This window comes from Glycine max, chromosome 19 (assembly GCF_000004515.6).
Source record: "Glycine max cultivar Williams 82 chromosome 19, Glycine_max_v4.0, whole genome shotgun sequence".
Lineage (NCBI taxonomy): Eukaryota > Viridiplantae > Streptophyta > Magnoliopsida > Fabales > Fabaceae > Glycine > Glycine max.
Genome location: NC_038255.2, coordinates 9,538,304 through 9,610,392, shown reverse-complemented (window position 1 = coordinate 9,610,392; position 72,089 = coordinate 9,538,304). Strand labels below are relative to the sequence as shown.

Below are 72,089 nucleotides of genomic sequence, written 5' to 3'. Positions count from 1 at the left end.
CAAAGATCTCAGGCGGTTAAACCTTTGATACTTAGTGAATGGGGATACAAAAGAATTATCAGGCGGTTAGTCCCTTGAACACTTTTGTATTAGGGAAAGGGAAGAATCAAAAGAATTCTCAGACTGTGTCGTTTTGAATTCTTTGACAAGGGAGAAGGGAGAAACAAAAGAATTCAGGCGGTTAGTCCTTTGTTCTTTTGGAAAAGGGAGAAGAGAGACACAAAAAGAATTCAGGCAGTTAGTCCTTGGTGAATTCTTTTTGGCAAAGGGAGAAGGGAATGGAAAGATGAACAACACAATTTTTCAAGGTTTTGAAAACCAGAAAACTTCAGAAAGCTTTTGGTACAACAAAGAAGAAGAAGTTCAAAGAGATTCAAGGCTTGTAAAGGATTGATTGAATAAGTGTAAAAAGTGTATTGAAAAGCAAATCAAAGCCTTGCTTTTATAGACTCTTCATGTCAGGCCAAGAGGACCATTTAGAAGAGTTATAACTTTTTAGAAAAACTTAAAACCAATTTGAAAAAGTCAAAAACCATTTGAAGAATTACATCTTTTGATTTATTCAGAAACAAACACTGGTAATCGATTACCAAATCAGTGTAATCGATTACACAAAACTTTTATGTGAAAGGATGTGACTCTTCACATTTGAATTTGAATTTCAACGTTCAAAGGCACTGATAATCGATTACCAAAACATTGTAATCGATTACAGCTTTTTGAAAATAATTGGAACGTTGTAAATTCAATTTGAAAACTTTTTCAAATCCATTTTGCTACTGGTAATCGATTACAACAATCTGGTAATCGATTACCAGAGAGTAAAAACTCTTTGGTAAACATGTTTTGAGAAAAACCATGTGCTATTCAATTTTTGAGAAAACCTTTTCATACTTATCTTGATTAAGCCTTCTCTTGATTCTTGAATCTTGAGCCTTGAATCTTGATCTTGATTCTTGAGATCTTGAATCTTGAATCTTGATTCTTGACTCTAAACTTTCTTCTTGAGTCTTGAATTCTTCTTGATTCTTATCTTGAACTCTTGAATTGTTCTTGAATCACTTGAGTTGTTCTTTGATTGATCTTTGATTCACTTGAGTTGTTCTTTGATTGATCTTTGAGCTTTTTGTCATCACCTTTGTCATCATCTTTTGTTATCATCATTGATATCATCCAAACACCTTTGAATCACCTTTGATTTACCATGAAGCTTTGCTTCTACAGAAGCTCTTGACTGAAAATATCCTCCTTCATGCACACACATAAACATATCAAGAGAGGAGGGAAATTAATCTTTTTCCCTCTCTAGAGTCATTAATTAACATGGTGATGTAGCTCCATGTGGAGCTTGTAGGCCTTGGATCTTCTTCATCAATGGATTCCTTTGCTTCTTGAAGATCATGGCAGCGGAATGGAGAAGGAAGAAAGACGATTGGAGATGCCACTTCAAGGAGAAGATAAGTCAAGAGAAGCTTACCACCATAGGAAGCCACAGATAAGAGCTTGAAGGTAGGAGAAGATAAGTGGAGGGAGAAGGAGAGAAGGAGCACGGAATTTTGTGCCTCAAAAGAGGTTTGAACTTTGAAGTGTAATTCTCAAATGATCAAAGTTAAAAAATGCACACACATGGCCTCTATTTATAGCCTAAGTGTCACACAAAATTGGAGGGAAATTTGAATTTCTATTCAAATTTCACTTGAATTTGAAATTCAATTTGTGGAGCCAAAATTTCACCAATTATGATTTGTGAATTTTAGCTATGGTTCAACCCACTAATCCAAGATCAAGTCCAAGATTCTCCACTAAGTGTGCTTAGGTGTCATGAGGCATGTAAAGCATGAAGGACATGCACAAAGTGTGACTATATGATGTGTCAATGAGGTGTAGCAAGCAAATGTTCACCTCCCCCTCTAAAATTTAATTGGATTGGGCTTCTCCCAATTTAATTAAATTTATTATGGAGCCCTAAATACAAGGCCCAAAAATAATGAAACCTTAATCTAATATGTACAAAGATAAGCGGGCTCATACTTAGCCCGTGGGCCTGAAATCTACCCTAAAGCTCATGAAAACCCTAGGGTCTTCTCTTGCATCTATGGCCCAATCTTTTTGGAGTCTTCTATCCAATGTCCTTGCGGGGTAGGATTGCATCACATGGCCCTTCAAGTGGAAAATACCACTTTACCAAATCACTCATCATTGCATATCCAATCACTAAATCACTGCAAGACATTCAAAATAAACTTTGCCGAAGGTGGAACACCCCCAGCCCCAATCCCAAAGTGCGATAGTTCATAATCAACATCCTTAATAACTTATTTCATAACATGCAACATGTCTTGCCAAGTGGTCACACTCACTTAGTCTTACAATAATTAACATAACAATTTTCATAATTCAAACATAATAAAGTCTCAATTAAAGCAAACAATTCAATCCATAGTTCACATAATTCATTCCATGCATTTATACCCATTTATGACATGTTCTCATTTGGAATTCCACTTCTCAAGGTTTCCAAATGCAAGGAACTCAGTTTTGGACTCAATTTCCTAAATCCACTCCCATTTGGCCCTAACACAAAACTGCCCTGCACTTGAATCACAAAGTTCACAAAACTTGTTTTCAAATTTCCAAGAGTTGTAAAAATCCATTTCATGAAAATTTTATATCAAACCCTATGTTTTCACATATTTGGAACTTATTTCCATGGTCAAAATCCACATAAACCAATCCATATGTGCAGTTATTTCAAAGCAGGGCAAAATTTACCGAAAAATAACAAAACTTGAAATTGTGATTCCAAGAGCTATACTAAATCAAATGGGGTGTATTTTATGTATAACCCTAGGTTTTTGGACCTAGTGAGTTCAATTTTGAGGTCCATAATCATAGATTCCAATCCCAATTTAAATAATTTATAGAACAGAGCATTATACACATATAACTTGCCCTAACTTAAAAATTTAATTCTAAAGACTATACAACTCTAAATGAGACACATCATGTATGATTTCCTTGGTTTTTGAGGTCAAGGAACTCATTTTTGGACCCAGAATTTACAAAGTCAACAGGAAACATTCATAGCATCTCAGTCACAGATTACGAGTTTCACACAAAAACATACAAACTCAAAACATACATGAGGTTTAACCTCTTAGCATAAAAGTATGGGTACTAAGAGATCATGTACTCCTCCCTTACCTCTTAGTGGACACAAAAAAGCAAAGAGATGAGTGCGGGTTGAGTTGTAATCTTGAGCTTCTCCTAGAACATGGACATGAAGATGAAGCAAAAGAGGGGTATGAGATTCTTAGTGAGTTGAAGATGGAAGAATGATGAGCATGGAAAAGGCTAGCAAACTCACCTAGACCTCTTCAAAAGCCTTCAAGCACCTCAATAATGGAGGAGAAGAGAAAAAAAAAGAAAGGGAACTCCCCTCTCTCTCACTCTAGTCGATGGTACCACTCTACGGGGAGGGGTGAGCTCCTCTCTTTTATATAGAAAGCCCTAGGTCATGAGGGGGTCCCACAGGTGGGTCCCCTAGATCTTTTCCCTCTTTTTTTAAAACTAACTATTCTTAATTAGTCCTTAATTAATTTACACTTCTAATTTGATTCTAGAGTAATAGATTCATTTATTAATCTCTTTTATTTTTAGACTTAACTAAAAATAATTAAAGTGAGTGAGAAATTAATTCTCCTCTTCCTTAATTATTTAAACTAATGGTTTATCTCATCTAGGCATATTAATATTCTAAACTTACATTAATGAGTCTAAATCTCTCATTTTAGTTTGAAAGTTTTTAATTACTAAACTACCATTAATGAGAGGTTTCCTTACTTTGACTTTTTAAATTGTAGTTGACTATTGTTCACTAATGATTTGACCAAAGGTTTTCTACATCTAAACCACTTATTCCTAAACTCAGCACTTAAATCTAGGTCACTTGACTATCTAATGATGATTCTATCTCTTATATGAATGATTTCACTAAGGATAATACTACTACACTGTATATTAAACAAACACAAGATATTTCTATACAGAACATCCTAACCTAAGAAAATTGGGATGTGACAACTACTGGCTGAAATATCTCCTTGGGAGAGACACCAAAATTCAAATTTTACAACTACTTCTTCATTAAGTTTCTACCTATTTTGCTATTTCCTAAATTTCCATCACTCATGCCTTTAAATCTAAGTGTATTTTACCTATTTTCATTTCATTTTCAAGCTCAAGTGTAGAGAGAAGAAGAGAAGGAAGAAGGGTAAGTTGAAAACCCTAGATTAGCACCACACACTCTTTCCTTTTCATTTTAACACCTCAAGAGACTCTTTATTTTCTTATCTAAACTTCCATATTTCCATTCTCTCATGGTTATTTGAGGTTAAGTGAAGGAGAAACCAAAAGAAAGTCATTTCCACCATTTGTTTGTTGCTAGTTTGAGTTGGCTAAGGAGAAACCCATAAGGAAAGCTACCTTGTGTGTGCTATGCATGCTTTGTAGTGTTGTTTCGTTATTGTGTTTGCTGTATATTTCATGATATATGGTTTGTTTGAAGTTTATTTGATGAAAGCATGAGATATAGCATGACGTGCTTAAAGATGGCATGAATTTGTTGGTGTTTTGTTTGTATATTGTGGCTTGTTCTTGTTATAAATTTAGTTGTGGTTATTTTTTTGAGTTGATTCCACTTTTAAAACTGTAACTATCCATGAACCTTATGATCTTTGAGTTTAAACCATATATATATATATATATATATATATATATATATATATATATATATATATATATATATATACTTCTCAAGCTTTAAAAGTAACTATTAGATGTTAAATTCCAGTGAGGACTTTACTTTCTATGATATTTTAGATTTGAAACTTATGTACTGGATTTTGACATAAAAGTGCTTTTGAACTTGTTTAATACTAGAACCATAATAAAGGATCTACACAATGAATTTTTGAAAGGTTGGAATTTTTAGAAACAAGAAATAATGCTCTAAAATGTGGTAAAATATTTTCTCAAGAATAAGTATTTTTGTAGGCTAAAATAGAGCGATGAGTGGACGATTCCTCATACAGGGACATTCTAATCTTTTGGTATTCTTTATTTTATTTAAATTTTTGTAGATTTTTAATAGAGAAATCAGTTATTGTTTTGAAAACCAGACACAATAAACTTTAAAATGATATATGGCATGTATGAAACTAAAATGTTTTGGTCACTAAAATGATTATCTCTTTTGACCTTGAAAACAAAACAACAAACCCCTAAGTTTTCAAGCTAACTTAAGAAATTAACTGAAAGATTTCTATAACCTTTGGAAATAGACTTTGGTGATTTGCTAAATAAAATAAGAGAGTTTAAATCTAATCTTTAAAGATTAATATGTAATATTTTATGTTTTTATAATTAATAAGATATTTTATCTATGAAGATAAGTGAAATCTTTTCCTACTTAAGTAGTAGTTGACATTCTTTGAATTTTTTGTAATTTCCTTGATTTCAAACTATATTTCAATCATTTTGGAAATATTAACTAAGGTGGTGTAATTAAGGGGAATTATTTATTAATTAAGTGGTGGCTCAATTTGTTGTTGGCAAAGTTGCTCGATGAGAACTTTGTGTTAAGGGATTACTCTAGGAGAACCTCTACTTATCCTTAATTTGGGATCGCTCTAGATAGGATCCAGTTGTACTTGTTGATGGAACGAGGATAAGTGTTGTATATTTTTGACTTAATAAAAGTTACATGTATTTTGGTTCTTGACATTGTGATGGTGATGTGTTGATGCATATATGTATGAGTCAGCAGCTTTGGTCGTGTTGTTGTAGTATGAGCTATACTCTAACAATTTTAGTTGTGTTGGCGAGTACACACATAAGTTTGGGGTTGCTTAGTGGGACCCCAAATCTAGTATAGGAGAGGTTGACGGAGGATGGACTTCCTTGGGGATGGATGGATGGGCGACTCCGCATCTTAGGCCAAGATTGTTGCAGATCTTGTGTTGTGGTAAGCCATTACCCACGTACTTCTATCCTAACAGGTGATGTAGCTCCATGTGGAGCTTTTAGGCCTTGGATTTTCTTCATCAACAGATTACTTTGCTTCTTGAGGTTTGATTGCAGCGGAATGGAGAAGGAGAAAGACGAATGGAGACACCACTTCAATTAGAAGATGAGTCTAGAAGAAGATCACCACCATGGGAAGCCATGGATAAGAGCTTGAAGGTAGAAGAAGATGAATGAAGGGAGAGAAAGAGAAGAGCACGAAATTTAGTGCCTCTAAAGAAGTGTGAACTTTGAAGTTTAATTCTCAAATGATCAAAGTTGAAAAAATGCACACACATGACCTCTATTTATAGCCTAAGTGTCACACAAAATTGGAGGGAAATTTAAATTTCGATTCAAATTTTACTTGAATTTGTGGAGCCAAATTTTGGAGCCAAAACTTTACTAATTATGATTAGTGAATTTTAGCTATGGTTCAGCCTACTAATCCAAGATCAAGTCCAAGATTCTCCACTAAGTGTGCTTAGGTGTCATGAGGCATGTAAAGCATGAAGGACATGCACAAAGTGTGACTATATGATGTGACAATAGGGTGTAGCAAGCAAATGCTCACCTCCCCCTCTAAAATTTAATTGGATTGTGCTTCTCCCAATTCAATTAAATTTATTTACCAACACACACATCAAATATTCACTCAATGCATGTGAAATTACAAAACTACCCCTAATACAAAAACTAGTCTAGGTGCCCTAAAATACAAGGGCTGAAAAATCCTACATTTCAAGGGTACCCTACCTACATTATGGAGCCCTAAATACAAGGCCCAAAAATAATGAAACCTTAATCTAATATGTACAAAGATAAGTGGGCTCATACTTAGCCCATGGGCCTGAAATCTACCCTAAGGCTCATGAGAACCCTAGGGCCTTCTCTTGCATCTCTGACCCAATCTACTTGGAATCTTCTATCCAATGCCCTTGTGGGGTAGGATTGCATCATTCCCTCCCCCTTGAAAAGAATTTGACCTCAAATCTTGAGGTTCTTGAAACTTTGGGCTTTTTTCCTCAACAAGTGTAAAAAAAAAAACTAAAACATATATATTAGTGGTGTTTGGGAAGTTGAAGTAAGGTAAGGTCTGAAAACCCATTTCTTGGGCATCTTCCCATGAAGGAACATGGTTCCTCACCAACTCAATGAGTGGTGCTACAAGTATAGAAAAATATGGGACAAACCTTTTGTAAAAGTTTGTTAAGTCATGGATGCCCCAAATTTTCCTTATACTTGGTGGAGTGGGCCACTCAGGAATGACCTTTATTCTCTTAGGATTCATGGGAATCCCTTGATCACTATTTAAAAAATTAACAAAAGTAATACAATAAAACATACCTTTTTTTGTATTTTCATTTTGATTATTCCTACCAAAAAGTATGGCAAACCTAAGGTGTCCCATATGAGTACTAAGTTTGTATTGAAACTAAAAATAAGAACAAACCTACCTAATGAGTCCCTTTGTACACAAATCATAAAGATGTTGGGTGCAAGAGTGATTTTACAAAAGAGGGTTGCACCACCCAAAACATTCATCATACTACCTATTTTAGGGATTTGGTGCCTAATAATACCTATTTTGGGCACCAACAAAGCACAAGGATTTAAGCTCTAGCGAACCAAACCCTCATCCAACAACTCCTTTACTTGAGGAATAAACTCAAGCCCAAGAGGTGAGGCAATGCTAATAAGTGTCTTTTTACAAAGGAGAAAATGTGGAGGTTGTCTAAGAGGGGAAATTTCTTTAATATTTGTTTTTATTTCAAAATGTCTTTCATTCTTAGCTAACCTCTTGGAGGAGACACTTACCTCCTTACACTCCTCCTTAACCATTAAAGGTTGTCCTTTTTCTTGGGGGTAGATTTCTGTTGGACCTTGTGGCCTCAATAATCTTAAGAGGGATAGGCTTAGAATGCAGAAGAAGCAACAACAATCAATTTAACAATGTTCTTTAAACATGCAAGACACAATTGATTGCACCAAAATAAATAAGATAAGGGAAGAGAGAATGCAAACACAATTTTATACTGGTTTGGCCACTTCCCGTGCCTACGTCCAGTACTCAAGCAACCCACTTAAGATTTCCACTATCTTTGTAAATTCCTTTTACAAAGTTTGAACCACACAGGGACAACCCATCCCTTGTGTTCAGATGCTTTACAACAAGAGACTCACAGTCTCTTAACCAATCTCATTGAATAAGAAGAATGGAAGAAGAATTCTCTCTTCAAGAGAAAAATATTACAATGAAGATCCATGGATGAACTCTTAATGGATTTGCAAGTGTTTGCCCAAGAGTTCTTGAGAGAGCATTTGACAATGAATTTCTCTTGGAATCTCTCTCATTTTCTTTTGAGAGGATAAGACATTTTGGACCAGCAAAACTCTCTCTATAATTCGTGCCCAAGTCACCTATTTATAGGCCTTTGATGGCCATTCACAAATCTAATGAAAAGATGTGACTGTTGGCAGATTTTCAGAAAACTTTCCACTGGTAATCGATTACAATGTTTGTGTAATCGATTACACAGTTATAATTTGAAGGGTTATGACTTTTGAATTTGAATTTCCAAAGTTCCATTGCTGGTAATCGATTACAAACATATGGTAATTGATTACATGTTCAAAATTCAAATTCAAAACACTTTTCAACAGTTATTTCTCAACCCTGTCTTTTGGTAATCGATTACACTTCCTGATAATCGATTACCAGAGCCTTGCATGTCTTGAAAGCACTTTGTTTTAATGCAAGGCTTGGTCTTTAGTGAATCTTGAAACAAGGCTTTGTTTTTTGAAGCAATCTTGAATTATTCTTGAAGCAAATGATTATCATTTGAAGCAGCCTTGTTAGATTCTTCTTTGACATCATCAAAATCATGTATACATACATTCACATTCTCCCCCTTTTTGATGATGACAAACATGTGATTTCTTCTCGACACCATCAAAGCTTGCATGATTTACATCTCCCCCTTTCTCAAGCAAATTCTTCTTGATATCATCAAAATCTTCATGATTTACATTCTCCCCCTTTTTGATGATGACAACCACCTGTAGGTTAGGAGCAACAACAAAGAAAATATCTATTTGCATATAGTTTACTCCCCCTTGGTTTTACAATGATTTCTTATATGAGACAATTGAAGATTTCATATTTTTCATATATAAAAAGTTGTCTCATAAAAAATAGATAATTTTTTCTTATTATTTTATCTTTTATCTTTCTCTCCCCCTTTGTCAACATCAAAAACAAATCATGAATAGAGAGGAGAAAAATGTTACCACTTGTTGTAATGTATGAGAATCAAGTGATACCAAAAGGCATTAAACCAATCATTCAATATTGATCAAGCAAAAACAAGTATAGTATCACATCAATCAAAAACACAATCAATCAAATATACAATCAAAAGCAATCAACAAAACACAATAAAAAACAATTATCAAAGACAATCAAAACTCAATCAAAAACAATCAACAACCACAATTAATCAATTATAAAATATAATCAATCAATCAAACTAACAAACATTGAATATCAAACAAGCAAAAACAAACACATTAATCAAAAAACACAATCAATCAATCATCAAACACAACCAATCAAATTCAATCACAATCATCAAGGACAATCTAAACTCAAGTAGCAAACAAGCATAAAAAGTAATTAATCAAAGACAAGTGACCTGTTGGTATCATTTGATATCACTTGTTGGGCTTGTTGATCAAGTGGCCTTTGTTCGTTGTCTCCATAGATCACATATTTACTTTTCTTGAGATTCACTTTTTCTTAGGGAGAAATATGGCCTTTGTTTGTTGTCTTCATAAATCACATATCCACTTTATTTTGGGGAGAAATATGAATAAACTTTGATGCATGCCATGTGTTTGGAGAAATTGCTATCAATGTATCAACTTTGCTCTTCTCCATTTTCATAGTCTTTCATCATGATACCCAGACTTATGATTTTCTACTCTGAATCACTTGAATAATTTATGACATTATCTTCCCAAGTGATGCATCCTTTCTTTTCTTTCTTCCCTTTGAAATTCATCTTGTCGGATTTTTCCATTCTTCTTTTAAACACAGGACAATTGGATCTCATGTGCCCAATTTGATCGCACTTAGCATTTTGGGGCTAAAGAGGAATCTTCTTCTTTCTTCTTTCATCATCATCTTCTTTCTTCTCTAGTTTTTTTTTTATATAGTTGCATTTCTCTCTACCATTGTAGGAATAAAGGAATCAAATTCAATGGCTTCCCATATCTTTAGATCTATGGCTTCTATAAAGATCTGTATTCGGGTTTTCCAATAATGATAACCCTCACCATTGAACATAAGAGCCTATTGATAGAATTTCCCTCAGAAAATGGAAATTTGGATGAGACCATATCTATTCTTGAAGTTTTTAAACTTTATACAAGAATCCCACTCTGATACCACTTGTTGGACCTTGTGGCCTCAATAATCTTAAGAGGGATAGGCTTAGAATGCAGAAGAAGCAACAACAATCAATTTAACAATGTTCTTTAAACATGCAAGACATAATTGATTGCACCAAAATAAATAAGATAAGGGAAGAGAGAATGCAAACACAATTTTATACTGGTTCGACCACTTCCCGTGCCTACGTCCAGTACTCAAGCAACCCACTTGAGATTTCCACTATCTTTGTAAATTCCTTTTACAAAGTCTGAACCACACAGGGACAACCCATCCCTTGTGTTCAGATGCTTTACAACAAGAGACTCACAGTCTCTTAACCAATCTCATTGAATAAGAAGAATGGAAGAAGAATTCTCTTTTCAAGAGAAGAATATTACAATGAAGATCCATGGATGAACTCTTAATGGATTTGCAAGTGTTTGCCCAAGAGTTCTTGAGAGAGCATTTGACAATGAAGTTCTCTTGGAATCTCTCTCATTTTCTTTTGAGAGGATAAGACATTTTGGACCAACAAAACTCTCTCTATAATTCGTGCCCAAGTCACCTATTTATAGGCCTTTGATGGCCATTCACAAATCTAATGAAAAGATGTGACTGTTGGCAGATTTTCAAAAAACTTTCCACTGGTAATCGATTACAATGTTTGTGTAATCGATTACACAGTTATAATTTGAAGGGTTATGACTTTTGAATTTGAATTTCCAAAGTTTCGTTGCTGGTAATCGATTACAAACATATGGTAATCGATTACATGTTCAAAATTCAAATTCAAAACACTTTTCAACAGTTATTTCTCAACCCTGTCTTTTGGTAATCGATTACACTTCCTGGTAATCGATTACCAGAGCCTTGCATGTCTTGAAAGCACTTTGTTTTAAGGCAAGGCTTGGTCTTTAGTGAATCTTGAAACAAGGCTTTGTTTGTTGAAGCAATCTTGAATTATTCTTGAAGCAAATGCTTATCATTTAAAGCAGCCTTGTTAGATTCTTCTTTGACATCATCAAAACCATGTATACATACATTCACAATTTCTTCACTAGATTCTTCCCCTTTTGCTTCTTCACTTTCAGTAGAGGAAGGTGAAGTAGTAGCCTCATCTTGGCTACTATAAATGTCTTGACCCTCATAATCATGGTTTTCTTAGTGGGGCATTGAGAAGTAATGTGTCCTCTTCCAAGACATTTAAAGCACTTCATGGAGCTAGTCTTCTCTTGCATACTAGCCTTAAGGGGTTGCTTTTCTATTGTCATCCCCTTATATTACCTTGTTCATGCCATTTTTTTTATTGAGGTTGAACCATTGCAAAAATTAGGCCTTTAATTTCTTGTTAAAAACAAGGCAGAAACTTATTTTAAAAAAAAATATTTGGGCTGAATGGTTCATGCTATAATAGCTTTGAAAAATTCTTGAAGGTAATATAATTGTTTGTTAGAAGTTTTGAATTACCAAATTCTGAAGTTTAATTCCTTCAAAAGAATCACGTTGTGTAGTTTTTGGAATTTTTGTCCTTGTTTTAAGCCTTTGTTAGCCTAACCCTAAGCCTTTTCCTTGTCACAAATTGGTGGTTGAACTTTGTGTAAACTTTCTCTTAAATTGCTTTAGAACTCAAGGAGAATTCTAGAGTGGAAAAAGGCAAGAGTGCACAAAATTGAAAAAAAAAAGTCATATTTGAGAGATACACTTGAGTGTGGTGAGGTTCTATTTTCTTTATAACTATTATTATTTTTATTTTGAATATGTCAGGTGGTGGTGAACATCAATTGGATGGGGCACAAAGATTATTGTTGGATACTCTCAATGCTCAAATGCAAAGACTATTGAGAAAGAACAACAAGGAGTTGTATGAAAGAATTGAGCGATTAGAAAATCGTGAACGTCATGAGGAAGAAAGGAGAGGAGGAAGTGGTGGTGGTCCAAGGCCAAACTGAATTGAAGGAGTCAAGCTCAACATTCCTGCCTTTAAAGGCAAAAGTGATCCGGAGGCATATTTGGAGTGGGAGCTCAAGATAGAGTGTATCTTCTCATGTAACACCTATGAGGAGGCCCAAAAAGTGAAGCTAGCAGCCGCGGAATTCTTGGATTATGCTCTTGTGTGGTGGAACAAATTGCAAAGGGAGAGAGCTAGAAATGAGAAGCCTTTGGTGGAAACTTGGGTTGAGATGAAAAGGATCATGAGGAAGCAGTATGTTCCGGCAAGCTATACTAGGGACTTAAAATTCAAACTTCAAAAGTTGTCCCAAGGTAGCAAAGGCGTTGAGGAATACTATAAAGAAATGGAGGTGCTCATGATTCAAGCCAAGATAGAAGAAGATGAAGAGGCAACAATGGCTTGATTTCTTAGTGGTTTAAATAATGATATCCGTGATGTTGTTAAGCTACATGAATTTGTTGAAATGGAGGATTTGCTTCACAAAACAATCCAAGTAGAGCAACAATTGAAGAGGAAAGGTGTGGCCAAAAGGAGTTCCACTAATTATGGTTCTTCTAGTTGGAAGGACAAGAGTAAAGGGGCTGCCACCTCTAATGTAGCACCTATACCATTAAAAACTCCTCCAAAATTCCAAGAACAATCCTAAAAAAAGAGCCGGGATGTGAAGTTTTTTTGGTGGCAAGGCTTGGGACATTATGCATATAAGTGCCCTAACAAGAAAGCCCTGATTCTTAGAGATGGAGAGTACATTAGTGAGTCCAAAGTTGAAAAGGGAGAAGAGAGTAAGTATGATGAGGAGGAAGTGGAGAAATCACCGGAGGGAGAATTGTTAATGATTAGGCGGTTACTTGGCCATCAATTGAAGTCTATGGAGGAAAATGAAAGAGAAAACATTTTCCACACTAGATGTTTGATCAATGGCTAAGTTTGCATGGTGATCATTGATGGTGGAGGGAGTTGTACCAATGTGGCAAGTGCAAGACTTGTGTCTAAATTGAATTTAGTCACAAAACCACATCTTAGGACGTATAAGCTTTAATGGCTTAGTGAGGATGGAGAGGTGCAAGTAAGGAAGCAAGTAGAGTTGGATATTTCCATTGGAAAGTACAATGATAAGGTGCTTTGTGATGTTGTTCCTATGGAGGCCAGCCACTTACTCTTGGGGAGACCATGGCAATTTGATAAGAGGGCTAATCATGATGGTTTCACCAACAAGATCTCTTTCACGCATCAAGGCAAAAAGATAGTGCTCAAACCGTTGAGTCCACAAGAAGTGTGTGAAGATCAAAGAAAAATGAGAGAGAAAATTCTTCAAGAAAAGAGAGAAAAAGAAAAAGAGAGCCAAACACTTGAGAGTTCAAAAAGTGAGGACAAAAAGAGGGAAACACAAGAGAGGAAAAAGATGAGTGAAACATTTGAAGTGAGGGAGAATTTTCTAGCTACAAAAGGAGAGATCAAAGGATTGTTTCATTCAAAACAACCCCTATACTTGTTGATTTGCAAAAATTATGTTTTGACCACTAACACTTTTGACAACTTTGAATTGTCTTCTAGTGTGAAAACTCTTTTGCAGGAATTTGAGGATGTGTTTCCATCAAATGTTCCAAGTAGGTTGTCACCATTGAGGGGAATTGAGCATCAAATTGATCTCATGCCGGGAGCTTCTTTGCCTAATAGGCCAACTTATAGGAGCAACCCTCAAGAGACCAAGGATATCCAAAGACAAGTGGAAGAACTCATTGGTAAGGGATGGGTAAGAGATAGCATGAGTCCATGTGCTGTCCTGGTAATTTTGGTTCCAAAAAAAGATGGTTCTTGGAGGATGTTCTCCGATTGTAGAGCTTTAAACAATATTACCATTAAATATAGGTATCCAATACCTAGACTTAATGATTTGCTTGATGAATTGCATGGTGCTTGTTTCTTTTCCAAAATTGATTTGAAAAGTGGTTACAATCAAATAAGGATTAAAGAAGGAGATGAATGGAAAACCGCTTTCAAAACTAAATATGGATTATATGAATGGTTAGTTATGCCTTTCGGTTTGACTAATGCACCAAGCACTTTTATGAGATTAATGAACCATGTTTTGAGAGAATTCATTGGTAAATTTGTGGTGGTGTACTTTGATGATATCCTTGTTTATAGCACAACCCTTGATTTGCATGTTGCACACTTAAAATCGGCGTTGTGTGTGCTTAGGAAGGAACAATTATACGCTAACCTTGAAAAATGCATTTTTTTGCAAAGACCATGTTGTGTTTCTTGGTTTTGTAGTGAGTTCCAAAGGGGTTCAAGTTGATGAAGAAAAGGTCAAGGCTATCCAAGAGTGGCCTACATCTAAAAATGTGACCGAGGTGAGAAGTTTTCATGGCCTAGCAAGTTTTTATAGGCGAATTGTGAAGGATTTTAGTACCTTGGCAGCACCTTTGAATGAGGTAATTAAAAAAAATGTTATTCTCAAATGGGGGGAGAAACAAGAAGAAGCTTTCAATGCTCTTAAGCAAAAGTTAACCAATGCCCCCATACATGCTTTGCCAAATTTTTCAAAATCTTTTGAAATTGAATGTGATGCTTCAAATATTGGGATTGGGGCTGTATTGTTACAAGAAGGTCATCCAATTGCTTATTTTAGTGAAAAATTAAGTGGTCCTACCCTTAACTATTCTACTTATGATAAGGAGTTGTATGCCTTAGTGAGAGCGTTGAAAACATGGCAACACTATCTTTATCCCAAGGAGTTTGTGATCCATAGTGACCATGAGTCCCTAAAATACTTAAAGGGACAAGGCAAGCTAAACAAAAGGCATGCCAAATGGATAGAATTTCTTGAGCAATTCCCTTATGTTATTAAACATAAAAAGGGAAAAAAGGAAATATTGTTGCGGATGCCTTGTCAAGGAGGCACTTTTTGCTTTCTATGCTTGAAACAAAAATGATTGGATTTGATTGCTTGAAAGAAATGTATGAAGGAGATGACACCTTTGGTGAAATCTTCAAAAATTGTGAAAAGTTTTCTAAAGATGGTTTTTATAGATATGAGGGCTACCTTTTCTAAGAAAATAAATTATGTGTGCCCAAGTGTTTCTACTAGAAACTTGATTGTGTGTGAAGCCCGTGAAGGTGGGTTGATGGGGCATTTTGGGGTCCAAAAGACTTTAGATACATTGAAAGAGCATTTTTATTGGCCTAACATGAAGAAAGATGTGTAGAAATTTTGTGAGTGCTGTATTGTTTGCAAAAAGGCCAAGTCAAAGGTAATGCCTCATGGTTTGTATACCCCTTTACCAATTCCGGATTCTCCATGGATTGATTTATCAATGAACTTTGTTTTAGGGCTGCCTAGAACAAGTAATGGTAAGGATTCCATATTTGTTGTTGTTGATAGGTTTTCTAAAATGGCTCATTTTATTCCTTGTAGGAAATTTGATGATGCTAATCATGTGGTGGATTTGTTCTTCAAAGAAGTGGTGAAACTCCATGGATTACCAAGAAGCTTTGTTAGTGATAGGGACTCTAAGTTCCTAAACCATTTTTGGAGGACCTTATGGGGAAAGTTGGGTACTAAGTTACTATTTTCTACTGCTTGTCACCCTCAAATGGATGGACAAACAGAGGTTGTGAATAGGACTTTGGGTACCTTGCTAAGGACCATTTAAAAAAAATCTTAAAAATTGGGAAGTTTGCTTACCTCATATTGAATTTTCTTATAATAGGGTTGTGCATGACACCGCTAGTTGTTCTCCTTTTGAGGTTGTTTATGGTTTCAATCCACTAACTCTTCTTGATTTGTTGCCAATGCCTAATATTTCAGTTTTTAAGCATAAGGAAGGACAAGCCAAAGTGGACTATGGGAAAAAGCTCCATGAAAGAGTCAAGGCCCAAATTGAAAAGAGAAATGAGAGCTATGCTAGACAAGCAAACAAGGGGCGCAAAAAGGTTGTTTTCCAACCCGGAGATTGGGTTTGGGTTCAAATGAGAAAGGAGAGGTTTCCGGAGCAAAGGAAATCCAAGCTTCAACCAAGAGGGGATGGTCCATTTCAAGTACTTGAAAGGATAAATGACAATGCATACAAGATTGAATTGCCCGGTGAGTATAATGTGAGTACTACATTTAATGTGTCTGACTTAACTCTCTTTGATGTAGATGGAGAAGCCAATTTGAGGACAAATCCTTTTGAAGAGGGAGAGAGTGATGAGGACATGGCAAGGATTAAGGGCAAGGAACCTTTAGAAGGACTTGGATGACCTATGACAAGGGGTAGAACAAAGAAGGCCAAGGAAGCTCTTCAACAAGTGTTAACCATGCTATTTGAATTTAGGCCCAAGTTCAAGTGGAGAAGCTTCGGATTGTCAATTGCACCATGTTCCAAGAAGAGTAGAGGGCGCCACCTATGTTGAGTGGTTTTATTAGCATTTTGTTAGTTGAAATAAAAGCCCAAACTTATGTTAAAGTGGCTGTCAATTCTCTTTGGATTTGCACCATCTATGGGATTGTTTTAATTTGAAGAAATTAAGGTTTAATAAGGTGGAAATTATAGGCTTGTGGCTGTCTCTTGGCTGACCAAGAGTTGTGCATTTTTCCACATGTTTTTGTGTCTTAATTCTAGTTTTAATTAGGTATAATGACACCATCAATTGTTGTTATTGGTGATCATTGCACTTTTGTAACCGACTTGATCCATTCTTATTTATGGGCTGCGCATTTTCTAATAAAAACAGACCTTGAATTGAGTTTTAATCATCTTCTAAAGTGTGAGAGTGAATCTCCTTAGTTACTTGAGTGATTCAAGAAATTGGTTTATCAAGGAGCACCATCTTGTGTGAGACACCAACTTCGGAGGAGTGATTCTTCCAACCACCTTCTTCATTCTCCTTCTTCATCATTCTAAACCTTCATTCAACCTAAAAAAAACCCAGAAATTGTTTTTTCCCCAACCAACCACCATTATTTTACCTTAAACTCAAATTTATGATTTTTTTTTTGTTTCCTAAAAATTTCCAAACTTAAACCCGCCTTTGGTCCCACTTGAACACCATCATTATCTTCATCATTCTCCATCCAAACACATTCAGACTTTGAATCAAATCCCTTGCATTCAGCCCTCCATAAACTCCCCACTTTCTCTCTCCTTATCTATTCCATTTTCTGAATTTCAAACAAGTAAAAAAAAACCTTTGAAGATCCATCCTCAACCCTTGTGCAAATGGGTTTACATCACTTGGGATGGTGAATTTCATGCCAAAACTCTATCTCACTAAAGCAAAGCATCCCAAGTATACCATTTCATGCTAGAACTTTACCTCACTAAAATGGTATACTTGGGATGGAGTCTCGTCTAGTGGAGCATCTTCCCAAGCACTACCCCTATGTTTTAACTTTGAATGACGTGTCAAAGTGGTGGAAACTACTTCTCAAAAAGTTAGTTAACTCTTTTGATGTATAGGAAATGGGTGGTTGTTATTGTTGTCACTAGTACACGGTGTGTGCACAACAATGTATTATTGTTGTCGTTGGTACATGGTGGGTGCACAAAGATGTACTGTTGTTGCCTCTAATACATGGTGTGTGCATAAAAATGTATTGTTGCCATTGGTATACGGTAGGTGCACAGTTAGTACATGGGCATATGAGTAGGCGCATAAGTTGAGGGTGCTAGGTGGACTCTCAACCTAGTGTTGGAGGTTTTCATGGTGGCTAACGAGAATGGACCTATAGAATAGACAAGTAGATGAGTCCCTATAGATGTATGCTTTTGCAAACTACGGAGGTAAGTCAATACCCACACTTGTCTATATTTGATAAAATCACACTTTTTTCGTAGAGTTAGACTAAGAGACTCCTTGAATGGTTAGATCATAGAGTGTGACTATGTTACGGGATGAGACTCATGCGAGACCACTCATATTGTGTTAAAACTCCATGGAGTAGAGTCAATGTTGATGTTTGAGTTGAGGTGGCCTAGTTGGTTGTTAGTGTATGTTAGTTGTGGCCTAGTTAGTTGTTGACTATGATGAGAATTTGTGACATTTGATTGTTAGATGTGGTTGGATGCTATGACTCATGTTGACTAGTAATGGTTAAATATGTTGTTGATATACTTGAGAAGTTATCTTATGATTGGGTTGAGGGATATATATGATGATGATGATATGTGTGTGTGTATGAATATATTTGATTATGTTGATGGAGGTATATATCATATTGGTGATGTGCATGAGGATATGTTATTATTATGTTGTATATGTATGTTTTGTTTTGGTGGGCTTACTCTTGCATGTTGCATGTGTGGTTCGTGCTTGTGATGATCTTGTACTTTACGTACGCGAGGAGTAGATGACTTTTAGGGTAAATCTTCCTCTTGGAGGTTTGATAGATGAAGCAAGCACGAGTCTTAGAGCTGTGTTCTTCTCTTTATTTTCTTGGGTTTAGTGTCATGTATAGAGATGATCAACTTAGGTTTGTACTTGGTATATTTGAAAAAGAGTTTTATGAAGAATCAAAGTCTTATCTCTATTAAAAGGTTAGAGTTTTTTTATGTAATATGTTTGGTTTAGTCTCATTTTCATAAGTGAATGATTTATATATAGAGATGCTTAAACTTTAAATGTGGGTTTTAAAAGAGAAAAAAAAATCACACAATATTTATATAAAATAAATTGTAGAAAGAGTGTCTTAATTTAATTAAAATAAAAAACATTATCTTTGTTAATTATGTAACGAAAGCAGGTCATTACATTGTTGATGAGCCAATAGGTGGCAGCACAAACAAACAAGTGGCTGATCGTGAGGATGCATGTTTAGATGACTATATTAGAGATGATGTTCTAAATGAAATAGATAGGATAGAAAAAAGACATTGTTGATCAATGTAAAATTTCTAAAGGTGGTGTGAGATAATGTTCTAAATGTAGACCATTTTGTTATTAAGCTATATTTGTTAGGGACTATTTTGTCATTGCAGAAGAAAACATTACCACAAAATTAGGAAGAAGAACCTTTTTCTCAAAATAGTTGCTGCCTTTGCAAATTTTAAAATAATAAAAAAATCATAGATATTTTAGTCAAAAACATTGTTGGATGACATGGAATGTCTTCTTCTGCATATGTAAATTTGCCATAAGGACGTGCCACCTAGGCACTCAACAATTAATGAAAATGAAGGAGACTTGATGATAAAACTAAATTATTGGTACATTTATACAATTGTAGCTAAATTGATCATTTTCATAATATAGAGATGAAATTTATCATTTACCTATTTAAAAAACCTCTTATCTTTTTGTTTTCATTGTTTGAAAAACTCCTCTTATCTAATTTATCATTTTTACATATAATTTCAAATGTATATGATTAATTTTAAATAGAAGATCTAATTTATATTATATTTCATAATTAATTATACAAGTGAGAGAGGTATATATCTAAATTATTCTTGTATAAATAGGAAAATAAATGTTTAAAATGATTATAAAGAAAAAACATTTTTTAATTTTTGTTTTAAAATAATATTATTAATAAAGCATTTAAATGTCAACTTTTTTAAAACAATATAATTATAATAAAATTTATTTCATTTAATTTACTTTAAAAAAATAAAAAATTTGAATTTAAACAATATTAGTAAAATCATCGATCTTTGTCATTTTCTTATAATACACAATTTAAAAATTATCTTACTTTTAAGAATATAAATTATTAGAAATAGATTTAAATATAAAAATATTAAATATGTAATTTTATTTTATTTAACATTTATTATTTAATCTTATCAAATATTTTCAATTAAGTAACTTATAAACTTTTACTTCGCCTTTAACTTTTTAGTTCCTGGTTATAGTTTATAAGTTTTATCTAAATTTTAATTTTAATTTCAAATTAAAAAATAAAAAGCGGAGGATAAACTAAATATCCCACCTTGTAAAATTTGACACGAAAAAAATAAAATAAAAATTGGAAATTCCAATTCCGCTCTCGCTTTTCGATTTCGGATTTTGATAGCAACGTTGGAAGGAAAGGTGAGAGCAGAATCGTTGGAAGAATCTGGTATTGTGTCGTGGTTGTTGTTTTCGCGATCAAAACGATGTCGTCGCCGGACATTGTCTCGATATTGGATAACTCGAAGGAGCTCGATCGGGTTAGGAAAGAACAGGAGGATATTCTGTCGGAGATCAACAAGCTTCACAAGAAGCTTCAAGCAAGTAAGTTTCTCTCTCTCTTTTTCTATTCATTGTTATTATTATTTTTTATTTTTGGGTTTTTTCAATGCTGCATCTTCGTCCTGTTTGTGATCCTTCAGGTTTCATCGTGTTAATGTATGTTTGCAAATCAGGTGTTTCTTCTGTTTTTTTATCAGTTCTGGATAAATTGAAGTTAAAAACTAAGAAAAAAAAACTGTAGAGCGTGCTGGCTTTTTTTGTGTGTTTAATAATTTTTATTACCCTCTAAAGTGGCGCTATTTTTAAGTGATTTTTTTTTTCTGTTGAACTTACTTTTAGTTTTTGAATTTGACGAACTTGGATGCTAAAGTGTTTGTTTGTTCATATTTCATTTATGAAATAAATATAAAAAATTGATTTGCTTGTGTTGATTGCTAATAAGATAGAAAGATTGTAAAGGGAAGTGAATGAAAGAAAATTGTGTGATAAATATGATAGAAACTTGCTTACGGTAGTTTGGTTGTGGCAAGTGTGAAGAACATCAATAGAAGTGCTAGTGAGAAAAAAATGGATTAACCTAGCCTCTTGAAAAGGATAGAAGAATAACTAAGAAAAATGTTTGTCACCAAAACCTGAATTGCAAGTGGGACACTGCTTTTAAGGTGCTTTTATGCATTTGTGCAATGGAGCTTGATGGCGGCTGAGCAGAGGGATATGGAAGGGAACTAAAATGCCGCATCCATGCGTAAGCTAGTTTTGACACAAAGTAAGGGTATTGGAGAGAACATTGCATCCTTGGATATCCAGGACGATTTGAGTATTGCAGGATGAAGGTAGGTGGGCTAGTGCTTTTTGCACACTTAAAGGCTGAAGGCTCTCGAGTGAGGGAATTTGTACGAGATATGATACAAAACCATTCATGTATCTTTGCCTAACAAACAACTTAAATTTTTGAGATTGTTTGTTCACGACACTTTTGTCATTTTAGTGAAATTAACAAAATGGAACACTAAATATTATTAGTTGAAATTAAACCTCATAATTTTGAGATTCCCATTTGCTATAGTTTTCATGCTTTTGGATATGGAACTGGAAATATTTGAGTTAGTCAATCATTGGAAACCATGGACTACGCTCTAAATTGACAAAGTCAAAGACTCTTAGTACTTTCTAGACTGGAATGACTCTACTTGTTTCCATATCTGGGAAATATGATCTGATGTTCAGTTATTCTTATATTCTCTATTATTTATGTCTGTATTTTGTTGTTGATAGTTATTTTTGTCATTTTGATGCAGCTCCTGAAGTGGTTGAGAAGCCTGGGGATAACTCATTGGCAAGGCTGAAATTTTTGTATACTCAAGCAAAAGAACTTTCAGAAAGTGAAGCAAGGTATGTTTAATCTGTCTGTAGCTATGAAGCATTTTATATGAATTGCATTTTATTTTCTGATATGCTGAAAATTATAGCCATGGGTTTTGACATTATAGTAACTTGACATACTCTGTCCAGGCTAGGCATTCTATAGCATATGATTCTTGATATTGATTTTGGTTGCAGTATTTCCAACTTACTGATAAACCAAATTGATGCCCTACTGCCTACGGGTCCACAAGGGCAAACACGAAGAAGAATAGGTTTGTCTCAAATCTGTGACAAATATATTTGTCTTTCATTTGAAACATTATCACCTCTTTTACTTAAGCTTATACATTTAGCATTCATCCATAAAATAAATACTATCAACAGATCAGAATCTTTTAGTATGTTGCTCTCTTAATATTTCCTTCTTATTTGTGTTATATGTATTAACCAAAGGGACTAGGTATGATTGACCAACAACAATGTAGAACCAAAGCAAGTATCTAAAGCATTAGAGTTCTGCTTTTTCAGGGGAATGAAAGTAGGAAGCAAATAAAATGAGGAAGAAAAGGGGGGAGGAAAAAAAAATAATATGTCTGACAATCTTTGTGACAACACTACATGCCAAATTTCCATTGATTTGTTAGAGGATGTTGCATTTTTTTGGTTGTTTAAGATTTTTCTCTCCATCCATTTTTTTCTTTTCCAGGAAAAGGTAAAGTCTACTGCTTTGGATACTCATCAATATAGTTGACATCTCTGCTGCCATGTTGGTCAATCTTGTATAGTTCAGCTACATGAAGAAGAAAAACGGGGAGGGAGGGCATGCTAACGTGTAATTTTAAGTAAAACTTAAAATTCTGTTTTAATCGACTCTTTTATATTTACATTCATTCCTTCTCTACCTATATGGTGGAAGGAGAATGGAAATCAGTGCTGGGTATATCTACAGAAATCTTGATTTGGAGGTGCTGATTAGCCAAAACTTATAACTCATTAGCAAGAGTGCTTTTGCATCCTGCTGTTATTCCCAGCTAATTCATGGTGATGCATTGCTTCCCCAACAATGTGGTAATGTTTTGTACAACATTCAGTTGATAACGTGAAGCTATGCAAACATGAGAATCAAAATACATACAAATATGTGGAAGGGTTTATGGAGTATTTTGGTTGAAGCAAATAATTTTATTATGCTATTTGTTATTATTATGATTTCATTTCCTTTGGGATGTCAATTTTTATATACCTTGTGTAGCTGACAGTACTTGTGTTACAGAAGGTAATGAGCAGAAAAGGAAACGAGTGAAGACTGAGTCAGATATTTCAAGGCTAACTCCTAGTATGCGAGGTCAACTTGAGGCTTGTGCCAATCTTAAAGGTGAACAGGTATGCATTTGCACTCAAGTTTGATCAATACAAATCAGGAAAATTGAATGCTTTATTGCTTTTTATTAATAAGGTTTTTTTTCTGTCACATTATACTGCACATGTGTGCAGTACATTGCTTCTGATAAGCTTGTCTGGGTTAAACTGTTTCTGTTGCTTCATTTAAAGCTTACAACTGTTAGAAATTCAGTTATAGTTAGTTAATTGAACTGTTATGCAGTTGTAATTATGTTATTTATTTGGTAGTTAATAAAACTGAGATCTAACAGGTTCTATATATAAACATGAGAACCTCTCTCAAGGTTATGCATCAATTGTAATAACATTTTGACAGACATAGCTCTCTCTCGATGTACATTTTCAAAAACCTATTTTCTAATATTATTACATGAACCATCTCGAGTTCTATTCCATTAAGTTAATTTCTTGTCAATTCTCAGGTAGCAGCTAGGGTCACACCACGAAATGCCGATAAGGATGAATGGTTTGTCGTAAAAGTGATTCATTTTGATAAGGAATCAAAGGAGTAAGTATACATTTTGTAATTAAATAGTCATGTATTGAGTTCAAGCAATCAATAGAATGTGTTCTTTCATATGTATAGTATTAATTTGGGGGTAATTACTCAACTCCTCTATGGTTTTTGCTTGTTACACTAACACCATTGTTGTATGGGGAATTACATGCTTTACAATATCTACAAGGGGACTTTGTGCAAGGTTTGTACAGAATGTAGGGGAGGTATGTAATTTCTTATGCAACCAAGGGTATAGGGGTGTAAGAACAGTACTTAAAGTATAGGGCAGTAGTTTCCCAAATGAGAGGGATTTTGGGTGTAATAAGCATTAGGAGTATTTAGTGCAATTATGCCTATTTATTTTTCAAGAAAAGGTTATACCACATTCTTGCCTTAAAGACATTAACTATAATGAAGGGCATTATATTGTGAGTCTAGTTCTAACAAATGTATGTTTAGCCTATTCTATCTTAATGACTTGGAAATACACTTGCTAGTGATGTAATAAGGTTATTTTTTCAGAAAGGAAAAAGGAGTGTTAAGTCAAGAATTGAATATATTATATACTAGGTTACTACCACTCATATCTGGTCTGGTGAGTAAATTTGACCCATGCTTGCCTTGCTTAGGTCAACTTCAAGCTTGTTGTTTGGATTGAGTCTGCCTGACTGTGTCTTTACCTAACTAAATGAGTTTGTCATTTGACCAACTTTAAACTGTATGTATTAGTCAGATTTTTTGCTGTATAAGTTACTGTTGCTAGTGTATGGTTTGTAATCATTGACAGAAAGAGTAGTATCCATTTTGACATTAATCTTTTGTAATTGTCCTTGTCATTATTTTATTTGTTCTCCTGTGACATGATTTGACAGATTTGAAGTACTAGATGAGGAACCAGGTGATGATGAAGAAAGCAGTGGCCAAAGGTAACCTAACCTATTAGGAAATTTGTCATGTTTAATTATCTAGAGTGCTCATGTCATGTACTTGATTTACTTGAGGCGCTACTTTAAACTTAAATGGGAATTTCTTTCCACATGTCTTCCATTGTCACGCATTTGAATGACGTGTTTACTTTCATTTGTGTTCCTGCTGCATTCACAGACAATACAAGCTTCCCATGGCAAATATCATTCCTTTTCCCAAGAGTAATGATCCTTCTAGCGCTCAAGATTTCCCTCCTGGAAGACATGTTTTGGCGGTCTATCCAGGAACTACTGCACTTTATAAAGCAACAGTTGTTCAAGGCCATCGCAGAGTAATAATTCTCTCATTTTCCTTAGTAGAGTGAGATTACTTCTTGATTCTCTGACTTCCATCAATTTGTAGTATGTGAATCCTTGCTAGTTAGTATAACTTTTGTGACAATGACTTAATACTGACCAATATTATTTTGCATGTTCTGGGTTATTCTCCAACATTTCGCAATTGTGCAGAGGAAGACCGAGGAGTAAGTATACTCTGTTAAGGCTCCATGGAATGCTTGCTCAGTTCTAAATATTATTAATCACAGCCATAGAAAATCAAATGGCATCATGATTTGTTTTACTTTCTAAACCTTTGGTTTAATGGAAATAAAGGGGAGGGAAGTTAATTTTCTTTTTATTTTTGTTTTCTTAAATTTTAAATATTTTTTTAACTTAAAAAAGTAAATAAACAATAATATATGTTAAGAAAAGTAATTTAGTAAATTCTGAATTTTAAGTTGGTATAAAAACTTTGTATATAATTTATTTATTTATTTTGACACCCACTCATCCAAGTAAGCAAAAATAAATTTCATTACTTACCTTATTTTCATGTATCCAAACAGCACATCTTTTCTATTATATTTTCTTCTATCCTTTTTATTTCCGTGTTTCTTTCCTCCACAAGTATTTTCCTTTGTTCTTTGATAGAACACTGAAATTTGAGATTTAGGCACACTAATTGAATAGAAAATTACACCAGAAGCATGATAAAAAAAAAAAAAATTACACCAGAAGCTGTCCAAGAGTTTTAACGAACTCCCGTAAAGAATAATTGTGTCCAAAGAACTTCCAAATACTCTCCTCTGGACACACTCCTTTCCTAGATATTTTCTTTATAAATTTTACATGATAACTGCCCCAATAAAACTTAATAACTACCTTCCATCAGACCATACGTAAAATAACTTATCCTAAAATACGTAACTGAAGCTGATAAAACGATATACATGTTTAATCACATGTAACTGCTAATTTCTGCCAATAACTGTCTTAACTGTCCCTAATGTCATCATTCTTTCTGAATTTTTAAATGCTATTGAATGCACAAGCGAATTATTTGGTTGATATTTAAATAGGATTTAACATCCTTCTGTATAAATTTATGGAAGAAAAATGGGCCAGGCCTTCCCTCAACTTGTCCTGTCCATACTCCAAATCCAAAGTTGCATAATAAAGACAATTGAAGTGGGTATTAGGATCATGCAAGTTTGTGTTCATTGGAAATGATAGTGTTTGCACATCACTTCATGTTGATGCCACTTCTACTTGGGGTTTTAGAATCTTCCAACTTTCAGTAGGGTGTTAATGAATGTATTGGAGTATGTATCAGGATTGATGTAAAGTAAAACAACAAAAGAGATAACTGTGCTTTTGGAACTGGACCCTTTGTGTTTTCTTCTTCTTCAACTGTTCTGTTTGCCACTATGCTATGGTTGTTAACTCTCGAAAGTGTTTGGAACAGTTACGTGTTGGAATTTGATGATGATGAGGAAGATGGATCTTTACCACAAAGGACAGTGCCCTTCCACAAAGTGGTTCCTCTTCCAGAAGGACATCGCCAATGAGTGAGTTTAAGCTACTTATAGTTGTGTATAAAGTAGAAACTAGACTATTGCATATGTGCCACTTGTGTAATATGCTCCATGTGTTGTGGTTTGTAACTTGTAAGAATGACATTGCTACCTAATTTCAAACATGTAAGAATGACACTGCAGTTCAATTTCACGTTACCTAGAAATGATAAATATCCCTGGTTAGTCTCTAACAACTTTGTCGTACTTGCCCCAGTCTCGATTACTTATGAAAAATTAGCATTTAACGTTTTAAAAACTGATAAAAATTTCTTTTTAATCTGATTGTTATAGTCAAGATATGTAGTAAATTATAATCACCAAAAGTAAAAATCATAATCATCAGAGCAATTTGGAGCTGATCTAGATGGCAATTGGCAAAGAAGGTTGCTTAAATTCAAACACGGTTTATTGTACAAGGAACTATTGCTTATGAATAAAAAAGTATTCTTTGCTTTAAAAATTAGCATTTAGTGGTGAAATAAATTTTAACATAAATAAAAATGTATGGTATAAAAATGTGGGTTGCTTAACTATATTATAGAATTGGAGTAAAATGCAAGTGGATTGATTAAATGTGATGTGATATAATGGGGTCTACTTTGAACCCACTTAAGAACATGAAGCGGTTGCTTAAATAACATTATTAGAAATGCTCTTAATTTCTAAAATAACAATTGTTATCATCATTAGTTTTTATCCGTGCAATGTACAAATAAATCGTTTGTTTGTTTGCTATTGTATTAACTAATATAGTTCTTTAAACTAAAAAAAATTCAAGTTTTCTTATTCGATTATTTGTGTTGACATATAATAAGTAAAACACTGAAAAAATAATTCAAACTAATAAAATTAATATAACATGTGAAGATGAATGTATATCATTTATGATCCAATTATTTGAAATAAAAAAATAGTTATCCATTTTTGCAAGAGATTTTACTATGTAGTACCCCTGGTACTGATTAATTATTAATATAAATTATTTTTGCAGTTCAAAAAAAAAACTATGAAATAAACAATTAAATAATTAAATTCTTTTAATGATGATTAACAGAGTAATTTGTTAAATAATATTTAATGCAATTATTTGAATTAGTTGGCCGTTTTTTCAATAATGATAAAACTAAATAATTGAATTTTTTTTCGAATAGTGTCCGTTTTGAAATATTTAATAATTTATTAAAATTGTTCAAATCATGATCCTTAATATTCATTTTTTAAAATTATTGTTAAAGGAAATAAATACCATTTATGAGCAAGTTAACAAAAATAAAAATACTATATACAACTAGTTCAAACGAATTAATTTATTTTTGAATGTATATCATTTATGATCCCATTAAAGGAAATAAAAAAAATAAATAATAATTTCTTAACCATTGCTTAATGATAATATTTAATGCATTTATTTTAATAAGTTATCCGGTTTTTTTTTCAAATTAGGATATGAAATTAACAATAACAAAAAGCAACCGTGAAACTATTACAGTAAAACTCTCCTACCCCACACTCCCAAAACAAATACAATTTTACGTCACCTAAAACATCGTGGACAAGGCTCGATTGCCTTGGTAAAATTAATTTTAATAAAATCAAATCATTAAATCATTTAAATGTAATTGAAATATTTGCTTTCTATGAAAAATTATATTAAAATAAGACTTAAACACTCTCTTTTCATGACTTTAAATAGTGTTTAATGCGTTTATTTAAATTAATTTTTTGTTATTTAATAATTAATAATTTAATAAAATATGCTCGCGAATCTTAATTTTCAAAATAATTAAGATTATTTCTAAGAATCAATTTAATAATATTTTTATTGATATTAACAATTTCATTATATATATTCTTATGATAAAAAAAGCATAATTCCTTTAATGAATTTAATACAAATAATTGTCCATTTTTAAGTAATTATTAAATTAAGAATGTAATATATGCTCCAATCATGGCATTTGATTTTCATACTTAACTAAGGTTAAATTCCGTTTACCGTTGTGAAATTTTTTTTTTAATTCTTTCTAACAATCAATTACGATTAAATTATGAAAATGTATTTAAAATTGAAAACTTTAATAAGGTTGGTATTTATAATAAAATTACTGAAAAATCCACTAATTATTTCTGCTAGACCAGCATATTTTCCCAGCGAACTAGTAGTAACTTCTGTTATGAAATAACGGTTGTCATAAGAAACACACAATTTTTCATGTTCCTACTACAGTTAAGCGATCAATGAAAAATATAATTTATTGATCTCATTCATATTTAGAATTTTTATATATTTGAATGTTTATATTTTAAAATTAATTAGTAAATTTCTTTAAAAAATTGTTTTTTGAAAGAAAATTGTTATAAATTATTTTCATAAAATTTAAAAACTGTATTTGTTAGACCTTATGCAACATAAGTCAGGGAATCAGTCCATATTTAGAAACACATAATATTTTTCACATGCGATTCAAATTGATATTGTTGCAGTGAATCAAACGTCCAAAAATTACTGATAAAAAAAATGTCCAGAAATTTAGACGCTATTACATGTTTATGGAATATTATCATTTAAGAATTACTAATGAATAGGGTAATTTAACTAGGTAATATATTTTTTATAGGGAATTAATTTTTTTTTCATTAAAAGTAACTGTTTGGATATTTTAGTAAAAAAAATTCAAAATTTTAGAATTTTAAAAGGGATTTTATTTAGTTGAATGAATAGAATTTCAAATTCTATCTTTAAGAGAGAGTGAATTTCAAATTCTCAAATATACAAACGAACTTGAGACAGTCTTCAACCGCTTCGACGCCAACGGCGACGGCAACATCTCCGTCGACGAGCTCGACAGCGTGCTCCGGTTGCTCAGATCCGGCGTCTCTCTGGAGGACCTCCACCGCATCATGGAAGACCTCGACACCGACCGCGACGGCTTCATCAGCCTCATGGAGTTCGCCTCCTTCTGCCGCTCCGATGCCTTCGCCGACGGCGGATCCGGCGAGTTCCGCAACACTTTCAATCTCTACGACCGCGACAAAACGGCCTCATCTCCGTTGCGGAGCTCATTCAATAAATCTCGTGTTAACAGTTATTCCTCCAACAAACTCAACAACAAAAAAAAAAATCATCCCTTCTCTCCAAAACGACCAACCAAACGCAAAATGCACAACAACGATGAAGAAGCAGAAGCGCTCGGACCCTCAAAACGACGCCACTAACCCCTTCGAGGTTCTCACGGAGGAGCTAATGTTCGTGATCCTGGACTTCCTCGAAACGGCGCTGTTGGATAAAAAATCCTTCTCGCTGACGTGTAAGTGGTTTTACTCCCTTGAGGCAAAACACCGTCGTTTGCTTCGGCCATTACGGGCAAAGCACCTGCCAGCGCTCGCAGCCCGCTACTTGAGCGAAACGGAACTAGATCTCTCGCTGTGCCCGCACGTGGGAGACAACTTGTTGGCGCTCCTCACCGGCTTGTACGCGGCGACGCTGCGGCAGCTGGACCTGTTGCCGTCGCGATGGTTCATAGGGAGCGGACTTATGTGGATTAAAGGAATCCAAACACATAATTTTAAAAATAAAGGAATTTAAATTGAAGTATTTGAAATTCTCAAAATTTAAAATTCTTTAGAATTTTAAATTGTCTCGTCCAAACACACTCTTAAAAAATAGTAACATATGTGATTGTGCTGGCATGGACAATAAAAAGGAAAAGGTTAAAAGTAAACATTAGCATAAGAATAAAAGTAGTTAAAAGGATGAACGTTGAAACGAAAAATATTCAATAAAGAAAATTTCTTATAAAAAAAGTTTAGATTTAAAAGAAAAAAAAGAAGTATTAATATAAATATTTTAAATGTTTGGTCATGAATTACAGTGTTTAATGTTAGAATTAATGTCTCATGTGAGAGGCATGTGACTTAGTAGGGACTAATAAATAAATAATTAACGATTAAGGGCTAAATTGTAATTGGGCTTAATAGGAGAAGTTTCTAGGTTGACTGCTACTGGGAGTAGTGGTTATAAAAGGGGCTTAATACCCACTAACGTGAAATAAGGTCCCCTTCCTGACCAGAAAGTGCTCTTTTCTCACCCATAGCCATCACGAACGAAGAGAGAGACAGAAAAGAAAGGCCAAAGGAAGTGAAATCTTATTTCTCTCCTCTTTCAAGGAAATCAAAGTGCACTGGAGAGAAGTTCCTATGGAGAAAGGTACACATCATTATCTATTATTCTTTATTGATTGTTTGTGAGAATCATAGGTTTCAAGATCCTGTTGGTTTCCTATAATTGATAGTCTAGGAAACCCTTAAGAAATTTTTACATGTGGTATCAGAGCATGTGTTATGAAATTTATGATTCTCCAAGAATGATTTAATTTCTCTTAATTATGCATGAACCCTAATTATGAAATTTAGGGATAATTTAATTTCTCTCAATTATGTATGAACCCTAATTATGAAATTTAGGGATAATTTAATTTCTCCATATTATGCATAAATCCTAATTATGAAATTTAGGAATTTTATTTTCCGCTGCATGTATTGTTTTATTGGTAATATTTTATTATTGTTGAATACCAATTTTTGGAGAAAGTATAAATATTATGTAAATTTGGAGAAAACCATTGTGGCTGCCACTATCTATTTATAATGGAAAAAGAAAGCGTGAGTTGCAATTCCAATTCATGGAAAAGCTATGGCTGCTACACGTAGGTTAGTAAGTGAAGGAATTTTGAAAAGCTGCGTGCTGCGCAGGTATGTTTGTTCCTATAAGAAATTTTGGAAATTACTATTTGTAACCTTATGTTTGCTATTTCCAATCCCACTTGATTTTTTTTTTCTCCGAAAAATTATTGTTGAATGTGATTAAAGAATTGAAAATTTATGTTCTGCAATTAAATTAATGTGAATGTTTTGCAATTATTGGTAGCAGTAAATATATGTATATGCTACATATTTGCTTGAACGTGTTGGAATGTAAAAACATAAATAAATGCAAATATTATTTTATGGTCTGGAATGAAATTAATAGAATGGCTATGAATTGTTAATAGCAATAAGTATGTGCAGGCCATACATATTTGGTTGGAATTAAATGTATGTTGAATTTGTTAGTCACCAAAGTGGCCAAATTTGTAAGGTTATTTAATTCCAAATTAATGATTATTTCAATTATACTTGGTTGGAATTAAATGTATGTTGAATTTGTTAGTCACCAAAGTGGCCAAATTTGTAAGGTTATTTAATTCCAAAATTAATGATTATTTTGATTACTCATAGAATAATGGATGCTAAATTATATGGTTATTGGTTTATGGGTAATTGAAATTCATTGTTATAAGGCATTTATGGATCGCCCAAAGGTTGATTAGTTGTTCTTATAATTAATGAATATAATTGTAGGCGATTTGTGTGTATCATTAGTTTTATTTATATGCCCAAAGGAAATAGATACTACTAATTGGTGCATATTTAATTGTCAAATAATGTTAAAATTTTATTAGCATCATTATGTTTGTATGTTGTGTGTTGATGTATCACCCAAAGGAGAACATCAATATACATTGACTATTATCTGAATGAATCATATGTATGACATGTATTTTATGTCTCAAAACACTTATGTGAATTTTATTATGTAATACATGTTTTGAATTCATTGGATTCTTATGTATCATCTGAGCCAATTTTAATGGGCTTAACTTCTCTGACAGAAATGAGCAAGTTCAATTTCACCTTAATGTTTTGGATCATGATCTTGCTATGTTGGAAGAGAAGTTTGTTACTATTATTGATGTTAGTAGCAATGAAGAGAAAGTTCATTATAAAACTTGGGAAAGATCTAACAGACTCAGCCTAATGTTGATGAGAATGACTGTTGCAGACAGTATTAAGACAACTCTCCCTAAAATCGAAAGTGCTAAAAAGTTTATGGGATTAGTGGGAGAGTGCTCTCAAACAGCTGATAAGTCTGTTGCTGGGACATTAATGAGTACATTGACCACCATGAAGTTTGATGGTTCACGTACTATGTATGAACATGTCATTGAGATGACAAACATTGCAGCAAGACTTAAGACCTTGGAAATATAATGGCTGTGAATGAGAACTTTCTTGTTCAGTTTATTCTAAACTCATTATCGTCTGAGTTTGGTCTATTCTAAATGAACTATAATACCATGAAAGATAAATGGAATGTGCATGAATTGCATAGTATGTTAGTTCAGGAAGAAATGAGGCTTAAGAATCAAGGAAGTTACTCAGTTCATTATGTAAGTCACCAAGGAAATCAAGGAGCTTGAAAAGAAATTTATGAAGAAGCATGATAAAGGCAAAGGGTCATTAAAGAACAATGACGTCTCTTTGCAAATCCAGAAGAAGGGTATCAAAGGGCAATAATTGTCAATTTTGTGAAATTAAGACATTTCCAAAAGAATTGCCTGAAGTGTAAGTCTTGGTTCGAAAAGAATGGTGAGCTTAATGCTCATGTATGTTTTGAATCAAACTTAACTGTAGTTTCTCATGATACATGATGGATTAATTCTGGATGTATGACTCATGTTTCTAACATTATGCAGAGATTTCTTACAATCTAAACCATAAGCCCAAATGAGAAGTTCATTTTTATGGGGAATGAAGTGAAAGCTCCAGTGGAAATAGTTGAGACTTATTGTTTAAAACGCAACACTGGACATCGTTTAGATTTACTAGAAACTCCTTATGTACCTAGTTTATCTAGGAATTTTGTTTCATTATCTAAACTTGATGTTACTACATACTCTTTTAATTTTGGTAATGGATGTTTCAATTTATTTAAGCATAATCATCTCATTGGTACTGGTATTCTTGTGATGGTTTATATAAATTGGAAATAGACAGTTTGTATGCTGAAACTGTTTTAACTCTGCATCATAATGTTGGCACTAAACATAGTTTAGTGAATGAACGATCTGCTTTCTTGTGGCATAAACGTTTAGGTCACATTTCTAGAGAAAGGATGGAAATATTAATAAAGAATGAAATTCTTCCCTATCTAGATTTTACGGATCTAAATATTTGTGTGGGTTGTATTAAGGGAAAAACAAGTAAAACATACAACGAAAAGAGCTACAAGAAGCACTCAGCTTCTTGAAATTGTGCATACTAATGTTTGTGGACCTTTTGATGTTAGTTCTTTCAGAAAGGAAGGATATTTTATCACCATTATTGATAATTATTCACGTTACGGTTATGTCTACTTACTGCCCGAGATTTCTTAGGCAATGGATGCCTTAGAAATTTACTACTATGAAGTGAAAAGGCAATTAGACATAAATGTGAAAATTATTAGATATGATAGAGGTGGTGAGTATTATGAAAGATAAGATGAAACTGGGTAACACCCAGGTCCATTTGCTAAGCTTCTTCAGAAACGTGGCATTTGTACACAATACACAATGTCCGGTACACCATAACCAAATGGTGTATCAGAAAGGCACAATAGAACTTTAATGGATATGATTAGGAGTATGTTAATCAATTTGATTTTACCCGTATCTTTGTGGATGTATTCCTTGAAAACTGCCATGTATTTGTTGAATAGGGTTCCTAGTAAGACAGTTCCAAAGACACCTTTTGAACTGTGGACAAATAGGACACCTAGTATAAGGCACCTGCATGTTTGGGGTTGTCAGGCAGAAATAAGAATTTACAATCCGCAAGAAAGAAAATTGGATGCAAGAACAATCAGTGGATATTTCATTGGTTATTCAGTAAAGTCAAAGGGGTATATGTTTTATTGTCCTAATCATAGTATGAGAATTGTCGAAACTGGAAATGCAAGGTTCATTGGAAATGATGAAATAAGTGGGAGTACAGTTCCACGAGAAATGGAAATTAAAGAAGTTAGAGTGTAAGTCCTTTTAGCTTATGCCTCTAACAGTAAGGTGATTGCTCCTTCAGTTATTGCTACAAAATTAATGAAGATGAGCAGCACAATAATGAACCCATGATGCATAATGAACCTATTATGGAGGAACCACAAGAAGTAGCATTAAGAAGGTCTCAAAGAGAAAAGGAGACCAGCTATTTCAAATGATTATGTGGTATGTCTACATGAAACAAAACAAACTTAAGCATTAATGATAATGATCCAGTTTTGTTTTCACAAGTTGTAAGTTGTGATAGTTCTAAGAAGTGGTTAAATGCCATGAAAGAAGAGATAGATTCCATGGAACATAATGGTGTTTGGGACCTTGTAGAATTACCAAAGGGTTGTAAGAGAGTTGGTTGTAAGTGGGTCATCAAGACTAAACGTGACTCTCATGACAACCTTGAACGTTACAAGGCTAGACTTGTTGCTAAGGGATTTACTCAGAAAGTTGGCATTGATTATAAAGAGACGTTTTCACCCGTCTCACGAAAGGATTCTTTCAGGATTATTATGGCATTAGTAGCCCATTATGACTTGGAGTTACATCAAATGGATGTGAAAACTGTCTTTCTAAATGGAGATTTAGAGGAGAATATTTATATGGACCAACCAATGGGGTTCTCAATTGAAGGAAAGGAACACATGGTGTGCATACTAAAGAAATCAATATACAGTCTTAAGGAAAGCTTCCTGTCAATGGTATTTGAGGTTTAATGATACCATTGTTTCCTTTAGATTTAAGGAAAATACTGTTTATCGGTGTATGTATATGAAGGTCAGTGGGAGTAAGGTTATTTTCTAATTTTGTATATTGATGATATCTTGCTTGCAGCTAACGATCTTGGTCTTCTTCATGAGACTAAGAAATTTCTCTCTAGAAACTTTGAAGTGAAAGATATGGGTGAGGTAAGCTATGTGATAGGGATAGAAATATTCCATAATAGATCACAAGGATTGTTAGGCTTATCTCAGAAAGTATATATATCGATAAAGTGCTAGAGAGATTCAAGATGGAAAGGTGTTTAACATCGCCTATTCTAATTTAGAAATGAGACAGAGTTAGTCTCGCACAATGTCCTAGAAATGATATGGAACGAAAACAAATGAAAGTAATTTTTTATGCATCAGTTGTTGTTGCATCTAAGAGCTGAATTTGTAGTATGTTTTGAGGCTACAATTCAGGCTAATTGGCTGCGGAACTTTATTTCAGGGCTTGGAATTGTCGACAGTATTGCTAGGCCGTTGAAAATGTATTGTGATAACTCCGCAACAATATTTTTGTAAAAACGACAAGTACTCTAAGAGTGCTAAGCATATGAAATTGAGGTACTTTGTCGTGAAGGAAGAAGTTCAGAAACAAAGAGTGTCAATAGAACATATTAGCACAAACCTTATGATAGTTGACCCTTTGAATAAGGGATTATTGCCCAAGACATTATAGAACATGTTGAAAGTATGGGCATTATTATTATTGATGATCATTAAGTGTAATTTACCTTATGTAATTTTGCTGACACTCTGAGCTCAATTATGATATGTTTCTGATTACCTGTTCTCTATGTTTGCATGCATGTTTGTGTTAGAGTAATGTTAACAGGTTTTGTCTTGAATGAAGACATTATGTTGGACCAATTATGTACTCCTAACTAATGGTCATATTAAGGAGAAGACTAATTTGTAGTACATGGAAGGGACTATGTCGATTAGATGATGTACAACCGTCATGACTCGAATTGGTTCCTATTCTTAATCATGAAATTATGATGTACCCAATGTATAGAACAGTTTAGTCAATTTTTAATGCGCATTATGTTAGTTAATCTATTTATTTATTTAGTCCATAATGTTTATTAATGTCACATGAGCCAAGTGGGAGAATGTTAGAATTAATGTCTCATGTGAGAGGCATGTGACTTAGTAGGGACTAATAAATAAATAATTAACGATTAAGGGCTAAATTGTAATTGGGCTTAATAGGAGAAGTTTCTAGGTTGACTACTACTTGATGGGAGTAGTGGTTATAAAAGGGGTTTAATACCCACTAACGTGAAATAAGGTCCCCTTCCTGACCAGAAAGTGCTTTTTTCTCACCCATAGCCATCACGAACGGAGAGAGAGACAGAAAAGAAAGGCCAAAGGAAGTGAAATCTTATTTCTCTCCTCTTTCAAGGAAATCAAAGTGCACCGGAGAGAAGTTCCTATGGAGAAAGGTACACATCATTATCTATTATTCTTTATTGATTGTTTGTGAGAATCATAGGCACACACACACACACACACACACACACACACACACACACACACACACACACACACACACACACACACACACACACACACACACACACACACACACATATATATATATATATAATATTTTTATATATGCACAAAATGCACACACATATAATTATTATTATTATTATTATTATTAGGGTTTTCATTTTGATCCATCAATTCCAAAATTAAGAAAGAAACATTTTAGTAAAAATATATTAAAATGCAATGTAATTGCAATTAAAAATTATAAATATACCACTTTAGGAGTTGATTTTGTTGTAAAACTCCTAAATCAATTTGTTAAATTTTGTCTCAAAGATGTCATCCTAAAAATACAAATAAACTATGAAAAATACAAAAAAAAAAAAAACCATACATACCGTGTAATAACAATGTTGAAGTATAAAAAACAATAGAGACAATAAGTATTTAATATAAAAAAAACGTGAGATAGGAGAATAGCGGTGTTTTTTAACTAATCTCTACCAAATTGATTTAATTTAAATTAATATTTTGTTATTAAAGTAATTAAGTTAAAAACAGAAGTTATTAATTCCTAATTCCTAATCAATTTCTTTTGAAAGGATTTTCCAATCAATTAAATTATAATTAAATTTTAAAACATATTCATTTATATAACATGACGTATTTCAACAAATTTCATAAGTATATTTATATTTATATTTATATTGAGATTAAAATATTGCAAATCATTGATTATCTAAAATTTTAGTCATTGTACTCTTAAATAATTATTTTTTACAAAATATTGAAATTTAACTTAGTTAAAGGATTACTATTTATATGATTTAATGGTTTTTCAAAATTTAATCATTATTATTTTTTAATTACTTTTAAAAAGGATACAACAAAAAAGAGGAAATAAAAGAAAAAAATTACAGTTTTAGAATATTTTTTTATGTTCACAATTTAATTTTTGGTAACCTACAATACGTGGAGTAAAAAATATTGTTTCTATTTCTGATTAAATAATTACAATTTTAAAATATTTAACTATATTATGATAATTAAATATGTTATTTAATACAAAATCACCTTATACATACACAAATAAACTGTTTACTAATGCATGGGACAAATGATAATATTTATTTAGATTAACATTGATGAAATTTTTAAGCTAGGAAGAATGCTCGCAACCTTTTGTATATTAAAAAAAAAAAACCCTCTAGAAACATTAACATTCCTCTAATCTTTAAATATCAAATCAATAGGGTTTAAAAGGCCAATGGAAACACATGAAAAGCATTTCTATTGATTTCATGGACAGGCACTACAAAAGACTAAATTTAAATTATTTTGTGGTCTTTCATTTATTCATTCTTCTTGTTGTGACTACTACTTTATGTTGGATCAACATCAAGATGAAGGCCATTATATTGTCCCAACATAACATCCTTATCCTCATTTAAGTCGCATTTCACTAATTGAGATAACCTTGTTAGGATTGGACAGTCCAATGATACAACTGGACGGTCCATCCTTACCTATAATTTTGATGATCACAAAGATATAAATTATAGATAGATTGATAAACTATTTCTAAGTGGACAAGACCTACCATATAAGAGCACACTCGGTATTTATTTCTATCTTATAACTCTTTGAAGTATGAGTCCAATCATTAAGTGATAAACTGTTTTACCAATAAGTAAAATCCCACGTCCAACACACTATTATATAACTGTTGTCCACCCTTTGTGAATACTAGTGTCAATACATTGAGTTGCCTTTGCTCGAGTCCAATGCACATTAATCACTTACACTTTGATTTTATACAGATAATGAATAAGTGACGTGACAAATTTAGTGTTAGCAACAAAAGGGAAGTGCTCAAATCTAACCATTTTTCTATTTTGTTTTTGCCTCTCTTATGTTTGAAATGATAACATTTGTATTTAAGGTAGGGACATAAACAAAGGAATGAACAAAGGTATATTTTGCGAAGGTCACTTTGGACATGGGAGAAGACAACAACAACTGTTTGTGCTTCGCCAATAGTTGTCTGGACTTCACTTTTTATCTCCAACCAAAGTGCTCTCATATGGCCCTACAACAAGATATGAGACAAGAATCATATCAAGAAAGAAGACATGGATCCCACAAGGGATACTTTACTGAAGTCTATAAATAGAGACTCAAATCATGAAGTGAAGCAAAGAAGTGAAATATGAGAAAGAAGTAACAAAGTGAAAGCATCATTCCTTAGTAGTCATTGGGTGATACTCTTAGCACTAAAATAGTTCAATCCTTTGCTTAGAAAAGTTATCTTGTGTATTCGAGCTTATTGTTTATCCACTATTTGAGTGTGTGAATCTATGTATTCCATCAAACAATCTATTTGTGAAAGTCAGAAGTGACTTAGCGACAAAACAATACTTAGTTGTTCTTAGATTAAGAAGAGTCTAATAAGTGTGCCAGAAATGACCTTGACAATACTTGTATAGCAAAGAGTAGTGAGTTAGAATACTTGTGTCACAATCAGTCTGATTAGTGAAACCCTTTACAGTTTGTGAAGGAGAACTAGGCGTATCTCAGTTTGAGTGAACCAGTATGAACCAAGTGTTTCTACTTCTCTTTTAAACTTGAACTTGTATTTCTTTAAGTCCTTTTTTATGCACTTTATCAGATAAGTGTTTTTTCCAAAAAGCTCTTAAGAAAACTTTGTTTTATCACTCATTGGACGATAGTCCATTGTTTTAACAGAAATTACTTCTCAATCATTGGATGGCCCAACTCATATATTTCACAACACTCATTATCTTATGAAAAACTTCTATTTGTTAAAAAGCTTATATCTTTGGTTAAAACACAATTCAATTCCCCTTTCTAATGTGATATTTGATATTTCAGTTGTTATTAGAGCTTAACTTCTTGGGTTGAGTATTTAACAATACTAAGGAAATGATCCATCAACCAAAGAAATAAATGGAAGAAGGGCACTCTACCAACAAGCCACCTATGTTTAGAGGTGTAAAGTATGACTATTGGAAGGAGCAAATGATAGCTCATTTCGAGTCCATTCACATCGACCTGTTGTCATAGTGGAAAATGGAAATTATATTCAATATTATGATGAACTAAATGAGATCCCAAGGAGCTAGTGAAAGAAGTAGCAAAAACTTAGATTCCTGCTCAACTCCAAGTCTCAAAATGTTCTGTTATATGCTTTCTCTGAAGAAGAGTATGCCAAAGTTTACAACTTCAAGAGTGCCAAGTAGATATAGGACCCTCTAGCCATAACCTATGAGAGAACGTCACAGGTAAAGAGGAACAAAGTAAGTCTCCTCACACGTAAGTACGAACTTTTTAATATGGATGAAGGCGAAGACATAATGCAAGAACTAGATGATTCACTCATCCCTTAGTTTTGATGAAAAAAAGATACAAATTTGTGATGACTAATGATTTATTTGTAAGTGGACAAGACTTATCAGTGTAAATATGGTAAGATCTTTCAAGTCCTAAGTGGTCACTATCATTGTCCACTATCAATCATTGAAATATGCTTTATATTAAATCATGGTCTGCGCCCATCTGTTCTGAATGTTCCATTTATTTCACTTTGTATAAGTATCCATTTATACAAAAAATATTATGTGACATAATACCATATTTCCTTATATAAATAACTAAAATTTGAAATCAGAATGTGAAGGACTGATTTAGAAAGAATTGATCCACAATCATTCTTGCTAAGGAGAACATATCACATTTGCTATAATTGTACCAAATACATTTGTTCCTAGTTGGCACCAGAAGAATCAAATCAATAATGTTCAAAAATTGAATGTACAAGATTCCACATTGATTGGATTATCCTTATTCTTTAAAAGGCACGTTAAAGCAATTGTCAAGGTTGATAAACAACATTCATATATTAAGGAGAAATAAGAAAGAATCAAAGACAAATACTATTGAGTGAAACACAATGCTAATAGAGTCTATCCTTTGCTTAACAAAGTTCTTGTATTGACTCTTACTTAATTGTAAATGCACCCTTCAAGTGTTAGAATCTATGGTTCTTCAAACTATTTGTTTGTGAAAGCCAGGAGTGGATTAGTGACAAAACAATACTTCAGTGTTCTTAGATCCATAAGGAGTCTAAGGGTTGTGCCAGTAGTGGCCTAGAGAATAAATGTAAAGCTTGGAAAGCCAGGAGTGACAGGTCATCATACTTGTTATAATCAATCACTGCTTCGTGGAACCTTTTATTGTTTGTAAAGGAAAACTGAACGTAGCTTAGATTGAGTGAACACATATAAACTAAGTGTTTTTACTACTCTCTTTAAGCTTATTTGAGTATTCTTTAAGGCTTAACATTGACACAACTTTCACACAAGTTTTATATATTAAATTGTTTTCAAATCACTGTTTTATTAATTACTAGATGACAACTCTTGTTACTAGATAATCAGATTAAAAACTTACTTTATTTATATAATTACTTTCATTTCGAAAAGTACTATAAGTTCATTTATCATGAATTACTTTCAAACTCATTCATTCTTTTAAAAGTTAAAAAAAACTGTTCAAAGATCATAAAGAGCTGGAAAAAGCTCTTGAAGCTAAAGTAGATAGTTCTTTGGAGGAATCCACTCAAATGTATGGTGCTTTTGAACTCTGAAAATAAAAGAGGCTAAGCTTCACCTTGAGAAAAAGGAAATATTCAACGAAAAATGTACTTTACTTGAGAACTTTCTAGAGTTAGAAAATAAACTTGGTGCTTTACAAAAAGAAATGAAAGAACTCAATGAGCTTCATGAACATATTCTTTAGGTGGAATGTGAAGAACAAAAAAGATCCATGAAGTTTTTGAATGAAAATCTTTTAAAGAATGAAGAATTTAAGGGTCAACCTCAAGATGTTGTAAAACTTCACGAGGAAATTGAAACCTTAAAGTCTACATGGCCAAATTTGTTGGTGGAACAAAATATCTTGACAAACTATTAAGATGTTGTATATGTCCCACAGACAAATATGAAAATAGGTATGAAGGAGAAATCTATGTTCATGATGAAGATACTATTGTATGCTATTGTTGTGGTAAAGTTGGACTTATGACGTTCAAATGCAAGGATAGACTAAGAAAAATTTAGGTACCTAAGGAGAAGATAATTCCTAATGCAAATGTCCTTGATAGCAGGAAGCAAACACTTATCATAATAATAGGATAATGGCTGCTCATGGCACGTGACAGGAGAAAGGTGCATGTTCCAATGTTTGACTCCTTATCATGGTGGAACCATCACTTTCATAGGGAATAAAAAAGGGCAAATAACAAGAGTGGGTAAGATAGGTATACATCCATATCCTCCTATTGATAATTTCTTATTTTTTAAATGGCTCAAACACAATCTACTGAGCATAACTCAATTATGTGACAATGGATATGATGTTTTCTTTAACAAGGATGAATGTATCATCCAGAACAAAAATGTGTCTTTACTTTATTCTGCTAAGAGAAAAGGAAATCTTTATAAGATTAGACTAAGAGAGTTATCAAATCAAAATCTTGCTTACTTTATGTCAAACAAGATCATTGGGTCTGGCATAAGAAACTTGGACATGGAAGCTTAAGGTTAATCTCAAAGCTACAAAAGCATAACCTTTTAAGAGGTCTACCAACTATGTCATACAAAGATGATATACTTTGTGAAGCCTGTTAAAAGGGGAAACAAGTTAAATTTTTTTTTGGAAGTAGAAACATTGTTTCCACCTCAAGACCTTTAGAACTTTCTCATCTTGATCTATTTGGCCCAAATAGAACAACTTCTATTAGTGGGAAAAGGTATGGACTCTTCATAGTGGGCGATTACTCTAGATGGACATGGGCTATGTTCCTAGCTCACAAGGATGAGTCTTTTAATGTCTTCTTTAAATTATGTACAAGAGTTCAAAATGAAAAAGGATTATGCATTACTTCAATCAAAAGTGATCATGGGAGAAAATTTGAGAATGAAAATATTCAACTATTCTGTAAGGAAATTGGTATCCTCCATAACTTTTCAACACCAAGAACATCTCAACAGAATGTGGTAGTTAAAAAAAAGAATAGACCTCTACAAGAGATGGCAAGGACCATGCTTGATTATAACTCAACCCCTAAATTTATATAAGGCCTATTCAAAGACTCCCTATGAATTGTGGAAGGGATGAAAACCCAACATACCATACTTCCATCCTTTTGGATGTCAATGTTTCATTTTAAACACTAAGATAACTTGAGAAAGTTTGATTCCAAAAGTGATAATGAAATACTGCTTGAGTATTCTAAGACATCTAATGCATTCAAAGTTTACAACTCTAGAACCTTGGTAGTTGAAGAACCTATCCATGCGAAGTTTAATGACACCAAGCCTGATAAGAAATTATCAGAGCTAGATGAGTCCTTTGTAGATCTGAGATTGGACAATGGCATTATAGATAAGGTGTCATCCAGTCAAAACCTAGGAACTGTAGCTTCCACTCCACCACTCGATGGTACCCAAGAAGAAATAAGGGAACCAATTAGACACGTGATGAGAAAAAACCATTCGAAGAGCCAAATCATTGTTGACCCAACAGAAAGCGTCCAAACTAGAGCTTCACTCAAACTAAAAGGACACACTGCATTGATCTCACAGATTGAGCCCAAACACATAGACGAGGCAATGCAAGATGATAATTGGGTGAAAGCCATGCAAGAAGAGCCTAACCAGTTTTAGAAAATCGATGTTTGGAAACTAGTTGAACTACCCGAAGATAAGAAAGCTATTAGAGCCAAGTGGGTATTCAGAAATAAACTGGACGAGGAAGGTAAGGTTGTGAGAAACAAAGCAAGGTTAGTTTTCTAAAGGATACTCACAATAAGGTATAGACTATACTAAAACTTGTGCACTTGTTGCTAGTCTTGAAGCAATACATATTTTATTATCATTTGCTACATATAGCTAGATGAAGCTATACCAAATGGATGTAAAAAGTGCACTTCTAAATGGACTTATACAAGAATAAGTTTATGTGGAACAACCCCCTGGGTTTGAAAGTGACACTTATCTCAATCATGTTTTAAAACTTTACAAAGCCTTATATGGTTTAAAACAAGCTCCTTGAGCTTGGTACATAAAGCTAAGTTTTTTTAATCAATAATGGTTTTGAAAGAGGGAAAGTTGACACAAATTTGTTTTGCAAAAACTATGACTCACATTTCATTTTAGTTCACGTATATGTTGAGGATATTATCTTTGATGCTACTAATCAAATTCATTGTGAGAATTTTTCTAAGTTAATGCTGACTAAGTTTGAAATGAGCATGATGAGAGAACTGATCCATGGTATACAAATTAAGCAAACAAACAAGGGAATTTACATACATTAGACCATGTATGTGAAAGAATTGTTAAAGAAATTGAACATGGATTATGCAAAAGAAATGAAGACACCCATGCATCCAACCAAATATCTTGGACTGGACAAGGAATCAAAAAAGGTGGATGGAACCTAATATAGAGCAATGATTGGGTTTCTACTATATCTAATGGTGTCTAGACTTGACATGATGTTTAGTGTTTGTTAGTGTGCAAGATTTCAAAGGAACCAAGGGAAGTTCATTTATCTATTGTTAAAAGGATTTTCAAATATTTAATTGGAACTCCTAATCTTGGTCATTGTTTCAAAATTGGGAATGATTTTAGGTTATCAAGTTACTATGATGCTGACTACGCTAGAGTCAAACTCAAAAGAAAAAGCATGAGTGGAAGTTGTTACTTCATTGGTGGAAGCTTAGTGACTTGGATATGTAAGAAGCAAGGTTCAACTGCACTATCTACTACGAAAGCAGAATACATATCAACTACAAGTTGCTGTGCTCAACTCCTTTGGATAAAAAACCAGCTAGAGGACTACAACATCTACGAGAGTAACATTCCCATCTTTTGTGATGATAAAGCTGCCATAAGCCTTTCAAAAAATCCCACATTGCATTGAAGGGCAAACCATATAGAAATTAAGCATCATTTTATACGAGACCTTATTCAGAAAGGGACAATGGATCTACAGTTTGTACCCACTACTGATTAGCTTGCTGATATTTTTACGAAACCCCTTACTAAGGAAAAGGTGATTCTACTAAGGAATCAACTCAGAATGGACACTACAAAAGAATGATTAACTCTCTATATGTCGTTCAATCTGGCTTAACGTCTAGAGGACCCATCATCCAATGACTCTAAGCTACTAATTTCTGCATTTTGTATGTCATATGTGTGTCCAATGTGTGGATGCATTCATTTCATAAGCATTGTATTACATTGTTTGGAACATAGCGTTTTAGGTAAGAGAACGTTGGTCTTTTTTGCCGTGTCACTTCTTGATTGGTGGGTGTCAGACCCTAATTTCATCCGGGTATAATGCTTTTACCATTGCCAGTGGTAAAAAAGAAAAAGAAAAATACTATATGTATATATACATATATAAAGATAAGGAAGAAGAAAAGAAAAAAACATAGAGATAGAGATAGAAAAAAAAGGGAACGCAGTAAATTAAGAACAAAGTAAGTTACGGAGAAGGAAAAGGGGGAACCAATCGAATTGCCGTGTTTGAAACTGGTTACAACACAAGGCCAAGGGGTTACTCAGGGATTTGATGGTTGCTTGTTAGATCTAGAAACAAAGCCACAAGGAAGGGCAAAATGGTCTTTTCATGAAGATTTCTGACCCTAAATTCGCCCAGGCTAGCATCCAGCTTGCCTGGGCTAAGATGTAACTTTAGCCCTAAGCAAGCAACTCGCCTGGGCGAATTTCCCTGCACTCAATGGTTGTTTTCTATAAATAGCCATGCATGGTTGAAGAGAAAAAGGAGACCAACAGCCAAAATAACAGAGATAAAATGCAGAAGTAGAAGTAGAAGAGGAAAAATGGAGCCGAGGCGCTGTAAAGTTGTGATTGTGAATAATTTCCTTCGTCATTTCTCTTGTCAGTCTTGTGCTCTGCTCAATGATTAGTTAGTTTTTCTTAAGGATTGGATGTAATCTTGGCACCCTTATGTGTTCCTTTTGATATTATGTGTATTAATCTTTTCTACTCATTATTGGTAATTTCACTCTGCTCGTAATGCTTGATTCTATTTGATCACTAGTGTCATGAGATTGGATTTTAAGTGAGATTGGAAAGTAATCTTGGAATTTGAACCGAATGATTTTACTCTTTATGTTATGTTGCTAGGAATAAAGCATAACGTTTTGATTGCAAAAATCATGAGAATATAATTGTAATGCTGGGATCTTTATTGCATATGCGAGAGACTGATATTTAGTAAATTTTCTTAGGTTCCAAAGTGTGAGGAATCGACTTGGGATAACTATGAATACATCAGTAATGTTAGAAAATAACTTATATATGTTAACCTTATTAGGATACTAAGGGTATGAATGATGAAATCCAATCCTATGTTTTCTTAAATTAGCATAAGTTGTTTTCGTAATTTACGTAATTTTGACGCACTAAATTCTGTTTTTTTGGTGTTTTTCGTTATTTTCAATATTTTTGTTGTTCCCGTAATTATGTTATTTTTACTATTCTTTTACTTTAAATTGCCATGCTAAGTCTCGAACTTGCCTGGTAATTCTCCTAAAGCTCTTTATTTTCATAGCGAACGATGCTGGGTCTTGGACTCGCCTCGCGCGCTCGAAGATATTCATCATATTCATAATAGGTGGATACGAAGGATATCCGACCAAGAAAAAAAAATGGAAATTAAAAAAGATATTCAACACACAAACACTTTTACCTAAAGAACTACGTAGGTCTGATTTCCTCATTGCACCTGGGGATACGTAGGAGCAAGGGCAACACACTTGTCGATTCGAAGAAAAAGAAAAACACAAAAAAATTTCACTGCTCTTGGGAAAATAAATAATTTTGAAATCACGTTATTTTTATTGTACATTCGATCAAAAGTTGTTGTTCTTTGTGACGGGCGGGTGGGGTGCTAGCACCTTCCTTATGCGTAAACAACTCCCAAACCCCTTCTTTTCAAATTTCGCAGACCTTCTTTTTGGTTTTTCTAAAGTTTCGCTTAAATAAATGTTGGTGGCGACTCCCTCTCGTTTTCTTCTTAGAAAACGAACCCCTTTTATTTTCTTTTGCCGTCCCGTTGTGATGTTTGGTTGCGATAGCGGGCCTTATGATTGCTGTTTAGAAAGACTACTAACCCTTCAACTAAAAGAAAAGCAAAACCGCTAAACTATTTTCTCTCTCTCTCTCTCTCTCTCTCTCTCTCTCTCTCTCTCTCTTTCTCAATAAACTTTTTAGTTTCAGAAAACTCAAAACTCTCTCTCCCCTTATTTCTAAACCCTAAAGCTTGAATCTTTACCAGAAAGCTTCAACCTTTACAACCATGTATGGAGCTAGTGATGCTTCTGAGTTCCAAAACTCCATCCCTAAGGTTGACACCATAATTTTTCACATTGAGGATGAACCAACTATTCACATAGAGCATTTCTTTGACATCTCTTCTCTGGAAAGCATGGGTATGAACCTGAATGAAACCATGCTTTGTTGTGGTATTTGAGGCTACTACAATGACGTATAGACAATATATCCAGAGCTAATCAGAATGTTTTGGCAGAAAACTAAGTTCAACATAGGACACACTATGGTCTCCATTGTGCTAGGAAAGACAATGACTCTCAACATAGAGACCATAGCCCAAGCTATTGGCTGCATGAGGGAAGGAAGCAAATACAATAGCAAGTGGGAACAAGTGTGCGGGGATAATGTTCCAAGGGCTCTTTACAAGGACAACGCTCAGAAGGCCCAAGGAAAAAAGGTCATCTACAATCTATCATGTGATCTAGCCATGGCAAAATGTAGTAAACAAGAGCTTCTTACACAAGTTGGGGTCCAAGGATTCCATCTCTGACCTACACAAGTTCATGCTCTTCCATCTAATGGAGTGCATTCCATTTGATTTGCCTTACACAATCTACCTCAACATCTTGCACATTACAAAGAAATTGGGGGTAATGATGATATCTACTATGTTGCCCTACTCAACAGAATTCTATGGGGGCAAGGTGTTTATCAGGCGTTCAACACTCTAAGCGAGGACAATAATGACAAAATCATCATTAAGGGGCTCGTGTTAGCAAAGTAGCAGAACTTGGGGCTTTAAACATCAAGTTTATTAGGCTACAAATAAAGATAACACAATGATAAGTTCCTAAATTGAACATAGAAGAAATCAACAAAAAGAGATGATTCAATGGTTGTTGTTGATGATGCAATGTCTTAGTTTGGCATTTCCAATAAAATCAAATTGATTATTTCAAAGCAAGACAACCAGAAGTAGACCAAAAAGTAGGCCAAGAAAATTGAGGTTGAGGAAGAGATTATCAGAAAGGAGCAAATAACCAAGAAAAGACATGAGTCCGCATCAGTATCTAGTCCCCCCAACAAGCATCCAAGGGCTATTCAATCAAAGAGGAGTCCCTATAAGTTAAGGAAGTGAATAGAAGTATAAGACTCGGAGACCTCAATGAAACAGAGGAAGAAATGGTTGCTCCACTCCAGAGGAAAAGAAAGGTAACTACTTAACCTTCATCTCTTTTTACTTCCAAAAAGGCCAAGGTAACTAAGGAACGTCCTACTAGAAATGAACCTGTACTTGTGCCTAATGTGCCAAAGAAGTTGAAGAAAAATGCAACTCATGCAAACCCAACTATCCTTGGGAAATCATGGACTCCACCTTCTCAGGTAAATAACACAATGCTCACTTCTAGCAGTAAAAGTCATAATTCCCACACTCATCCAATCTCATTAGAGAGTATTTGCAACTGAGTGACGAGGTATGATCATAGGCATTCACCTTATGAAGCATTCAAGGCTCTTCCATCTAATGCAATTATGGCTCTAGAGGCTCCTCAATGAATGTGACCAGTGTATCCCAACCTGGTTAGGATGCAACCACATTGATTGATCCCTGGCACACCATAATGTGTTCGTCCATCCACTAAGGTAAATCCTTTTGAGGAAAGAGAGAAGATGGTGAAGAAAGCTTCTAGGAAGGCCATTTCCATCAACATCCCCCTCGCAACATTTTCCAGAAGTCACATGAATTCTTCCCTAGAAGTGGATCCACCAAAGGTTCAGTGGGAGAAGAAGATTGACATTTGGACGCCCCATCAAAACTCATTCCAGTAAACCTAACTAATATTATTTTCACACCTGCTAAGTACTCAATGTTAGGTGATATTCTTGCCCAGATGTATGCTTCAAATCAAGCAGTTGCATATCCACCTAGTCTTCATATCAGTAAAGCCACTGATATTTTGATGGTGCCTAATCGATGTTGTCCTAGACTACCTCTAAAGGATGACGGTAGAAAGAAAGACTTCAAACTGTACTTTAATCAAGAAATGGCAAGCAGACAACAAAAAGTGGAGCTTGTCAACTATCCACACAACTGAAATACTCTTTTCGACAAGTAGAAGAAGCTAGTGAAGAGACCTGATGTATTTGATGCCAAGACATTCTGGAATCAAATAGTTTGGGGTGACACTAGGAAAGCTTTGTCGTCCAGTTTCAATGGCCAAGACATTACAGACCATAAAGACAATATTCAGGTGTTGCGTTCAGTCTCGACATATCACTTTGATGATGCTTGTGTATGCTTTGTCAAAGACAAAGTGGACAATGTTTTCATCCAAAGACTAAAGGCACTTCTTGTCATCTTTAATGATTCTGTCTTTGATCTCATAAAAATGGATGAACAAGACCTTTAGGACCCTATTGAACAACTACATGAAGTGGAGAAGCTTGCAAAAGAGGAGTATGGAAAAGCCTTTGATGTTGAGTTAGAAGCTACAAGACCAACCGAGGAAGTTGTTGTATTAGAAGCATAAGAGCAAGCAAGAATAGAGAAACAAGAAGCAGATGATACTAATAAGATCAATTAGGTTCTTATTAACCTCACTTTATACGAAGAAGTACCCCCTGCTACGTTCAATGTTGCCAAGGATGATAAGGGTATCCCAACTGTTCCTATTGAACTTGTGTCCAAGCAATAAGAAACCTCAAATGAAGCCAGTTCTATGCAACAAGATGATCTTGATGCAGTGATTGTCTTTTCAAGCACTTTTGATACTATCCATTAACCTCTGAGTTTTGCTACTCCTAGCACACTAACTACTCACAATGTCCAAGCCATGCTTGATTTGGCATTGGTTAAACAAAAAGACGAGACTCGAGCTTTGATGAGTGAAGCTCTTGAAAAGAAAAAGGAAGAGACCAGATGAGAGCTAGAAGCCTATGTTGAACATTAAATGTTGGAAAGTAAGTAGTATAAGAAGTTCATCCAGTTTTCCATTTCTACTTAGTTTAGCAACCTCTCTACCATGTTGCTATAGAATCTCCAACAGGCTCAACAGAACATGTTGGGTGCTATCATCCAACGACCATCAATCATTCAACAATAATCTATTGCTCATACTATTTTTATCATTGTTGTTCCTACCAAAGTCCATCCACCTTCACCAACTTCAACACCACTCGTTCGACCACCACCACCACCACCTTGCAATCAAGAGTGAAAATGATGTCAAAAACATCATTTCTTTCTTTGAACCCTTAGTTCTTTTGTTGATGACAAAAAGAGGAGAAGGATAGGAATTTTGATGTATTTAAACACTCTTCTCAATAATACAAGTGTGGTTTTGGTGCCATATTGTGTTTTATTTTTCTTTCTTTTCATTGTTATACATATATATTTATTCATACATCAAGGCTATTGAACTCAGCGGGAGTTTTTATAGACCTTCATATTTTTTATATATAAGCTCTGATTGTCAGCAACCATAGAAACAAAAACTTCACTTGCAACAGTCCTAGATAGTGTAGCAACTCTAGTACTAAATTGCTAATAATTTGCTGCCATGTTGGAAATCAATTGTTTGGTAGCAATAAGAGTTTTTTCCATTAAAGCGCCTCCACTAGCTACATCAATCATACTTCTATCCATTAACATCAGCCCCTCATAGAAATACTAGATCAACAAATGCTCACTAATTTGTTGGTGAGGACAAGAAGCACACAACTTGTTGAATCTCTCCTAGTACTCATATAATGTATCTCCAGGTTGCTACCTTATGCCACAAATGTTGGATCAAGTGGCCTCGAAATAATTAAGAAGGGGGGGGGGTTGAATTAATTATTAATGAACCTTTACTAATTAAAAAATCTATCCTTCTTAATGTTACTAAATTCAATTAGGTTTTTACTATAATGTTAAGAAAGTAAAGAACAGAAATAGAAACTTAACCAAAAGTAAAAGCGATAATTAAAGTGCACAACGGAAATTAAAGAGTGTAGGGAAGAAGAAGACAAACACAAGAGTTTTATACTGGTTCGGCAGCAACCCGTGCCTACATCCAGTCCCCAAGCGACCTGTGGTCCTTGAGATTTCTTTTCAACCTTGTAAAAGCCTTTACAAGCAAAGATCAACAAGGGATGTACCCTCCCTTGTTCTCTTTGAACAACCAAGTGGATGTATCCTCCACTTGAACTGATCCACAAGAGATGTACCCTCTCTAGTTCTAAGTTATAACAACCCAAGTAGATGTACCCTCTACTTGTACCACAAATGATGTATCCTCCAATGTGTTAAGACAAAGTTCTCATACGGTTAGTCCTTTGAAACTTTGTGAAGGGGAAACAAAAGATATCTCACGCGGTTAGTCCTTTGAAATCTTTTGTTTAAGGGAAAGGGAAGAATCAAAAGAATTCTCAGACTGTGTCGTTTTGAATTCTTTGAAAAGGGAGAAGGGAGACACAAAAGAATTTAGGCGGTTAGTCCTTTGTTCTTTTGGAAAAGGGAGAAGAGAGACACAAAAAGAATTTAGGCGGTTAGTCCTTGGCGAATTCTTTTTGGCAAAGGGAGAAGAGAATGAAAAAGATGAATAACACACTTTTGTTTTCTGTGAATGAACAAGGTTTGGAAACTAGAAAACTTTGAAAGCTTTTGGCAAAGGAAGAAGAAGAAGTAGAAGTTCAAAGAGATGTTCAAAAGTTAATTGGAAAAGTTAATTGAAAGGCAAGTCAAGGTCTTGCTTTTATAGACTCTTCATGTCTGGTCAAGAAAACCATTGGAAGAGTTATGACCTTGAGAAAACCTGAAAACCATTGGAAGAGTTACATCTTTTAATTTTTATTCAAAACTTGTCACTGGTAATCGATTACCAAAACCATGTAATCGATCACACAAAGCATTTTATGAAAAGATATGACTCTTCACAATTGATTTTAAATTTCAATGTTTAGATGCACTGGTAATCGATTACCAATATCTTGTAATCGATTACACCATTTTGAAATCAATTGGAACGTTGCAAATTCAGTTAAAAGCTTTTGAAATCAAACTTTGCTACTGGTAATCGATTACAGGAAACTGGTAATTGATTACCAGAGAGTAAAAACTCTGGTAACTTAGAAAATTTTGAGAAAAACTCTTTCGAAAAACAAAACTGTGCTATGTTTGTTTTTTTGAAAAATCTTTTCAATACTTCCCTTGTGAAGTCTTCTTGATTTCTTTTCTTGAATCTTGAATTAATCTTCTCTTGAGTCTTGAAATCAAACTTCTCTTGATTCTTGAATCTTCTTGATTTCTTCTCATGAAACTTGAATTTTATCTTGATCTTGAACTTGTTGACTCAATCTTGAAATCATTCTTTGGGATTTTTGTCATCATCTTTGTTATCATCAAAACTACTTGAATCAACTTGATTCATCATTATGAAGCTTGCTTCTACAACAAATTTCTTTCCGGATGGATGTTGTTCTGGATGTAGGGAAGAATTTCTCTAAGAATCTTCTCTTTATATTTGTCCAGGTGTTGATAGTATCTGGTTGAAGGTACAACTAGTCCTTAGCCATACCATCCAGAGAGAATGGAAATGCCTTCATCTTCACATAATCTTCATGAATGTCATGTGGTCGCATGGTGGAACACACTGCATGAAACTCCTTCAGATGCTTGTGTGGATCTTCACCTGCAAGACCATGAAACTTTGGCAGCAAATGGATTAGTCCAATCTTTAGCTCATAACTAACCTCAGTCCTAGGATGTTGAATACACCAAGGTTGATACACAAAATATGGTGTAGTCAATTCCTTAAGAGTTCAATTATTATCAGCCATCATATCAACACTATTTTTTTCAGAATCAAAAGCAATAAAAACAGGTTTAGAAATAGAATCAGAAATGAATTCAGTATGCACTACACTATTATCCAAAACTACACTATCATGCACAACTACACATCTACTCCTATTACTTCTACTCAACCTACGAAATGTCTTATCTATCTCAGGATCATATGGATGCAAGCCACCTGATTTGGACCTAGTCATGCACAGACAAGCTCATTAATGGCAGCACATGCAAAAATATAGTCAGTTACCCTACACAGAATACTATTCATAATATATGTTGAAATGCTACAAAAAATGGAAATTTTCCTCAAATGTTTTTTTAAAAAATTCCAAAACACCATAATAAATGTCTAAAAATCATTTTTGATTTTTGGTAATTTTTAAAAATCATGAAAATAGAAAAAAATTCCAAAAGTGGTCCAGATCAATGAATTTGGCAAAAATGACCCCCAATGCCCCTGTTTGTCCTTCATAGGGGCACCTTGATGTATGAATTTTTTCTACATTCCGATAAAGTTTCAGCCCATTTTGAGATAGTTACGTGTGAAATGACCAAATTGCTCCTACCGCTAAAACTCATATTTAGAGATAGAATTTTCCAATTTTAACCAAAACCTAACCCCAAGGAGTTAGTTTTGCTCATAATATGGGATAAACTTTGGACACCAAGTTGCGTAACCAAACTCCACAAGATAGTTCACTTCTGCGACACAAAATACACTACACAATGCACAACAATACTCCTCTACAGTACTACTCTGTTTTACCACTACTATGTTCTGCTACTAACACATATTTTATATAATAACATTAACAAGACTAAATAGTTACTGTGTGAAGAATGACAATGCACAAAATGCAGAACCTACTCTAGAATGCAAAACATGCACAAATGTGTATTTTTTTCTTTTTCAAGTGGACAAATGCAAACCTATACTACTATACTAGTGTTAGTTACGAGTGAATCAAGGTTGGCACACAAACTAGTCCCAATACACCGAGTTGATTTTGCTTGCGTCCAATGGATATTAATCACTTACACTTTGATTTTATACATATAATGGATAAGTGACGTGACAAATTTATTGTTAGCAACAAAAGGGAAGTGCTCAAACCTAACTATTTGTCTGTTTCTTTTTGCCTCTCTTATGTTTGAAATGCTAACATTTAAATTTAAGGCAAGGACAAAAACCAAGGAATGAACAAAGGTATATTTGCAAAGGTCACTTTCGACATGGCAGAAGACAACATCAACTATCTGTATTTTGCTTTTTATCTCTCCAACCAAAGCGCTTCACATGGCCCTGCAGCAAGATATGAGACAACGATCATATCAAGAAAGAAGGCACAAATTCCACAACAGACACTTGACTGAAGTCTATAAATAGGGACTCAAATCATGGAAGTGAAGCAGAGAAGTGAAATACGAGAAAGAAGTAACAAAGTGAAAACAACATTCCTTAGTAGTCATTGGACGATAATCTTAGCACTAGAAATAGTTCAATCCATTGCTTAGCAAAGTTATCTTGTGTATTCGAGCTTATTGTTTGTCCACTTTTTGAGTGTGGGAGTCTTTTTATTCCATCAAATAATCTGTTTGTAAAAGTCAGGAGTGACTTAGTGACAAAAAAAGACTTGTGAGTTCTTAGATTCAGGGGGAATCTAAGAAGTGTCCAGAAGTGGCCTTGAGAATACTTGTATAGACAGGAGTGGCGAGTTAGAATACTTGTTTTGTAATCACTCTGATTAGTGCAACCTTTTTCAGTTTGTGAAGGAGAATTGGATGTTGCTCAATTTGATTGAACCAATATAAACTGAGTATTTCTACTTCTCTCTTAAGCTTTAACTTGTATTTCTTTAAGTCCTTTTTGACGCACTTTATCACTCACTAGAGGACAATCCATTGTTTTAGGAGAAACTATTTTTCAATCACTTGATGACACCGTTCATATCTTTTATACCACTATTTATCCTATCTTCTATTGAGTAAAAAGCTTATACCTTTGATTAACACACTATTCAATCCCTCCCATCTAGTGTGATCTTTCATATTTCAAACCTTAAATAAAATGGAAATAAGGTTGCCGATAAAAAAACCTAATAAAACTAACTATCATAGAGACAAAAATTTTACATGTGACATCAAATTTTCCTTCTAACAATCTCTTGCAGCTTTTCGTAGAAGAAATAATAGATAAAATAGGAATATACATTGCTAACCCAATGATTGAAGCCATTTTTAGTGCTTGCTCATACCCTTAATTTGTAAGGTTTTTGCTGTTAATTTAAGCCAAAATAAGATTACTTATCTACATGAACAAATGAATACCACATGATGGTACTATAACCTAATCATGAAAATAAAATTAAAGAGCCCCGAGGTATATATGTACTAACTTACGAAAGAGAGAGTAGCTAAAACTAAGATTATAGTTTAATATTCTCATCTTAACTAGAAATATTTGGCGTTGAATTTGAATTTCAGGACTTGCAACTCAAACAAACAGAGCTTTATTAGTTGGAAGTATTGAATTGCAAATGGAGCTAGAATAAAATAATCAATATTAATCAATACTCCAATCATTTTCATATATAAGTTTACACCTTTAATTTCATCTTGTCACACTCATTCTTCTTGCATAGCTCAATGGGCTCAACCGTATGGCAAGCATTTGATTTTAATATCACAAGCAATATTTAAAATAAAAAACTTAATTTTATAAAAAATACTTACAAATCCTGGAAAAAAAACTTGATTTTATAAAAAATACTTACAGATCCGAGAGACATGTATAGGTACAATTTAGTGTAATTTTATTCTTCAAAAGGATGTTCTTGCAATTTCCATTGTATCGCAGCAGGATCAAAATTGAGTGGATGGAAAAAGCAAAATGACAATGGTTCTATGCTATAGAGGTAGAGATAATTAAAAGAAATATGAAAGTAAAATCATATCCATTAATTTTATACATATTAATTGAAAAGGAAACATTTTTAATACACATTAATTTTATAACATAATTTTATTCATACTTTAATTTTATCCATGATGTTTTTTTTTCCATTAATTGATAATCACTATCAATGACAACGGTTTTAAAATGTTTATTTTTTTTTAATCAGCTCATTAATTTTAAAACGATTCTTTTTCAGCTAATGATTGCAAAGAACTTTTTTTACAGTTTATAATAAAAAATTATTTTTTCCAAACTATCCCACCTATTTCCTTTAATTTGTTTTTTTTTTTCAAAACTACCCTCACTTACCTTCTTTTTATATATAAAGATTAGAAATTTGAGATTTGATTTGAAAGAATTACAGTAAAAAAAAACTAAAAATTATAGCTAAGAAGCATAAATTCAGAAATTGTCCTTACATACAAAAGTTAAATGATATATTGTTGTTTATTATACCACATTTTAACAAAAAATTACAAATTGTTCGCCTCAAATTAGCAGTCTGGCAACAAACTTTAACATGGGTAATTTATTAAGTAAGAGCAATTCGAAACTAAAGATAAGAAGCTGGTATTTCTATCCTTAAAAACAAGTTTCAGAACTCATTGTGCAACTCAAACTAACAACTCAGCTTACGAACATGAGAGAGAGGGTCAGTACAGCAGGCCGCCATAGAACAACTAATTGTTTAGATAAGTATTTTCGTAAATATTTATAAGAAGAAGACCCAAATATGTTTTTTTTTATCGATATCTAATAAATATTTTATTTTTGTATTTATTTCCTAATAATTCTTTTTGTGTTGAGTTTCTAATAAAATAATATTTTTCTTTTTGGTTATTGATATTTTATTTGAATCTTTAGTAAATTAATGAATTTTATTTTAATCCCAACTAATAATAAATTAAAAAAATTTATCAAGGAACAAACATAAAATTCACTAATTTATTAAGAATTAAAAATAAATGTCGATGACAATAAATCAAATTGTTATTTTATTAGAGATTCAGTGCAAAATAAAAATTTATTAAAAAATAAACACAAAAATTAGATATTTATAATAGATGAAAAAAATATTTAAGCCTAAAAAAAATAACAAAATAAAATAACTCAAGTCTCTGTTATAAGTTACAATTAACCTATACATCTCAACTGTTAGATAAATTGAATATGATAAGTTCTATAAAAGTTAAGTGAATTTAAAGCTATAAAATGTTTGGAAAAGTTTTGCATAAATTTTTTTTTTCGTATCGTTTATTATAAAGTACATAGATTAAAGCACATTTAAACAAATATTGAGAAAAAAAAAATAGAAAGGATATATAAAGAGAGAGCTTTATACTGGTTCCTTCGTGCCTCTTCTAGTTGACAACCCACATCTGAGTTTTTCTTTTGTTAGCCCCAGCAAAGTTACAAACCTTGTGACTGTGTCAACTTTAAAATAAGCAATTTCAGCAACCTTTCTCGTCCAGTGTTAGGTACAGAGGGGAGAAGGTGAGGGAAGGTTCCTTGAATTCGAGGACAGGGGGGCCTCCTTACTACACTAATTATCGTTACTCAAATTCATCTTTTTCTACTTTATTCATTTACTCATGTTTATATAGGGATAACAAGCTACTCCTAACCGAATTGATTCTCCACTAACAACAGCTTCCATATTCCACTAACACTACTAACAACCTATAATAGAATTTGGCATTATCCTGAAGCATAACCACTGCTAGTGCTTCCTACAGACACTACACAGAATCATTGAGATATGCAGCTCTGGTAGTGCTCCTCTTGGGCCTTCCTTCATGGGCTTCTGCTATATCCACTTCTTCCTAACATCCAGCCTGTAGAAGCTTGAACTTTACTTCTTCAAGATTTCTGTTGGTGTGGTTGGCAGTTAGTTTGCGTTTCTTTTCACCTATACACAGTAGATAGAAGCCTAAGAAGTTTTAGAAAGGCACTCTTATATTTTGGAAAACAATGATTTATAGCATAGCTTGGTCAAAAGTTGGTAAAAATTAATTAGTCAAAAGTTGGTATTAGTACACTGCTATGCTACACCCTTCACGTTTTCAATGATACAGTGCAAGTTTGCAGATGTTTTGGTGGGATCACCTGTAATCAAAAAGTGAAAAAACCTATGTTGCACAGGTGAAAATTTAAGTATTGGGCAGGGTATAAGAATTTAAAAAGCAATTATTAATTTGCAATCCACCGGTGGACCATTTTGTACATTCGTTCACCATAGAATATTCCTAGAAATTGTTATTCGACAATAGAACAAAGGATTAATCATATTTTCAGTCCTCAAATTTTTTTGAATGTTCACTTTTAGTCCCTAAATAAAAAATTGATTGATCTTAATCTCTGATCTTTTTGTCAGTTAATGATTTTGATCCTTGATCATAAGTGATGTTGTTAATTGGCGACATGGTGGCTGTTGTGAGTGTCACGTGTTTTGTGGCGACTCATTTCTTGGCGGTTTAAATGACCAAAAAATGTTAAGCGGGCTTTGTTGAGAGTTATTAAACACTTTCTAGTGCCAGTAGTTGATCCACTAATATTTCTAGGCACTTGCTATTTACATCCTCCTATTCCCCTTCTACCTCTCAATTACCCATTATGTCTTTTTCTTAAAGAAGTACACCCCTTTTACTTTTTAGAAATGTATTTTCAAAATTACATATTCCTATTTTGGAAATATATCTTAGGAACTATGATTCATAGTTCCGGAGATATACTTCTGAAATGTGGACATATTTTTCAATAAAATATTACTTAACAATTAAGATGATTGATGAGAAATAATAAAAAAAGATGATAAATGCTTATCTTATACCCATGTTTATTAGTCTTATTTTCATCCTATCAATTAGGGGTGGGTATGGATTGGATTTTTAAGAATCCAATTCATATCTACTTAAATGAATTGGATCTTATATTTATATCCATATTTTTAAACAACCTGGATTCAAGATCCAATCTATTTAAGTGGATATGGATTTGGTTATATTCAATCTATATCCACTTAAATTATAAGGATTTTTTTATTTATAAATTTTAGTAATTAAATGCTAAAAAGTGAAAACTTAGCATCTGTCCACTTGAAATTGATAAGAATTATTTCATATACCAAATATGTTGATTAAAAGATCACTAAAAAGAATTAATCATACACTTGAACTTGACCAAGTTCTATCATAATCATACTCAAGTTACTAAAATAAAATGTAATATAAACTCTCAAAACAACAAACAATATGAAGTCTAAAGGCTAAAGCACAATAAACAATTTGAACTACGAAACAAATCAAGCACCCTTCCACCTGTGCTAAATGCAAACTAAGATGCAACTATAGAAACAGATATAGCTAATAGCTCTCATGCTATGTTTGAAAGGACTGGAAATCGACCTAAATTAACTTTCCACCAATCAAGAATATTCAGATTTTCACTTGTGTCAATCCCTTCATCTAAATACTTTTGAAGCTCAAATTTGTTTGATGAGGTTAGCCCTGATGTTTGCAAAAATAGATTCCAACCATATAGATCTTTCTTGTAACTAGGTACATTTACATGTGCTTGGTGTGTGTCATCTTCAGTTCCCTCTTTATGACAATTATATTCATTAAACAATGATTTAAAAGAAGACTTTAGCTTTGACTTAGACCCATTTGCCTTGTCCACATCAAAAAGTTGACCAATTGCCCAATTCATATATTTTACTTTAGACCTCGAATCTAACACAACAACAATTAGTAACAACATGTTCAACTTGTTAGGATCACCCCAGTATTTCTGATATTTTTCTTTCATATTTTTAGTCATCTAATGTGTAGCTCTTGTGGAAGCAATGCCTTCCAAGGTTATTTTGATGATGCCAAAGAATCAAGAGTTAATCAAGATTCAAGATTCAAGAATCAAGTATCAAGATCAAGATTCAAGACTCAAGATTCAAGAATCAAGAAAAGATTTAATCAAGATAAGTATTAAAAAAGTTTTTCAAAACATTGAGTAGCACAAGAAGTTTTCACAAAATCATTACCAAAGAGTTTTACTCTCTAGTAATCGATTACCAGAAGGTAGTAATCGATTACCAGTGTTTTAAAACGTTAGATTTCAAATTTCAAGAGTCACAACTTGTGTTTAAACAGTTTTAAATCATTTTAAACTTGTGTAATCGATTACCAGACTTCTAAACATTTTGATTTTCAAAATTTAAACATGAAGAGTCACATCTGTTGATGTGTAATGTAATCGATTACCAGTGACTGATTTCGAAAAATAAATTTCCAAAAGTCACAAATCCTCAAGTGACTTGTTTCTGAAGATTTTTTCAAAAGTCACAACTTTTTAAGTGACTAGTTTTCAAAAGAGTCACAATTTTTAAGGTGACTAGTTTTAAAAAAATTTCCAAGAGTCACAAACTTTAACTTGAGTCATCAAGAGATTATAAATATGTGACCATGGCATGAATTTCATATCATCTTCTTTCAACATCCTTCAATCAATCTTTCATCAATCTTTAATATCTTTAAAGAATCCTTCAATCAATCTTTCAATCTCTTTCAACAAGTTTCATAACAAGTTCTTTACAGATCTTTCTGATTCATTTCTCTTCATCTTTCTAAAAGTTTTTGTTTAATCCTTTCTCTTTCAAGAAAAGTTCTTTGATAAAAAAACTTGTGCTATTCTTTTTCATTCTCTTCTCCCTTTGCCGAAAGAATAGAAGGACTAACCGCCTGAATTCTTTTGTGTCTCTCTTCTCTCTTTCCAAAAGATTCAAAGGACTAACTGCCTGAGAATTCTTTTGATTCTTCCCTTCCCCTTAAGCAAAGGATTTCAAAAGACTAACCGCTTGAGAATTCTTTGTCCCAACACATTAGAGGGTACATCCTTTGTGGTAAGGGTAGAGGGTACATCTACTTGGGGATTGTTATACTGAGAACAAGAAAGGGTACATCTCTTGTGGATCAGTTCAAGTGGAGGGTACATCCACTTATTTATTCAAAGAGAACAAGGGAGGGTACATCCCTTGTGGATCTTGGGCTTGTAAAGGATTTTACAAGGTTGAAAGAAATCTCAAGAACCACAGGTTGCTTGGGGACTGGATGTAGGTACGGTTTATGGTCGAACCAGTATAAATCTTGTGTTTGTCTTCTTCTTCCCTACACTCTTTAATTTCCGTTGTGTAATTTTAATTATCGCTTTTACTTTTGGTTAAGTTTCTATTTCTGTTCTTTACTTTCTTGACTTAGTAGTAAAAGCCTAATTAAATCTTGTAACATTAGGAAGGATAGAGTTTTAATTAGTCAAGACACGTTCATAATTAATTCAACCCCCCTTCTTAATTATTTCGAGGCCACTTGATCCAACAACTCTATCTTCAATGTTGCAGTTAAGCAAATCGTTAATCCCATGCCAAATAACTACCACCTCTAACATGTACATGCTACTAGTAACATAAGAGGTACCTGAGATACGCAAAGTGGCTTCACAGAAAATACTCAAGAAGGGTAGAATACCCTCATCATATTCCTAATCTTCATAGGAAAGAAAACTTATCCTTTTTCCTAACTTATTAGCATATTTTTTTATCATGAAACTCAAACTCCTGAAATGCCTTCCTATGCTTCAAAGCAGCATCTAACATCAAATAGGTGGAATTCCACATTGTTTCAACATCCAAGCAAATGTGACCCATACATTCAATGTTTTGTTGTTCAACGCATTCTTTGAAGCTCATTAGTCTAGAAGGAGATGATCTTATATATTTCACTGCAACACAGATTCTTAAAACAAAGCTGTTAATCTCTTTTAGTCCACTATTCATAATCAAGTTCAAGATATGCGCACAACAACGCATATGAATATGCTTTCCTTTCAAAACTAAGTTATTCCAACACAATAGCCTTTTCTTCAAGAGTTGAATTCTAGTAGAAGATATTTCGAGAGAGAAAAACTTTAAAATTGAGAAGTGAAAAATATTATTAGCCACTAATCTCTGTGTTACAACTTGGTATATATAGGCTTAGATAGTTAGTTATGACAATTGTGATGTCAGTAACTAACCTACTAACTAACTCAATAGAGTAAACTAACTCCTAACTAACACTTAGCCGAGAGTGCAGTTGAATACTGCAACTCTTTGTACAATACTTTAATAGCCCTCCCCTTCAAACTCAAGGTGGGTGAGACTTTGAGGAAGTCTCAAGCACTTTGAATTTGGCTCTTAGAAACATGAATCTATTGGGAGAGAGTGGCTTGGTGAGTGCATCTACCCACTGATCAAGAGTAGGAATATGATGAACAACTAGCTTCTTGGTCAGAGTTTTTTCCCTAACAAAGAAGACATCATTTTCCATATGCTTGGTTCATGCATGTAGGACACGATTATGAGCTATAGCAACTGCACTTTGATTATCACAGAAGACAATGGATGTGCTGAAGGGAACTTTCAATTCTACCAAAAGGGTTTGACTCCATGATATTTCTACAATAGTCTGGGCTCAACTTTGATATTCTGCCTCTGTACTAGACCTTGCAACAATTTTCTACTTTCGGGACCATCATAATATGAGATTAGGACCAAAGTAGATAGTTGCACCATAAGTAAATCTTATGTCTTCAATATCAAAAGCCCAATCTACATCACAGAGGGCTCTAAGAGTGTATGGTTGCCCCAAAATAACAAGTTTAAGATGAAGACCATGCAACATTATACCTTTCAAGTATCTTAGGATTCTTTTCATTGCAATCCAGTGAGATCTAAAGGGTTAGCCATAAATTGGAAAATTTTGTTCATGTAGTAGCTTAGCTCATGCCTAGTGATAGTTCAATATTGTGAAACACCCACTACAGCCTGTATAAAGTAGGATTAGAAAAAAAGATTTGAGCCTGTTTTAGTGAGCTTGTGGCTGGAAGGCATAGGGGAAGAAATAGGTTAAGCCTATGCCATATTTTATTTTCAACAACAAATCTCTGATATATTTATTCTGAGTGAGGAGTAATGACTAGTCAGAAAGAGTCTTAACTTCAATTCTCAAAAAGTAGTCTAGCAGACCAAGTTGTTTAAGAGAAAATTTAGAATTAAGCTGAGATGTTAGGTGTTGAATCAGCTGAGTGGAACTATAGTGGTGTTCATGGGTCGTGTTGGGTTGGGTTTCGCTAAACTCATTACCTAACTTGATCAAAATTTTATGGGTTGGGTTGGGTTTAACCAATTCTTTTTGCTGACCCAACCCAAACCAATCATAAACGGGTTGGATTGAGTTGGGTTAGTTGGGTCTGAATATTTTAAAAATGTTTATTTTTTATAAAAAATTAGAATAATAATTTATTTTTGCCTAAAGTTTTGTAAGAATATAATGACCAAATGCACTCAAAAGAGACTAAATTATGAAAATATTTGACTAATATAATTAATGATTTCATTGCTAATATGATATTTTAATTTAGATAGAAATAAAGTATGATATTAGCATGCGAAAACATAAACAAAATCAATATAGAGTTAAAAACAACTTAAAAAATAAAAAAATCATGAGCTAAAAATTACTAATGTGTTTTGTAGTAAATAATTAATTTTTTATATATAATAAATTAAATTGTATGTGTCGGCGGGAGGGTGAGGCGTGACTCAAGGGTGCGTCTTCCAAGAAAGGAAAATGCGCGGAGTCGCCACCTGCATTGATGCAATCCAATCCCGCAAGGGCATTGGGTAGAAGACTCCAAGTAGATTGGGCTAGAGATCCAAGGGAAGGCCCCAGGGTTCTCATGAGCCTTAGGGTAGATTTCGAGCCCATGGGCTAAGTATGAGCCCGCTTATCTTTGTAAATACTAGAATAGGATTTTCCTTCGTTTGGGCCTTGTATTTTGGCCATTCTAGTAGTATAGGGTTTTAGCCTTGCATTTTGGGGCATTTTGAGTAGTCTTTGTAGTAAGGAATTTTTTTTGTATTTTCATGTTTTTGGTCATGGGGGTGAGCTTAGCTATTATAGGGGATGTGTAGCTAATTTCTAGCTTCTCATCTCAAGGAGCTGAGCTTAGCTATTTGAGAGGTATGTGTAGCTAAGCTCTAGCTTCTCTAGGAATCTTCTTAAGGAAGCTTCTCAAGGAGGTGAGCTTAGTTATGAGAGGGGTGTGTGTAGCTAAGCTCTAGCTTCTCAAGGAAGTTTTCTCAAAGAAGCTTCTCAAGGAAGTTTTCTCAAGAAAGCTTCTCAAGGAAGCTACCTAGTCTATAAATAGAAGCATGTGTAACACTTGTTGTAACTTTGATGAATGAGAGTCTTGTGAGACACAACTCAAAGTTCAACTTCTCTCCCTCTTTTATTCCTTCAATTTCATGCTCCCCCCTCTCTCTTTCTCTCCCTCTTTCTTTTCCTCCATTGAAGCATCCTTCCAAGCTTCTTATCCAAGGCTCATCTTGGTGGTGAAGCTCCTTCTTCCATGGCTTATTCCCTAGTGGATGGCGCCTCTTCTCACCTCTTCTCCTTTGTCTTCCGCTGCATCTCCATGGTGGAAAATCACCATTAAAGGACCTCATTGAAGCTCAAAGATCCAGCCTCCATAGAAGCCCCACAAGCAAGCTTCCATCAAACATTTATTCGAGGAAACGTTAGAAAAACCAAAAAAGGGGTCTGCGAATTTTAAGAATAAGGGTTTGGGAGTTGTTTACGTGCGGGGAAGGTATTAACACCCCATGCGCCCGTCACAAGGGACGACAACCTTTAATCGAGTGTGCAAAATCATGACTTCAATATTTATTTATTTTCCCATTTTATGTTTTTTTACTTTTTGGGGTCGACAAAAGTGTTGTCCTTGCTCCTGTGTATTCTCAAGTGCGATGAGGAACTCAGACCTACGTAGTTCTTTAAAAAGCAAGAGTTATGCGTAGAGTTGATTTTAAACTTTTGAAAGGTTCATTTTAACCAATAAAAGTAAAAGAGACTTAAGGCGTTGGACCTTGAACGGATTCAAGCGACTTTTATGGATAAAAGCTCGGTTACATGTTGATTTTAACTTTGGTTTCGCTTATTTACTTTCAATCTCATTAAAAGATGACTTGTGAAGTAAACTATCGATTGAAACTTTATTTTACAATGATAAAATGAGATTATGACACAAACAATCGGTTGAAAATTTATTTTACAATGATAAAATGAGATTACGGCACAACCGATCGGTTGAAATTCGCTTTACATAAAGAAATGAGATTACTGATGGTAGAAGAATGAGATGAAGAGAGCAAATTCAAAACCTTAAAATAAAAACTAACTGGTTGATGAACGAAGAACGATGTAGGAATCGGTCACGATTGCGATTCAGAAGCGCCTCGGCCTCGTTTTTCTTCTTCTTTCTCCTTCTTCTCCTTAATTTCACTAAATCCTTTCAATGTTGAAAGTCTGAACCCCTTCCTTCAGCCCCCTCACACCTATTTATAGGAAATGAAGGGACTTGGTTGATCAGCAGCTCGCCCAGGTGAGCTGTTGCTTCAACCTGAAGTAACCTTGCTCGCCCAAGCGAGCTGGTTACTTCACCCCTAAGTCTTTTGGGGGCCCAGGCGAGCTAGAGGCTTGCCAGGGCGAGCCAAGGGTCAGAAAAAGCTTCCAAATGACCCTTTTGGGTATTTTCCGTATTCTTTTCTAAAATATCGAAAAACCTTTCGGATTGCGCAGCAACTGGTGTTAGCATCTCAATTCGGCTAGCAAGAATCAAAATGTTAGCAAAAGATCACCCCCGGACGAAATTAGGGTCTGACAGTTGCCCCTCTCTACTTATCTTTTTATTGAAAATGAAAAGGAAAGTAAAGATAAGGATACTAATTTCATCCTAGCGATCTCACCACCCGACCGGCAACTAGCGGAAACCCAAGTAGTGAAGCCTGTCAAAAGAAAGAATGTAGGAGGTATCAGGTACATCAAACAAAAGACCTTGAAGTCTTGAAAAGTAAAGGAGACATTGAAGTCTCGACAAAAGACTTTGATAGTCTTTGAAACAAAAGACTCTGATAGTCTTTGAACATTTAAAGAGCAGAAGACATTGATAGTCTCTGTAAGACAACAAACTTTGATAGTCTTGGAAAAGTAAAGAAGACTGTGATAGTCTTAACAAAACACTCTGATAGTCTTTGAAATGTAAAGAAGACTGTGATAGTCTTGACAAAAGACATGGAAGTCTTTGAGATGTAAAGAAGACTGTGATAGTCTTGACAAAAGACATTGAAGTCTTTGAAATGTAAAGAAGACTGTGATAGTCTTGACAAAAGACATTGAAGTCTTTGAAATATAAATAAGACTGTGATAGTCTTGACAAAAGACATTGAAGTCCTTGAAATGTAAAGAAGACTGTGATAGTCTTGACAAAAGACATTAAAGTCTTTGAAAAGTAAAGGGCAGATGACATTGATAGTCTCCACAAGACAAAAGACTTTAATAGTCTTTGAAAAGTAAAGAGCAGATGGAATTGGTAGTCTCCGCAAGACAAAAGACTCTGATAGTATTTGAAAAGTAAAGAGCAAATGACATTGATAGTCTCCGCAAGATAAAAGACTCTGATAGTCTTTGAAAAGTAAAGAAGACTTTGATAGTCTTGAAGATGAAAGACTTTGATAGTCTTTGAAATCTTTCACTGAAATGTGAACACGCTTAGTAAAGAAACAAACCCCCCAAACCAATCAGAACAACATATATTTTTTGAAGAAAAACAAATGTGACTACTGGGGAATGAAAACATGCAGATAGAATTTCTCATAACCAAAAACAAATGAGATTTAAGACATTAGCATTTCGTTTCTAATAGAACATTAGAAGAAACACTGGGTCCAATCGAATAGAGGAAAACCGCTCAAGGTGTATAAAATCTCACACAGGCAAGTGTTTCATCTTAATTCCAACCCACAAATATGTCATAGATGGACTTTCCAAGTCATTTCCCATTAAATCAAAGATAATATGCGCAATCATCATGGATCAATAGGACCTTATAAGGTTGGATTTTGGTAGGAAATTTGGCTTGGTGTTCGGGCCTTTCCCCTTTTTGTTTCCTTTTCTCTTTGGTTCAACGCGAAATAAGAGGGACACAAAGATTTGGTTTGTAACTAAAGCAGGTGATCGCTTTACACCCCCTAGGTTTTAACCAAGTTATTATTGCTTTTCTCTTATATTTCTTCTCTTTCGACAATTATGCACATTGTTTAGACATTGTCTGGTCCAAAGAACCCCTTTTTCTTCTTTTCTATTTTCCTTCGCTTTTCTTCAATCTTTGATTTGATTATTCTTTTTTTTTTCTTTTCTTTTTTTCTTTTTTCTTTTCTTTTGACGCACATCTCTAACCCAAGGTAAAAGAAGCTTCTCTTGGAAGATCCTCCTATTCTTTCTTCCTAGGATAAGGTTAGAAATTTCCATCCTAGGTCAAGGTTACGGCCAAAAAGTTGACGTTTGGCTCAAAAGGCCTACAAATGGAGGGACATGATTTATGTCGGGATATCTATTTAGCAAGTGGCTTAGGAATAAGGGAACGCCCCAAATCATTTCCATGAAACGCATATTCTGATAATTAGAAATTCATGCAAAATTAATCATAGCACACATCCATGTGGACACTCAAACATAAGGCTTTGTGGCCATGCAAACACTAAGGCTTAGGGTTTGTTTCCCCATTCATATCAAACCAGTGTTTCAAAGATTGCTCATTTTATCAAGTCATACAAACATCCGAGGCATTCAGGAAAATCTTTCGTTGTGTTCACCCTCTAGGTGCATATTTATTTTTTTTCTAAAACCTTTTGCATTTTGATCTGTGAATTTCCTCCAAAGAAAACTAGCGAACATTTCTTTTTCAGAAGCATGTTGGTTTTTTTTTTTTTTTCTTTTTCAGTTCCTTTAGAAAAAAGTTTGTAACCTAGGCAAAGTTGTTACCCGAGATTATACTTATCAAAAGGAACAAAGGGTGCATGAACGAAAAGAAACAATACACAAGACCCTACTTTTTTGCTTAGTTTTCTTGTTTCAGACAAACCACCACAACGCAATAGCACGACGACACATTGGAAGCGATAAAGTTTCATCACAATGAGACAACAAACAAAAACTGAAAGCGATAAACTAAAGTCCAGTTCTATCACAATGAGATAACAAACAAATAACGAAAGTGATAAAAACAAAATAAAGACGAGTTCACAGTTTTTAGGCGATCCCGACCAAGCGACTCTGCCTCCTCAAAGAAAGAAGTCCATCACATCAGCCATGTCATCATCCTCCTGAGCTCTATCCTCGTCTCCGGGGGTCCCTGTGGGTCCTGCCCCTGCCTGAAAATTGGGCCTATCTCCAGGCCATGCTACTATGGCCATTGTTGCAACCTATCCTTCAGCGGGAGGGCGACGCGGGTGCATCTTCCATGGGAGGAAAATGCGCAGAGTCTCCACCAACGTTTATTCGAGGAAAACGTCGGAAAAACCAGAAAGGTGTGGTCTACGAACTTTAATCGTGAAAGGTTTGGGAGTTGTTTTTACGCACGGGGAAGGTATTAGCACCCCACACGTCCGTCACAAGGGACGACAACCTTTAATCGAGTGTGCAAGACATGACTTCAAAATTATGTATTTTCCCTTTTTTTATGTTTTTATGTATTTTTCCTTTTTTTATGTTTTTTTTTTGCTTTTTGTGGGCCTTTTTGTATTTTTTATCTTTTCGTGGTCGATAAGGATGTTTCCCTCACTCCTACGTATCCTCAATTGCGATGAGGAAATCAGACCTACATAGTTCTTTGAGAACTAAACGTTGGTTAAGTTGTTTTTATCTTTTTTAGCAAGATATATTTTAACCGAACAAAAGGTTATTTAAGGCGTTGGACGATTAAACGATCTCTTGTTTTTGAAAGGAGAGAAACATTAAGGCATTGGACCATTAACGATCTCTTGGGGTGAAAGTAGAGAAACGTTAAGGCGTTGGACCATTAACGATCCCTTGGGGTGGTCGACAAAAGCGGGGCTTTTGCTCTTACGTATCCTCAATTGCGATGAGAAAATCAGACCTACGTAGTTCTTGCAAAAGCGGTAAAGTTATGGGTTAATTTTATGCTTTTGAACGGTCCAAGTTAACCGGTAAAAGCAAAGAGGACCGTTTAAGGCATTGGACCTTAAAACGGTTCTAAGTAACTTTTGCGGACAAAGCTTGATTTGTGAGTTGATTTTAGCCTTAGTTTCACTTTGGTTATTAGTCAATTCATTCAAGGAAACTTCCAAAGAAAAATGTCCAAATGATTTTCTGATTATTTTATTCAAAGATATTTTGATTATTTTATTATTATTTTTTTCAAGATATTTTGATTATTTTATTATTATTTTGCCTTTTTTTATTTAACCAAGGTTACAGCGGGAACGATCGGTTAGATTTTGTTTTAACAGTGACTAAACGAGATTACAACACAAATGATCGGTTGAAATTCATTTTATCATTTATTAGGTGAGAAAACGGCTTAAATAAACGGTTAAAAGCTCGTTAAAGCGGAAGAAAAGAAAACTGAAAGTAAGCAAAATTAAAGTGAAAGTACACAAAACAAGTAGGGACCACTAAGGGTGCATAGAATGAATTGAAAGATTCGATTTCGGGAACTTACCGGTTGAAGATTGAAGAACGACGATGAACAATGAAGAACGATGAAGAATTTCCACAAAATCGCTTACAGAAGCATTACGGAAGCACTTCGACTCTATTTTTGTTCACGAAAACGTGTTTTTTGCCCAAAAATAGCCGAAATGCATAGCTTAGGGATCATGAACCTTTTGAAACAGCCCCCCTTCCCCTATTTATAGGGAAAAAGGGAGGTGCTTGCCGCCCAGAGGCTTCTTGAGAAAGATTTCTAAGCGCACCCCAATAACTAAGTTCACCCCCCTTTTCGTACTTTACAGAAAAGTTACGAAAGCCTTACGGAAGTGTCTCGGATTTGATTTTCATCTTTTTTTCTCTCCCCTTTCACCAATGTTAAGTGAAATATGCTTACCCAAGGTTGTCAAAAATTTTACGGAAGCCATGGAAGCCCCGGAAACCATTTTTCAAAAACGTGGAGGAGCTTGCCGCCCAGTTGCTTCCTCCTTAAGCAACCCAACTTCCAAAATGTTCCGAAAGGGCCTAGATTCAAAATGCTATTTACACCCCTATCTTGATAAGTTCACCCCCCATTTTTGTGTTTTTGGCTGTTTTCTTTCCAAAATCTCACGAAACTTTATGGATTCCGTAACGACATCCATTTTCTTTCTAGAATGTTGTGAAACTTTATGGATTACACAACAATGCTCTTTTTGACTTCCAGAATGTTGCGAAACTTTACGGATTGCGCAACAATGCTTCTTTTTGACTTCCAGAATGTCACGAAACTTTACGGATTACCTAACGATCGGTGTTAAGTACCTCGAGGCGATCAAGCGAAAGTTGCATGCCACCAAACAATGGTCCCCGAACGAAATTAGGGTATGACAGCCACGAACTGCTTGGGGGTAGGTCATGGGAAAGGGCTGGGATCTTGGCTCTGCTGATGTAGGGTGTACTGGTAGCTGCACCTGACCCCTATGATTAGCCGCTTCCTGGTCGATCACATACTACATTATGCGTGCATCTGGAGCTCCATCCTCTGCAGGTGAGTAGAGATGCACTCCAGAGATGGTGGCTGCCGTAGAGGTGGCGGCGATGCATCTGCGGTTTGCTACTGCTGTGCCTGACCCTGCTGCTGTACCTGCCTTGACATGCAATATTTTTCTATGAAGGCCTTGTTAATGGGAGGCCGGATAAGCTTGGTGGGAGTAATCGACACCCCATAGAACTGGCAGAGGCCCATGATCAAGGCTAGAAACCCCAGTGATTTGTTGGACTTCTCTGGGTCCACTGGATGCCTGGGAGGCGTGATCCTTGCAAATTGATATATAGCATCTAAGATCAATTGGGCCACATGAACACTCACCTAGGTCAAGATGGCATAGACCAACTGGCACTTCGGCAGGGGGAGGTTGGAATTATGATTGCTTGGGAGGATGTTGTTGAGCAGCAATGTCATCTAGATCTATGTCAAGGTGGTCATACTGGTGCGCATGATCCGCACCCATCTCCCTGTCACACTCCGTGCGAAGTCCTGACCTGGAACGCACAGCATCTGGCCTATGGCCTCCTCATCAAATCTTGAGGCCTGGCTCCTCCTCTAACTGAACTCGCATCGTTGTCCTTCTTCCAGGATCAACGGATGCAACAAGAACCGAGCACTTGTCCCTAACTCCTTCCTCCATGGGCCATGCATTGGCGTAGAACTCCATGGTTATTTCTGGATCATACTTAGCCATGGGCGCCGCAAGTTGAGTCCACTGCCTCCTGGCAATTTCCTCTTGGAATTCAGTATATTCTCCTTCCCTCAACTGGACCCGTCTCTCCTTGAGGAAAGACCAATCCTTGATTGCCTCAAAACGACGCTGGTGTTCCTCGCTTCTGAATCGAAGTCCGTCAAACTCCATATCCACTTGTGGGGCCGCACTGGATCATTCTCCAACGGCATCTTTCCTTGCCCTCTTAGCTAGAAGTTTCTTTGGAGCCATTTCCTGCAAGGACATGTTCATAAAGTTAGTTTGTATGAAACGCCAACCATCATTTCATTTATCTTAAACACAACAAAAGCCAAACAAATTTGAATGGTGCATATTTCTTAAATGCAAGTGTCACTGTGCAATTAGAAAACAATCATACATCGGTGCATATATATATATATATAGAAAAGCATTTTAGCTACCTAGATGCAAGGTGCCAATCATTGTGTAGCAAGTTCAAATATTAGTCTAAATCCAAACAATCATTCTCCCACATTTATGTAATTCTCAAATGATCAAAGTTGAAAAAATGCACACACATGACCTCTATTTATAGCCTAAGTGTCACACAAAATTGGAGGGAAATTTGAATAGAGTCACTTGAATTTGAAATTGAATTTGTGGAGCCAAATTTTCACTAATTATGATTAGTGAATTTCAGTTATGGTTCAGCCCACTAATCCAAGATCAAGTCCAAGAT

At 34.3% G+C, this 72,089-nt stretch overlaps 1 protein-coding gene and 1 pseudogene across 3 annotated transcripts; both read left to right on the top strand.

The window, feature by feature from the left end:
- The first annotated feature begins 20,329 nt into the window (after window positions 1-20,329).
- Window positions 20,330-26,844, top strand: LOC100526864 (SAGA-associated factor 29 homolog A). Of its 3 annotated transcripts, none has more exons than XM_003553359.5 (10): window positions 20,330-20,651; window positions 21,908-22,001; window positions 22,170-22,246; window positions 22,681-22,686; window positions 23,248-23,357; window positions 23,798-23,883; window positions 24,747-24,800; window positions 24,979-25,132; window positions 25,311-25,324; window positions 26,587-26,844. In XM_003553359.5, exons 1-10 carry the CDS (start codon window positions 20,534-20,536, stop codon window positions 26,687-26,689), a joined length of 816 nt encoding a protein of 271 aa, XP_003553407.1. In that variant the 5' UTR covers window positions 20,330-20,533; the 3' UTR covers window positions 26,690-26,844. The 3 variants fall into 3 exon arrangements, with proteins under 3 accessions (XP_003553407.1, XP_014627608.1, XP_014627609.1); XM_014772122.3 differs by having other exon boundaries at window positions 20,362-20,651; window positions 23,251-23,357; XM_014772123.3 differs by lacking the exon at window positions 22,681-22,686 and having other exon boundaries at window positions 20,363-20,651.
- A 441-nt stretch (window positions 26,845-27,285) lies between these two features.
- On the top strand, window positions 27,286-29,769 carry LOC100820529 (calcium-binding allergen Ole e 8-like; annotated as a pseudogene).
- Window positions 29,770-72,089: the final 42,320 nt, after the last annotated feature.

Bases quoted from the DNA above. Each gene is read 5' to 3' on its own strand.
- LOC100526864 (XM_003553359.5), top strand. From the start codon at position 20,534: ATGTCGTCGCCGGACATTGTCTCGATATTGGATAACTCGAAGGAGCTC. The intron at 20,652-21,907 runs GTAAGTTTCTCT...ATTTTGATGCAG, and splicing joins TCACAAGAAGCTTCAAGCAA to CTCCTGAAGTGGTTGAGAAG. The intron at 23,884-24,746 runs GTAAGTATACAT...ATGATTTGACAG, and splicing joins TTTGATAAGGAATCAAAGGA to ATTTGAAGTACTAGATGAGG.